At 51.0% G+C, this 70,696-nt stretch overlaps 1 protein-coding gene and 2 long non-coding RNA genes across 3 annotated transcripts; 1 reads left to right on the top strand and 2 right to left on the bottom strand.

The window, feature by feature from the left end:
* Positions 1-8,460: 8,460 nt before the first annotated feature.
* LOC141277955 (uncharacterized) lies at positions 8,461-15,893 on the top strand. The gene is made up of 4 exons (XR_012329928.1): positions 8,461-12,210; positions 13,766-13,799; positions 14,424-14,608; positions 15,693-15,893. It is a non-coding gene; the product is annotated as an uncharacterized lncRNA (long non-coding RNA).
* A 14,062-nt stretch (positions 15,894-29,955) lies between these two features.
* ZFP36L1 (ZFP36 ring finger protein like 1) lies at positions 29,956-35,394 on the bottom strand. The gene is made up of 2 exons (XM_033851016.2): positions 35,198-35,394; positions 29,956-32,765 (listed from the first exon to the last, which is right to left on the bottom strand). The coding sequence occupies exons 1-2, from the start codon at positions 35,252-35,254 to the stop codon at positions 31,806-31,808; spliced, it is 1,017 nt and encodes a 338-aa protein (XP_033706907.1). The 5' UTR covers positions 35,255-35,394; the 3' UTR covers positions 29,956-31,805.
* A 6,410-nt stretch (positions 35,395-41,804) lies between these two features.
* LOC117311036 (uncharacterized) lies at positions 41,805-54,572 on the bottom strand. Its single transcript, XR_004525039.2, has 2 exons — positions 54,460-54,572; positions 41,805-49,092 (listed from the first exon to the last, which is right to left on the bottom strand). It is a non-coding gene; the product is annotated as an uncharacterized lncRNA (long non-coding RNA).
* Between the last annotated feature and the right edge of the window lie 16,124 nt (positions 54,573-70,696).

Here is a 70,696-nt window from a genome sequence, read left to right as displayed (position 1 = left end):
GCAGGGCTGCCATAAATCCCTCCTGTTACAGGGTACTGTATACATCTCTGTTCCCAGGAGAGCTTCTCCACATGGGGATTCAGTTCCCAAGTCAGAAAAGAAGCCAATGAATCAGAAAAGGAATAAGGGCCAGGTAGTACTTTCATTTTTATAAAAAACGGTTAATGAAGAAAGTTCTAAATTATTCAAGTCGCCAAATCACTAGCTCCTGGAGAACTCCTACTCATCCTTCAGTTGTGGGTACCTTGTGGCACTACAAGGCCTGGCTTTACACCCCAGCTCAGTAGCTGTGTGAACTTGGTCAAATTTCTCAGTCGCTTTGAGCCTCAGTTTTCTCACCTGTCAAATGGGAATATTACCTCCCTTTCTGCCTCTGTGTGAGATTGAAATTAGAAAATGGATAAAAACGAATGCTGTGATTTGTAAAGTGTTCTACAAACATAGGCAATTATTCGCGATTAACATAATATTCTCCTGATATTTGAGACAGGCTCTTGGTGGGGAGAGGGGAGGGGGATTTAGGTAACTCAGCCAGGTTGCTCCCACCATCCTGATTTAATGAGCCCCTCTTAGTTATTGAAGCTCTTCTCTCATTGTGCTTGGCTGGTTCCATCAGCTCTTCCTGAACTCTGCAATCTCCGCTCACCTGCCCACACATCCCACAGTCCCTCTCCCCAGCAGGCGTCAGCCTACCCTGACCACAGAGGATGGAGCCCCCAAGGGCTCACCCTCGCCCTCTCCCACTCCCAGCTCCCCTTCAATTGGTGAGCTGACCAAGTGATCTGGGGAAGCTGGTGAGGCCCCTCCCCTCCCTGCAGAGACATCACAGTGTGAACCAGAGGCTGGCTAACCCCCAGTCCTTAAGGCAGAGCCTCTCAGGTCAGTCAGGGGCTTCCTGTGGGGGGTCAGAAGTGGGCTTGGGCCAGGCTGGTGGCAGCATCTGGTACCTCCCTTTTTTTTTTTTTTTTTTAGCGGCACGCGGGCCCCCCACTGCTGTGGCCTCTCCCATTGCGGAGCACAGGCTCTGGACGCGCAGGCTCAGCAGCCATGGCTCACGGGCCCAGCCGCCCCGCGGCACGTGGGATCCTCCCGGACCGGGGCATGAACCCACGTGCCCTGCATCGGCAGGCGGACTCTCAACCACTGCGCCACCAGGGAAGCCCACCTCCTATTTTCTGAATCCCACACTAAATCAGAGGGAGGGGCAGGGAACTAGCATTTACTAATCCTCTATTATGTACCCACACTAGGGCTACTTCCCATAACCCATGGGAGGGTATTATTACCTCCGTTTAACAGATGAGGAGAAACAGGTTCCAAGATGCTAAGAAATGTATCCACAGTCACACAAGATAGAAGGGATGGAACAGGAATATAAATCCAGGGTTCTCACCTCTCGGCTTGGGTAGGGGGGACGGCATACACCATGGTCATTTCTGACTCTGTGTATAGCAGGGTTACGGGAGCAGATGAAAAGAAAGCATAAGATTCCATGGACTTCTGGGTTTTTTTTTTTTATGATTTCACAATAAATACTGAAAGTGAGTATCAAAGGTAAAAATAGTTGCTGTCAGGGTAGATATCTTTAATATTGTTGTATTACCTTCTCAGTAAAAAAATACCAGAAGGATTCCTTCCCAACAATTTCCGGTTCCCAGCTAAGGTATATAAACAGTAGCAACTAATATTCATTGACCACTTAATTGCACAAAGTCTTATAAAAGAACACCCACATTTAACCCACCAATGGCTATGCAGTAGGTACTACAGCGTTGTTACCAGTTTTACAGATGAGGAAACTGAGGTGCAAAAGTGATTTCCCCCAGGTCACTGAGGTAGTTAGAACATTTGAACCCCAACAGTCTGATATTGGAGCCTGTACCCTGACCCTTTAAACTTAATATTATCCTGGGACTTCCTGGACCAAGGATGGAGCTTGAGCCAATGAAGATATCTACTGTGAGCTGGTGCCAGAGTCAGTAAGCACTCAGTAACCATTGAGTGGAATGGAAGGAAGGAAGGGATAAGTAGAGAGCAAATGGATGACTTCCTGGGGGGTCTCAGGGGTAATACACACACATGGAAATGTTGAGTTGGCCATCAGCAACTGGATCCTTCTAACTGCCACCCTACAAGGACAAGATGGGGATGGCAACCAGATGCAGACAGCTTCAAGGGAATCAGGCCCTACCAGCATGAGGTGCAGCTCAACCCTCAGTCTGGATCCCACCTGTCCTACTTCAGAGATGCTGACCACCAGGGCAACATCGCCAGTCTGGCATCATCTCAAACCATCCAAGGCTGGGCTGAGGGACCAGACAGATGCCTACCACAGATGAGGTGGAGGTCAGGAGGAACACCCATGGGAGGGAGCCCCAAACCCACAAGCATTTGCTGAGCACTGACACTGGAAGGCAACCAGGTAAGGCCGATGAGGCTTCTGTTCTGGGAGTTAACCACCTAAGACTATCTCAGAGTTGACTGTGGTTCCCACTTCTCCGTAGAGGAAAGTGTCCTGGAGTCCTCCCACCTCCCATTCCAACCAATCCACCGTTGCTCCTTTATTTTCCCCTCCCTCCAGGTGCCCCTTCTTATTTCTCTCTGCCCCCCACCCCCCACCCCATGATCCAGCCCCTGCCTGCCTCTGCAGTCCCATCACTCACCACTGCTTTCTTCTCCCTCTGGGTCTCACAAAACACCACTACTCTCTTTTTCTCCCAAATACCCCAGTCTCTTTCACTTCCTCGGTGCTTTCACCTGCAGTATGTCCTCTGTCCGGGATGCTCTTCCTCTGTACCTCTCTCGATTATCTAGACAATCCTGCTCACCCTTCAGAAAGTCTTCCCCAACCATCAGGAAGGTTGGGTCCCTGCCGTATGCTTCCACAGCACATCCTGCCTTGGCCCATCATTCATATAGACACTTAATTGCTTTTGATCTCCATGGGGGCATGGACCATGTCTATTTTGCTCATTGCTCTATCCCTATTCCCTAGCACAGCACCTAGCACAGAGCAATTACTCTTCTATTGTTTTTAGCTTCCCAGCTATAGTACAGTTCTGACTTTCTTTCAGGGAGGCTAAGGAACACAGCACTGAAAAAGGAAGGCGGGGAGTCCTTGAATTAGCTTAAGCATAAGCCTTAAGCATAAGACTCTACTGTGGCTTGAAATCCTTTCCCAGAGACCCAGGAGGCCAGGGGAGAGGCAGAGTTGCCATACCCACTGCTTTTGGGGTGCAAAGCCCCACTCCTATGTGAAAGCCTTGTATTTCAGCTCAAGCCCTTGCCTAGCCAGCTTTCTGCAGGAAGTCCGGGCTGGGAGTGGGAGGTAAGGGAGAGATCCATAAGCCACTCAGGACTTGGCCAGCGGAAAGCAAGCCTCAGTCCAGGAACCCCACACTGCCTTCCGCCCACATATCCTCCACACCCACCCTCAGGGACCAGCGGCAAGAACCCAAGCTTGTGTAAACAAGGCCACAGGAAAGCAAGCACCCTTATCTGTTATCAGTTCTCTTTCTCCAGCTCAGCTACTTGGCTGGAACAGCAGCCAGGAGGTGGGAGCTGGCCAGACTCCTCCCCTTTTCTCCTTTATCTTTTCTCCCTGGCCAGCACCACCTCCTCCCCTGTGGCTTGAGCTCCCTGGGGTCACTGCTCCCGCCAGCTGGAGAAGGGAGGCGGTCCTATCTTAACAACCCAAGTCAAGGCCAAGTCTCTGATTGTCTGCACTGGGGAGGCTCCCTTCTCCCTCCTTCCTTCCCTCCCTGCTCCCTCAGGATGGGGTCGCAGATGTGTTTATCTTGTAGGAGGAGATGGGGAGGGGCAGTGGGCAGCTGTCTGGAAGTTAGCTGAAGAGTGTGGAGTGTCCATGGGGTCTTAAGCTCTGGCTTTGCCACCTAGGACAAGAGGGTTGCGTTTTGGTCCTCATGCCGTTCAAATACGCAGTTGGAACCAGATGGACGAGAGTTCATTAGCTGCAAGGTCTCTTCATGCTCTAAACTTGTGTGATGACCAGATAGAAGGCTGTGGGGGAAGGTTGTTGGCTGGGGTGGGTCTGCCTGTCTGCCTGTCTCCTCTTTGGACTTCTAATTACATAAGTCTGGTACTGACCCAGAAAGAGGGGGTGGCCGGCTAATACTCTCCAGACTGTCATATTACACCAGAGGCCTTCCAACCTGAAAAAAATCTGTGAGTCCGAGGCATCAGGTTCCATGACATGAAAATATCTGAGCCACATCCCTAAGAAAATAGATTTCTATACTTCTGAGACCAACTGAACCATGAGGGGAGAGATGATCTCCTCCCGCCTCACCCATGCCCTTCTCTTTCCCAATAGTCCAGGGGTCCCTTGAAGAAGTCAAACAGGGAGTGTGGACTCATGCCCCAAAGCAAGACAGATGAGGGCACCGATGGAGGGGAGCACCTGAGACTTACAGCAGCACAGTGAGACCCCAAACCTAGCCAGGCCAGGGATGTTAGGGGATAGACACGCCCTGGAGCAAAATAAACCAAGGCAGAAAACAAACACTGGAAGCAGATGTCAGGAGGTCCCAAAACTACAATATTGTGGCATTTCATTTTCTGGAGCTGAGAATGATAAGTAGGAGACCCTAAAATGGTCCCTGAAAAAGATACTGGGGGAAGCAAGGGGGAAAGCAAGAGCTTCAGAAGGCAGCCTTGTGGCTAGACTACGGGTAGGCAAACTACAACCCACCAGCCCATTCTGGCCCACAGCCTGTCTTTGCAAATAAAGTTTTATTGGAACATAGTCACACTCATTGATCACTTACATATTGTCTCTGGCTGCTTTTGCACTACTACAGTTGAATAGTTGTGACGGAGACCATATGATACGGCCTCCAGAGCCTTAAATGTTTACTATCTGCCCTCTACAGAAAAAGCTTGCTGACTCCTGGGCTAAACCAAAACGGGCTGAAAACAGCATCCCAAGGCAGGACGTGGAGTCCCGGCTCCTCTGGTTCCATCAGAGAGCTGCAGGTTCTCTGAGAGTATCCGTCTCCACACCCAAAGATAGCAGAGTATGGGACACAGATACTCCCTGGCTGAGGCAGGAAAGTTCAAATTGCATCTTAAACCCATTTATAATTCATTCAGCAACAAGTACACGTTGAAGGTCCTGTTCTTGGCCCTTGGGATACAGCAGTGAACAAATTAGACCAAGACTCATCCCTTGTGGAGCTTATGTTCCTGTGACTGGTTTATACCTCCATCCCAAGACAGTTGTCCACAACCAGATTCTGAGGAGTCTACACATCATGAGAATTGGTGAGGCTGGACCCCAAATGGCCTAAAGCAGACCAGGCTATAAAGACGTTGTGGGGTAGACTTTATTATTGTGGGGTAGAATTTATTATTATTATTAGAGGAGGAATACACTTCCCTCTCCCAGGGGAGTTTAGGTTTGGCCATGTGACTTGCTTTGGTCAATGGAATGTGAGCAGATGTGACAGGTGTCACTGGAATTTTAAGGACCAGGGAGTGGTTCATCATGTCAGTCTCTTTTCCTTCTGCTATGAAACCATCAGAGTCCCAGATCAAGGAGTCCCACTGTCCCTCCATCAGCCCAGGAGTAAAAACCACTCAGCAGACCTACAGCCAAGAAACAACAGACTTGTGGGACAAATGAAAAATGACCTTTGTTATCGTGAGTCACCAAGATTTTGTGGTAGTTACCACAGCATAACCATATACACCCTGACTTCATTTTTGTACACTAGATGTGTCCCAGTGGCGGTGACTGTATGTTTTTTTTCTATTTCCCCATTGACTCTCATTGGGAAAATGCTCAGCTGATTCCAGTAGATAACATGAAATTCTCCACAGTCTGCGTGGACCCTTCACCACTCTTCCTGTACAGCACAGGCCTCCCCGTAAGACTTTTTACTATGATTGATTGGTACACTCACAGCTCCCCATACCTTCTTTCTGTGACCCCCCAAAGGACAATGTCTGGTCGATCTAATCTCACATTTTTAAAATAGGTGGAACCATCTTACTCACACTTACAGATCCTAGCCTGAAGATTCTAGGGGAGTCCACTGGTATAAAATACATCCATGTCCGACAGAGGAATGGATAAAGAAGATGTGGTACATATGTACAGTGTAATATTACTCAGCCATAAAAAAAAAAATGAAGTAATGCCATTTGCAGCAATAGGGATGGACCTAGAGATTACCATACTAAGTGAAGTCAGACAGAGAAAGACAAATATCATATGATATCACTTACATGTGGAATCTAAAAAATGATACAAATGAACTTATTTACAAAACAGAAACAGCCTCACAGACATAGAAAACAAACTTATGGTTACCCAAAGGAAAAGGCAGTGGGGAAAGGATAAATTAGGAGTTTGGGATTAGCAGATACAGCTACTATATATAAAATAAATAAACAACAAGGTCCTCCTATATAGCACAGGGAACTATATTCAATATCCTGGATAAACCATAAAGGAAAAGAATATGAAAAAGAATATATATGTATAACTAAATCACTTTGCTGTACAGCATAAGTCAACACAACATTGTAAGTCAACTGTACTTCAATATAATATACATACAAAATATATATATATATCTCCACATCCTCACGTGTCTGTCTTTTCAGTTCAAAGTGATACACATCAAATTCATTTGTGTATTATCTGCTCATCTGTGCCCCAGCAACTTTTCCTTATCCTATCCTCTAAGTTGAGAGTGTTTCGTGTTGGCCCACTCTGACCCATCTCTACATGAGAAGCCATTTTCCTCCGTGGCCAACCGTTCTTGTTCTTTAGTGCATGTCCCAGTTTCCTTGTCGAAAACATTTGTCTTCTGGGATCCTACACACCTTCTTCTGACTCTGTTACTTCCCTGGCCAGTCTGCGGCAGCCTGCAGGTGTTGGCTGGAGTTTCTGAAACTAGACTCCTCAAGTTGGAAAGATTGGTGTGCTTATGGAGAAATATTGGCACATTTACCCAGGCCAGGATTGGGGTTGCCACCTGGGCCATTTGGCAGGAAGGAGGCTGAGACCTGAGTCAGTGTGGCAGACAGTATTGACCTTTGCCTCACATGGCTGATGGACCTGCAGAGCTATTGGCAGAACAAGATGGAGAGCCATGGGAAGACCCAGTAGGTGAGACAGGTGAGGAAATAGACAGGGGTTACCTTGTTGATGTCAACAAGGTACCAGGAGCTCTGGTCCCCCTCCTAGCCTAAAGCTCCTGTCTTCTGGAAGACACAGGAAGAGGCGAGCCCAGGTAAGCCAGGTGTGGGGACATGTGCCTGGGGAGGAGAGGGGAGCAGGATTAAGGGAGAGGAGGAGGGGTTGCTAGGAGGAGCACCCTTCCAGAGCCATATCCCCTCCTCTCACCCTGCACAAAACTGCGCAAGGCAGCACATCCTGTACAAGTTCTCGGTCCCAGAAACAGGGAGGAGAGGGATGGGAGGATCAGGGTTAAGGCCCTTCTGGGAGTACATGGGGTGGAGGCAACTGAATTCCTCTCCCAGTTCATGAGCTAATAGATATGAAAGCCCTTTGTACACTATGAAACAACATGCAAATGTAAAGTATTGCCATGGTGGTGGTTGTTGTTATTTGTTCTCTCTTTTGCCCCATGAGGTCAGCCCAGGTTCTGTCAACCTCAGGGCTCAATTTCTACTTAAGGACACAGAGCCTGGTCACATCCCCAGGCTCGCAGGAAGCCCTGTGGTCCGTGGCATTTTGAGTGCCTTGTCTCCCCATGCCCCTTCTGGCCAGGGGGCTCATTGTTTTGGTTCCACCCACCCGCGTCCCCATCTCTCCTGAAGCCACATCTCATTCATGCTTCCCCTGTACCCCATCCCATCCAGCTGGAGGTCAGCAGAGGCCTACCTGGTCTGAACCCCACATTGACACAAAGAGAAGGACCATGTAGGGGATTCCAGGGATGGTTCTCAACGAAGCTCGAAGTTGATTGTCTTCCTTGTCCCAATGCCTCTTCTTTGCACCCCAGCCCTTTCTCCCCCAGGCTACTACATACTCTGGCTGTTCCAGCTCGGAGCCCCATTGCCTTGCCCCTACTGTGGAGCCCACCTTTCTTAGGCAGCACCCGAAGCTAAGCCATTAAAGCCTACCAGTCCTGTGACCCATCCTCCGAAGCTCTGCTCTCCTGTTAGCGGCAGCCGCCTACGTACTCTAAGCTCTCAGTAGATCCTTCGTAAGCATGCAGCACTGTGGTAAGTGATGTGTGGGTATCGATGGGACATGGACGTCACCTTCGAGGGAGCTGTTAAAGAAATAAACACGTACCTAGAGACAGATATTCATTCAAGACAGTCAAGGCCATGAGTCGTATCCTATGTTCTGTGTAGCTCATGGAGTTCTCTAGAGTTCTATGGAGCTCAGAAGTGGGGCCCATCCTTCATGGAAGACGAATTTCATCTGGGCGGGGAGGACAGGGTAGACCTTGCTGCCCTAACACATTCTAGAGAGATGAAACTCTATCCTGTTTGTGGAAGACCTCCGGGGCTGGAGGTTTCACTGCAGCCCAGCAATCTGGTGGGCTGTTTTCCCTTTGGCCTCTCTCAGACGTGGCTGTCCACTACAGCTGAAGTTTCCTGCTTGTCCCCAGGAGATAGAGAACAGCTGGTCACCAGCCTCAGTGCGAGCACCTCAGTGGACGAGAAGATGGGCTGTACAGGAGCTCGGATACAGCTGAGAGCAGAGAAAACCAGCCTAGATGGGCCTTGAGGAAGATGACTGAGCGAGCAGCCCTTACCAGTCATCCGGTATCTGGTTTCCATGATTGACAGACACTTAATTAACCACCATTCCAAGATTGACAGACACTTAATTAACCACCATTCCAACAAGGGGGTGGGAGGCATTTGGGGATCTGTGGGAGACAAGAGATTCCCAGGTGTTCCCGGGTAGTGAGGCTGGTTAGGAAGGAAGGCGTGGCCAGGTCGGGAGAGGACCTGACTCCACAGTCTCAGAGCCGGGGAGTTTATGCTTCCAAACTGACGAGGCTGTGAAATGAGCGCTCTGTTGTGGCTTTCCTCTTCCTTCCCAATCCCCCTCACAAGAGCCCACCATGGCCACCATAACGGCCAACGTTTATTAAGCACGTATCATGGGCTCTTCATTGTGCTGAGATCCCGCTGACCTGAGATCCCACTGACCTGTCCCCAACTCACAGCAACTCTTTAAAATGGGTTGGGCGAGTAACCCCTACCGCAGACATGAGCAAAACTCAGGAGTCTGGTGATTTTCCCAGAGTCACACAGCTGTAAGTGGCCCAGAAGCCCCCAAACGAATTCCTGCTCTGGGTTCCCCTCTTTACCACGTGACCACGCGTAATCCACGTAACCCCTCCGTGAGGTCATGCACTGTTATTATCCACATTTCACAGATGAGGATATTGAGGCTCAAAGAGGTCAAGTGCCTTCCCCAAAGGTGTGCAAGGAGCAAGGGGGCAAAGTCAGGATTAAATCCCAGGCTTTCCGACTTCAGAGCTCACACTTGTAATCACCGGTCTCCACTTCCCACCTTCCCATCCCCCACATAGGAGCAGGCGGAGTTCAGCTCGCTTCTTCCAAAAAGAGTCACCTTCTCTGAGAGTAATGTGATCTGTAACATGAAAATGCATGTAGAGAAACACACCCCCGTATGAGGACAGGCTCCGCAGGGCCACGAAATGATGCTGCGGGAGACACAGGTGTGAAGGTGGCAGGGCCCGGGGGCAGGTGCCGGACACCATCTCACCCCACACTGTGCAGTGGACTTGGCATTTCATCTGCTCTTCCTAGACCCTCTAATTTTAAAAACAGGTCCCTTTTTAATGTCATGAGGACATAGAAAATTGTTGAGTGGAATATCATCATGCCGTCTTTTTTATTGCTTATTATGGGTTCATTGTTACTGGGTGGGGAGAAAAGGTGCCTCTTGGTAGAACATAAGGGCACACCTCCCAAGAGACTGTGTCCCCAAACACCAGCACTGTCACAGCAGACAGCATGCTGCAGGAGAAACTCACTTCACACAAAGGGAAGGGGAGGGTAGCCGCAGAAATGCACTCCACATCTCTAAGAAAGCAAAAAGGCCCCTCCTGCTGGGAACTTATGGGGCCAGGACTGGGGAGTTTGGGGGGACCTCATTTTCTGATCTGCCAGCCTCACACTACCTCCAAACTCTTCCTGAAACTGTTTCCTCAACCAGAGAGTTCAACCTGACTCACCTGAGAAGGAGACATAAGAGGAGCCCGTGGAGAATGGGATAGTTAAGTGACAAAGGACCAACTCCTGTCCAGACCTCCTACCCAGCAAAGGATTTAAGTGCCTGTTTTGTTCCCTGAGCTCCTATACTCCCTGCCCTACATATTCCCAGCAGGCCAGGAGGGCACGAATGGGGAGACCCAGCTTGGCTTCGTGGTCCCACCAAGACAGTTCTGGTGGTGCTGCAGCTCTGGGCCCAAGCAGTGAAGGCAGAGACGCAGCCCGGCTGCAGCGGGGACCAGGGGAACAGCTGGGGCACACGGAGCATCTTTATGGCAGCAGAAGGCACACTTAACCCAGGCCCCTCCTCCATCCTCCACCTGGTGGAGTTGAAGAGCTCAGGTCTTCCCAGAAGCCTCCCACCTGCAAGTCTGAACAAGGGGTCCTCACTGCCATCCATTCCTCTCAAGTGGACAAGGGCCACGTTCCTCGCTCTATGGTTTCTTGTACCTTGGTCTCTAAGGCTTTTATTGCTTGTATTGTCATTTACCTTTTCATGCCTATTAGTCTTGTTTCTGAGCGGGACTGTGTTGTTTCTGGACCGTATGCATAGCTGCATCCCCCATAATGCCCACAGGCACATAGTAGGGCTCAGCAGTTACTTGTTCAACAAGTGCCTGTGCAGGGAAAGTTAGGACCCGTCCCACATTCCCTGCTATTTCCCCACACAGCTACCACAGCACACGTCCTCCGTCACCTTCTCTCTTGGTTCATTTCTCTGTTTCCGCACTGAGTCCTGGAAATAGGACTCTTATCCACCCCTGTTGGAATCCTCCTTGCCCAGCACAGTGCCTGGCACACATCTGTTATTGGCACTCATTCACTTAACTTTTATTCCATTCCTTCTTCCACTGCTGTCTCATATGCTTCATACACATTCTCTTTGATATTTAAACCGCAATTCCATAAGAGTCCATAAAGTGGGTATTCTCCCATTTTACAGATGGAAAAACTGAGGCTCAGAGAACTTAACTGGGAACATCCAACTTATAAGAGGCAGAGGTAAGATTCAAACCCAGGCTCGCCTGGTGCCCAAACCCAAACGCCCTCTTGCAGGCCCGCAGCCACCTCAAGCCTCAAAGCAAGAGCCTCTCTTGTCAAACCCTTCCAGGCCTGTGGGATACAGAGGCTGCATCATCACCCTAGTAGGAAGCCTGCTTCTCCTGGGACCCAGGGAGAAGTCTCGGAGCTCGAACCTGGAGGTTTCCATCACCACGCTGGGAGCACGGGAAGCGGGTGTTTTTATTCCTCGTGGCCTCATGGCTGTTTCCTATAATGTATCCGCCCTGGAGAATGCCCGGAAGAGGTGGTTTCCGGCTGGCACAGGGAGGAGAGGGCCTCTTCCCACCCTGCAGAGAAGGGGTTTTCGCTCCAAAGCAGCAGCTCTCTCTGCCTTACCTTTGGACAGGGAGTATGGGCGGGTTTGAGTGCAGGGTCTGGATTCTGCCCCTTGTCTCTTCAGATCAATGAACAGTTATTAAGCATCCTCTAGGTATGAGAGACCGTCTGAGATGGACTCCTGGCATGGCCACCAACCAGCTGTGTGACCTTGAGAAAGGTATTCAATTGTGCTGAGGCTATTTCCCCATCTGAAAATGGGAGAACGATACTTATCTCATTGGGTTATTGGAACATTAATACAAAAATATAAGCAAGGAGCTTAGAACAATGCTTGGCACATAGCGAGTATTCAGCAAACGTTCAAAAGCATGTGAGAGATAAACAGACACGACCCTCCGTGTCAGTGTTCTCATCTGTAAATTGCTCCCAATTTGCCAGTGAGAAAGCTGACACCGATAGTAGTTGCTCCTAATTTACAGATGGGAAAATTGACATAGACAATAAGAGTGAAACCGGGACTTGAATCAAGAGGCCCTGGCTCCAAATCCTCTACCCTTCACAAGCCTCTGCCCTCCATTGTAGCTCTCACCGAAGAGCGAAGTGACACAGCTGGTGAGTGACAAAGCCAGGAGCCATCCCAATCCTGTAGAATCAGAATTAGGGAGTGACGAGGTGGGGTATTTATTATATTCACTCTTAATATAATGTATTTAATTAACTATAAGTTTGTATAATTTACCATTTAATAATGGCTGTGTTTAACAACTGACTCTCAAAATACCTGGAAACTTAGCAATCAGCTCTCATGAACCAATACTCTACAATGACCGATTACTTCTCAGGGCTCTTGTAAAACTGAAGGAGATAAGGTCAATGTCAACCATCGGTGGGCTGGAACCATCTGTGGGGCTTTGGGCAAGTTTCTTAACCTCCGTGTGCTTCAGATTTTCCCCATCTGTGAAATGAGGCTGTCATGAAGATTGCATGAGAAAATGTATGGAAAGAATCTAACCAGGGCAGATCCAGGGTGAGGCAAAATGCAACCTGTGATGAGAACCTACGGTACAAAATTCAACAAGGCGCTCCCTTCTCAGGGTTGCCCTAGTGCAGGGTCAGCAGTGGGGCGTGCCTTAAATTTTGTATGCTAAATGCCTCACTTGCCTCACCCTAGTCCCAACCCTATTCCTGGCACGTAGTAGGTAGTTGCTGTTATTACCACAAGAGCTTCCAGGAGGGTGTAACCTATCAGGGTAAATAAGACTTACAGACCGGAAAAGTTACCTAACAATATGTTGTTTGTGAGAAAAACAACCGCACGGTACACTGTCTTAGGCATATGGTAGATACCCCACGAGCCTTTCAGATAATGGGGGTTAAATTTCCACAATAATCTTCACAGCCTGAGGATACTGAACCATCTCTAAGAGACCCAGGGTTGTCTCTGGAAACGGCCACTGAAAGCAAGAATTTCTTTGCATTAATTTGAAAGATAAAAACACTAGTCCTCAAATGAACTTTCTACTACATAGTAGGTAAATAATATGTCTTATTTTTCTCCCCCAAAATCTTTTCCAGTAAAATTGACACCCGGGGGAGATGGGCCTGCTGACCTGTGGTTTCCCAAGCTCCCTGACACCCCACTGTGCTCCAACCACTCCTGGGGGTGATGGGGGTGGAGGACGCTGCTCAGACGCTGGCTGTGTTCTGTCCGGAGAAGGAGAGAGCTGTGCAGGCTGAAGGCAGTGAGATGTCTCTGGTTGAGGGATAGGGAAGGGGTACTGGGGGGTGGATTAGAGAAACAGGACCAGTAGGCCATATAGAGGAAGAGAGACGTAGAAAGAGATTTGCGGTGAGGGGTTGGCTCAGGTGATTACGGAGGCTGAGAAGTCCCACCATCTGCCATCTGCAAGCATGAGGCCCAGGAAAGCTGGAGGTGTAGTTCCAGTCCAAACCTGAAGGCCTGAGAACCGCAGGGGCTGACGGTGTCAATCCCAGTCCAAGACCAGGTCCAAAAGCCTAAGAACTGGGGGGCACATGGTGTAAATTCCAGCCTGCGTCCGAAGGCCTCAGAGCCAGGAGGACCAACATCAGAGGACAGGAGAAGATGGACATCCCAGTTCAAGCAAAGAGCAAATGTGTCCTCCATCCACTTTTTTGTTTTTTTCAGGCCCTCAGTGTTTGGATGATGCCTCCCTGCACCGGTGAGGATGACCTTTACTCAGTCTACAGGAAACACCCTCACAGACACATCCAGAAAAATGTCTGACTGGCCATCTGGGCATCCTTTAGCCCAGTCCGGTTGACACATAAAATTAACCGTCACAGGGTTGATGCCTTCAAGATTCCTGAAGTGTGTAACATTTTGAAGGAAGTCAATTCTTAAATCTCTAAATCACTTCTCTTCAATGCAATATTTGAGCAAATTCTGGACTAACAGTGAGGTATTTTGATAGCACTGGATTTAGAATGAAAAGACTTGGTTTTGTGGCAAGTAGATGGGCTATTGCTTAGGGCTGGGAGGGTTTGTGGGGGAATGAGGGTGGATGGCTAAGGGATGTGGGACTTCTTTTGGGGGTAATGATGAAAATGTTCTAAAATGGCCTCTAGTGATGGTTGCACAACTCTGTGAATATACTAAAAACCATTGAATTGTACATACTAAATGGGTGAACTAGATGGTATGTGAATTATATCTCAAAAAACTATTTTTAAAATTTTTTAATTCAAACTTTTATGTGGTATAGTCATGAAAAATAAAAAATACTTTTAAAAAAAATAAATCCCTTACTACCTCCATAACCTTGGGTTATTCATTTGATTTCTAGAAGCCTCAATTTCTCCATCTGTAAAATGGGGACCATAGTGAGGAGCCAACGAAACGAGAGCCCTTCAAGGTGAAGAGTTTCTCCACCAACAGTCACACGGCTATGAGCTGGTTGACCATGTGAAGAGCCTCAGTCGATGACACCAAAAGCCAAGAAGAAATTCCCTTCGGCTTCCAAGAGTCATGGTGAGCACTGCAGTGCGGGTCACTCACACAGATCAGTCCTAACCCAAGCATGTTTGAGCTCTGCATGCTTCGTTCACATCCAGCTGGTCCCATGTAGAGATACTGCAAGAATATTTCTGCTTCCTGGGTTGGAAGGAGGGGCTTCCATTATGATCACTGCACACTTGATGTCTTAATATTGGTGTTTGCACCTTTCAGAAAGACCACGCCACCAGGGCACAAGGATGCGGCCAGAGCCTCCCAGCCCTTCTTCACATAGAAGTGTAGCCCCTGAGTCTGGGAGGATCTCCTAGCCCTTAAGGCGTGTTGGCCTTGGGGTCTCTCTCCTCCCTGCCCAGTCTGGCTCTGCAGACTTTGGGGAACACACCTAGATTTGCTCTCTTCTGAGCCCAACGGTGATGTAAGAGAACAGTGGGTTTCTACAGGGCAGCTCGGGTCACTTAGGAAGAGCAGGGTGGAGAAGGAGAAAAGGCCAGGGACCTGCAGGAGGCATTTGAACATGAGCTGTGATGGTGGGGAGGTGGGTAACCCAAAGGTGGAGGTGTGACCCCAGGCAGCCCAAGGAACACCTATGGCTGGGCACGTGCTCCCCCATTCATGTCTTGACAAGAACTGTCACTCCACACAAGGTAAAGGGCAGAGCCATACTATAGAGTGGGTCAAAGCTCTTTGGCTAGCTTTCTGTATGTGTATTTCTTCTGCCTTTTACGCAGAGAGGTGAATTAATACCTCTTGGTGACGCCACCTACGTTTGAAGTAGCTGCTAAATTTCCTAAGCTCAAAAGTAAACTTTCTTTAATGGGTGATTAAACCAAGGGAAGCAGTAACATCATATGTGATTCACTTATCTACGTTTTTTTCTATAAAAATATCTTAAGGAAAAAAAACATTTTGCTTATAAAGCTAAGCAAGTACGGGGCTTTAAAACAGTAAACCACTAAATACAAATTATGTGTCCTTAACTCAATTCACTGTTACAAACATCCCCGTCCAACCCTGGTTGCTCTTCACAGAAAAATAATGAATTTTGTCCTTGGTCCTTTTACTCTGGGATCCATGACGTGCTTCACGTCTCTCTCTACAGCCCCCTCTCCCTCCCACGGGGGCATCCCAGAAGCTGGTGTCTGCTCCAGGGCTCCAAACTGGAAGCACACAACATCCCTGTGCCTCCTGATCAGCCTCTCTCTCAGTTATCCCTCGGTTCTCCAGTCGGCTTCTTAAAGGGGTAAACCCTTTACCTTCTGAAATTCTATTTTAAAAAAATAAATAAACGAATAAACTATCACATGCTTTCAAAAACATTTACCCAGTTTTCTTTACAGTTCCCAGTGGAGCCAGCATTGGGCAAAATAATGAAGTAGAACCAGTGTCTTCTTTGGGCCAATCTCTTCCCTCTTTCCTTATGCTTCCCTCTCCACCCACACGTTACAAGTTAGGGTTCTTAGCTGCAAGTGGCAGAAATAAAGTCTGGCTGATTCAAGCCAGATAGAAATTCACTAAGAGGATACTGTGTACTTCACATAATCTCTGGGAGAGCTAGAGAACCAAGTCTGGGATGCTGCAGCCAGAAGCAATTCCCCCAAAATACACCACAGAACTCGTCTAGCGAGAACACCACCACCATGGGCACTGGGCACCATGGCTTGTGCCAACAGCACACGACCCCTGGACACCGGACTCAGCCTCTAGCTCCACAGCCACCACTGCCCCAGGAATCCAGACCACCTCCAGAGAGAGTTTACTGATCCCACCTTTCCGCGTCACTAGCTCCTATCCTGAGTCCAGAGGCAGGCATGTCTGATCAGCAAAGTCCAGGTCGTACACCCACATCCTGGCTACAAAGGGAGGCCAGGAAAGAGAAGACATGGTCTTTTCACCTTCGAAAGTGGCCGGCTCTGCTGCCACCCATCAGAACTAGGAAAGAAGGAATTCCCTAAACATGGGGCAAAGGGTCCAGACACTGGCCAAAAAGAAAAGTACATGCACACTACATCTCCTTTCTCCAAAGCCACTCAGCTCTTTTCTGCTCTTCCGACCCATGCAGAATGACTGCCTTGGTAAGCAGAGATGCAGTGTGCTATCCCTCAGAAACAACTTCTTTCTTACAGATGACCAAAGGAAAGGATAGTGTTTAACAGAAAGCATCCATGGAGAGGAGGTATTGTAGGACAGAGGTGTTCCCACACTTGACCCAGACAGCTTCTGACTCCTACTATGTCTAAAAGAGCACAGCACACGCTGGTTTTCACTGTCTACCAGAACACAAGATGCCTCGAGGCACGGGCCATGTGGTAGATTGTTTGCAAAAGTACTGCAGATGTTCCTCTTCCTGTATGTATTCTCCTAAGTATGACTTTCCAGCTCTTCCCACCTAGAAGTAGAGTCTACTTCCCCACCCCTTGAATCTGGGCAGGCCTAATGGCTTGCTTTGGCCAACAGACTGTAGAGGAAGTGATGTTGTACCAGTTCCAAGCCCAGGCCTTCAGAGCACTTGCCTGTCTCGGCTCATTCTCTGCCATGAGAATAAGCCCCAGCTAGCCTGCTGGAGAGAGGCCATGTGGAACAGATAAGCTGTCCCAACGAGGCCATCTAAGACCAGCCAGCTGGTCGCCAAGTGAGCCCAGCTGAGACCAGAACTACCCAGCTAAGCCCAACCCAAGTTGCCCACCCACTGATTTGAGAGCTAAATAAACTGGTTGCTGTTTTAAGCCACTAAATTTTGGGGAGGTCTGTTATGTAGCAAAAACTAACAGATATAGGACGGGCGTAATACCACTGCAAAGCACCCTGGCCTCCAGACATGATGCTCAGCCTGTATGGATAGAAGGGAGGCTGCAGATGCAGTTGGTACTGCTCCCCACCAACGCCCCCTCACCCTCACCATTTCAGTGCATGCCTGTCCAAATGCCAGTTGCCAGCACCTCTATCTCGGCTACCAGAGCCCACCTGCCCACCCTCACATCAGGCCATGAGTGCCAAGTGGCCCTCAACCCATCACTGAGGGGCTGGTGTTTGAACACCCCAGCTCCCTTGCCCCTTGGGTATGCTGGGTCTGAGGCATGTGTCGTTTACTGGCTCCCAGATCATCCCAGGAGGATCAAGGTCCACCTACCCCTGGGGATAACTAACTTGGTAACAAACCCATTATCGGCTGCCTTCCCTTCTCTGACTCACTTCTCCAACTCTCCGTTTGGTGTTTCCTGGGATCACCTCTCAGATAAACTACTTACACTCAAATCCTTATCTCAGAGTTTGCTTCTAAGCAACTCTGGCACTGAGATGGGGCATCCACACAGAAACACTTCTGTCATCGGCCCCTCAGCTCTGTGTTCCACTATTACCGCCCAACTCCTGTCTGGGAGTCAGCTGCATAGACACTGCCCACTACCCCACCCCGCTGCCCCTGAGCACAAACACTGCAGCACAGCCCCTCACAAGGCTTCAGTGGCTTGAAGGACCACTTCCTCCACCATCTGGCTTTGTCAACAGTTATAGCTTTTTCCTTCACTCTCCAGTGAAGAAAATATGCCAACTGTCTCATCTCATGGTCTGGAGGGTGAAGGTGGTGGAGAAGGAAAGACTTAGAGGAGACCCAGACTTGGAACAAAAAAGTGTGGAGCAGGCTAGGCTGTCCCCGCCTGTTCCTCTGATCAGATCTGAGCCCCCAACAGGACACTGTAGTCAGAGGAGCAAGTTCAGTAAACACAGCCCCAGACCCCAGGGCTCAGGGGCCATCTGCACAGCATATACATTCAAAGATACTTACCAGATGCCTGTTAGGCACCGAGTAGTGCTCTGGGTGCTAGGATAAAGTGCACGCACGCGCACACACACACACACACACACACACAACATATATCTATCCCCCAGGCCAGGGGCATCTGTCTTAGAGCTTCACAGGACAGAAGAAACAGAAGTGGGAATGGATTCTGGAGTCAGGCAGACTTGTATTCAAATCCTGTCTCCAGCCTCAAGGAGCTGTGTGACCTTGGACATGTTGGTTAACCTCTCTGTGTCTGTTTCCTCCTCTGTGAGGCAGAGATAAATAGCAGTACCTATCTTACAGGGTTGTTGGGAAGGTAGACATATATATGAACCCTTAATAAACCTCAGCTGTTAGGACTAGTTTTCTTAAGGCAGTGCATCTCTGTTATATAACCTGACGTGTTTCCCACAAACTCCCACAAACTCCACTAACACAGGGCCCAGCAGGAATCTACATGAGAGAGGCCAGTGGTCTAAATTCCTTCAACATAGCCACCCTTCGTTTGCATGTTCTTCACTTCTATGAAGAATAGGCTTCTTCTCATTGCCTTTGTTTAGAAAAAAAGCCTTATTGGGCTTTTATTTTTCTTATTCTTGATAGAAATATGAGTACAGAGAAATATTTCTCTACCATTAGGGGGAAAAGGTTCAGGCAGTCCTGGGGACTTACAGGGAGTGGTGGAGTCTGGGGCAGGCTGGAGAGCATGAGCCTCATCTTAAAAGAAACTGGTGGGGCTTCCCTGGTGGCGCAGTGGTTGAGAGCCCGCCTGCCGATGCAGGGGACACGGGTTCGTGCCCCGGTCTGGGAAGATCCCACGTGCCGCAGAGTGGCTGGGCCCGTGAGCCATGGCCGCTGAGCCTGCGCGTCCGGAGCCTGTGCTCCACAACGGGAGAGGCCCCAACAGTGAGAGGCCCGCGTACCGCAAAAAAAAAAAAGAAACTGGTGCTACTTAGATCCACGTGACTGATGCCACAATTGATGCCAAAGGGGACTTTGAGTCTTACGTGGCCAGATCTCCCAATATTTCCAGAGATGCCAGACAACTGGATTATTATTTTTTAAATCTCTTCACTTTTTAAGTGTTGGCTCAAAATATTTAGAAATGTTCTGTAGAGCAGCAGTCCCCAACATTTTTGGCACCAGGGACCAGTTTCGTGGAAGACAATTTTTCCACGGATGGGGGTGGGGGGGGATGGTGCAGGCGGTAATGCGGGCGATGGGGAGCGGCAGGTGAAGCTTTGCTCGCTCATCCGCCACTCACCTCCTGCTGTGCGGCCCAGTTCCTAACAGGCCATGGGACCAGTACCAGTCAGCGGCCCAGGGACTGGGGACCCCTGGTACACAGTGCAGTACATTTAATGGGTCCATGGGCTGACTCAGACCCATAGGCGGTGACACTGAGGCCTCCCATCCTTTGCTCATCTCAAGGTCTCTGCAGTCTGAGCTTCATGATGCAGGGCTGCTACCCTACCCAGCCTCAGTGGGCACCATTCACATTCGATTCCTTGAGACGTGTGGCTCAGAGCAGTAGCAGGGGCCCTCCCGTACCCACAGAGCCAGTGTGCGAGCAAGCCTTTCTCCAGACAGTTGCTGGCCCTCGCCAATCTCCCTCCTCCGACCCACTGGCACTAAATGTCCTATCCAATCAGCAGGGTCTCACAAGCTACTGACCTCTAATTATCTCAAGCTTGTCTTTTATTGGATCAGTATACAATGCTATCTGTATAGCATTAATTGATGGTTTCATTAGTTTATATCTTATCTCCCCAACTAAAATGTAAACTTTATGCACAAGGATCACATTTTATGTCTTTTTGAACCATATAACACCTTTATACTGTATTAGCACCCAATACCTACCTATACGTTGACTGCTTCATCACAGAGGTAATTCTGAATTTGTTGTTATTGTGGGTGGCATGTGGATAATACTTCAGGCTACAGAAAAAATCTTTTCCAGGTACATGAAGAAAGAGGAATATATAGGGGCCGGTCCTAAATTTATCTAAAAAACAATTCACCATCTGTATGCCTTCCATGTCAGCCCATGCCAGCCATAGAGCGCAATCCTGCAGCAGGGGGTGTTTTAATGTTGTCGTTGAGAGTAGCTTATTGTTAACTTTCTTACCGGTAAAATGGAATCATCCAGGCTTACTAGCCATCTTCCAGAGAGGCCAGAGAGAAGAAAGAATCCATCTCCACCATCTCCATTTATAAAGTATATTTAAAATCAGAATATTAGGTATGTTGCGGCTGAGTGCACTGTTAGGTGGCTAAAGTACATGAGAAAAAGAATCTCAGTTGTTAATTTATGCCTGGGTTGAACTATTTATATTTAACCAGGCGATTATTTAATTAAACAGTCCATTCCCTTTGGGGTCTCCCTGTAGTCTCTCTAATTTGTTAGGCAGAATAAAACAACCCATTTGCCCTTGTATTTACTCTTCCCTTCTCAAGGCTACTTAATTTTTTTTTCTATTTTAATAGGCCTAGAACCCCTAATAAAAGAGAGTTGAACAAACAGTCTGAGAACAGAGGAGTGAATGCAAACACAAAGTACTTGCATCACAAGGCAGGCCAGCTGGAAGGAGTTTTGAAGATAACTGAATCCAACTCTCTCCTTCTACAGATGAGGCAACCAAGACCCAGAAAGGTTGGGTGACTCACCCAAGGGACCCACAGCCAGTGAGGGAGACTACCCTCATCCGATGCCCAATGCTTGCTCCACTCTCATTAACCCGGGACACCAGGGCTCCTTCGAACCTCCCCAGCCAGGCTCTAGAAGGGCCTAGTCCCATAGAACAGTGGGCTTGTAGACTTGGAAGCGAAAAAGCCTAAACCAACAGCAAACTCTTATCCATTCAGTATTTGTTGAGTGACTGCTAAATGCCAGGAGATGAAACACTGGAGGCAGAACAGTGAACAGGGGTCCAGGTGTTGCTTTGCCAGATTTACCTCCAAGTTTAGTGGGGTGATAGAGGACAAATAAAAGAATACATGAACGTGACACTTACAGAAAGTGTCAAGTATTAAAAATACCCAACCAGGATGGTATGACAGAGTGGGGAGGAGGGGGCAGCTTTGGACAGGGTGTCAGGGAATCACTCTGCAATGTCCATGATGGGGGCGTAGGGGCAGGGCTTCGGTTTGAACATTACCAGCAACAGGAAGTTGAGCATCTCCAAAGGCCAGCTCAGCTTGTTAAAAAGTTCTTTCCTAGACCGAGCTGAAATCTACCTCCCCGGGACTTCAGATTTCAGTAACTCATTCTCATGAACGTCACAGAGAGGAGTCAGCTAATAGATGTTAAACAGCATGTTCAAATGCTAAACACAATCCTCAAATAAGACAGTTGCTTCGATGTCTTAATTTAAAATGGCGTGTTTGGGAAAATACAACATACCAACGAGATGACTTACATGTTCTCAACCTCCAGTTCATAAAAGGGTTTCAAACCACCACTTCAAAGGAGGTTCAGACAGCCAGCTTCTAGAGTCCTGGACCTGTCCATGTGAGTCACCCAACATCACCAACAAGACACACCAACTCCCTTCCGCCTAGAACCCTAGTTGGGGTTTTACAGCATCAAACACTGCTGCCCCATCGTTCGAGGTGGCAAAGGGTATTTGGCTGTGCGCGTTTTGCTTTCTAAGATATTCGTGGAATCATAGAACTAAGAACTCATCTGGCCCAACCCCCTTGTTTCATAGACAAGGAAATGGAAGCCCGGAAATAAGCAATGACCACTCAGGTCTATCAGCAAGTTGTGGCCAGGGTGGGACTTAGCTCCTCCAGCCCCAAAACCAGCTGGGCGTGGTCGGGCAGTTGCACTTAACGGATAACTCCCAGCTTTACCTGCGTGTTAGGACAGACTTCCAGTCCTCCAGTGATTTCTCATGCGTGTTTAAGAAGAGAAAGCCCAGCTCCCTAACGTGGACCCACAGCGCAGAGACCTTCCAGACATCTGAATGCACGCTGAAGGGGCCGGGGACAGGCGTCGCTTGGTTGTGAGTGGGGAAGGGGTCCTCCACTGCGCAGGAAGACCAGCTTCTGATCCAGAGCCAACCACAAGAGGCAGAATGTGGGAAGAGAAGCCAAGGTCAGGGACCACACCGAAGCCAAACCTATTCCAGCTTCTATCTGAGTTCAAATATCTGATGGAACCCACTGCCTGGCTGCAATGTCTATAAGCCGAGCAGTGAAGTGGTCAGTAACACGAGAAGAAAGAGGGCTGAGTCTTGAGCCAGTCAGTGAAGCGCCCAGGCCCTGCCCTCCTTCCCCCCACTTCAGGTAAGCAAGGGAGGAGTTGAGCAGTGGCGGAGCTGATTGGCAGGGCCTCCTTCTTCTGCCCTTGCTGGCATCTGCTGCTGGCTGGAGCTCTGAGAACGTAGCCGTTTTTTCCCTCTGACCCCCGGCATTAGCAGGAATAAATGACTTTCTTGGGTGGAAGGAGAACGCTGGAGTGCAATTCAGTAGTACGGGCAGCATCTCTCAGAAAAGGAAGCATCAAAAAAAGAAATACCAGGACCTCTCTGGTGCTGCACTGGTTAAGAACCCACCTGCCAATGCAGGGGACATGGGTTCGAGCCCTGGTCCGGGAAGCTCCCACATGCCACGGAGCAGCTAAGCCCGTGCACCACAACTACTGAGCCTGTGCTCTAGAGCCCGCGAGCCACGACTACTGAGCCCGCTTGCTACGACTACTGAGCCTGTGCACCTAGAGCCCGTGCTCCGCAACAAGAGAAGCCACCGCAGTGAGAAGCCCGCGCACCGCAATGAAGAGTAGGCCCCCCTCGCCACAACTAGAGAAAACCCACACGCAGCAACAAAGATCCAACGCAGCTAAAAGTAAATAAATAACAAATAAATAAATTTAAAAAAATAAAAAAGGAAACACCAACTCCAGCAGCCAGCCAGTGCCTTCCAGAGCAGACCCCAGTTTCAGGTAGACAAGAAGGCTGGTAGCTGATTAAACAGTAATCACCTTAGCCCTGGGGAGGGTCCCACATCCCCAGGGTCTCCCATCACTCATCAGGCAGGATGACACCCGTCTGAGCGGTACAATATTATTCTCTCCACCACTAGCCATGCAGCAGCACGGCCAAGGCAAGGACCTGGTTTTCAATCAGCTGCTGCACCGGAGGACGAGCCCAGCGCAGTTGCCGTCACCATATCGTACCTCAGATTCCCCCTTGGTAAGAGAGGCAGAAAACAAGCCTTCCCTCTGCTCATCCCCCCGCCCCCCTGGGCTGCAGAGAGGGTGACCAGATGGGATGGAAACATCCCACGGAGGGATGGGCTGGGAGGAGACAAATTCTCCTCCATAACTGTGGGTCCCCAGGGGAGAGCAAATATCAGAACCCAGACCTGCTGAGTGACCCCAATGCCATCTGACATCTGTCTCCCAAGTAGAGTATGGGGGCTGAGAGCTTGGGTGTTGGGGTCACACAGACCTGGGTCCTAGCTTGGTCATGTATGATAGGTGGTTGGGAATGGTGACTTCTCCCTGAACCTGACTTTCCGCATCTGTGAAATGGGTCTAATGATAGTACTTACTCACAGGTACTGTCAAATGAGACCGTGTGACGGAGGCTGGGCCCAGAGCCTAGCATGCTTGGTCAGTCTACACAAATGCTGAATTGTGTAGGTTTTTTTAAATGTAAATTTTAAAGAATCGCCTACAACATACACAGCACACATGAGTTTGAGGCAGCAAATCCAGAGGGTGGGCCAAGGCAGGAAAGCACGCCAAGTGACGACAGTGAAACATCTCTGCAGAAGGGCTCTGTCATCCTGAGGGCTGCTAACTGCTCCCACACTCTCAAAACCACCTTTGTCCAGGGTCTTTTCACTCCTGAAGCTCCTTCCTCTCCATGTCATCTGATCCTCACCACAACCCTAGAAGGTGGCCAGGGTGAGTATGCTTCCTGTGCCCCTTTTTTTAAGAGGAAAAGGAGTCTCAGAGAGGTTAAGTGACTTACCCAAGGTCACACAGCTGATAAGCGGCTGAGGAGAGTCACAGATGCAGGCTCCTGCCTGATAGGGCTGGAACGAGAGGGAGGCAAGTAAGGTGCCTGGGGTGTAAAACATAAAGAGGCAGTCGCTGGCACGTGGGAGTGAGTATCTCCTTCACCTCGGCCCTGCTGCCTGACCCCAAGCCATGGGCCCTTCCCGGACCACGAGGCTGCTGCTCCCACACGCTGCACTTGCAGGTCAGCCCTGGGAGAACCCGCCCCCAGAGCCTTGGGGTGGCCACATCTACTGGCTGAGCAGGGCATCTTCCTCCGTCAGAATTCAAGAACATTTTCCCGGAGCCCAGCTGCTGGAACCACTTCCCAAAAGAGTGGAATGGAACAGAGGGCGAAGGTGGCGCCCTAACGGCCACGTGAGGCTCCCACGCACCCTTGAGCCCGAGGGCCTGGGAAGAGAGGCTGGGCCAGGCCCGCGGAGGCCTCACAGTCCCCACCAGCCTTAGGGAGAGATGGGCTGCGACAGGCAGGGCACGTGGGTGACTCCCGGGACCGTGACCCCAGTATGCTGGTCTGCCCGGCCAAGCTCTCCTCTCTACAGCCCCTCAGAGCACAGCTAGGCCCCAGCTTGGCCTCCCTCGACCTCGCACAAAGTGTGAAAGGCACCAACCAGCTCCCAGAGATTTCTTTTGAATCTGCCAAGAGAAACCCTTTTCTAACGCGGATGGTCACATGAAGTAATTAGCAGCTTGCCCCAGTCTGCATTACTGTGTATTTAGCTTTTCTAAAGAAGCAACACCTGTGTACCAAGGGGCAGCGCCAGGTCATTGGCAGCTGTGTAGGCTTGAGAACTGATCTGCTGGGATTCAAGTCCCACTTCACCTGGGCAAGTTACTCACCTGCTCTGGGCCAATTCTCTCCTTCTATAAAAAGGTAACGAGATCAGCACCACCATTTTCAGGTTGTTGTTATACAAAAACCAGCCACGATGTATTAAGTACCTATAACGGGCCAGGTACTGAATTTCTTTTTTTTTTTCCTTATATGTATCTTTTTTTCTTATATGTATTTTTTAACACTCATAGCAGCTCTGTTTCTATTCTTGAGGTGTAGCTTACATGCGGTAAAGTGCATAAATCTTCAACATGCAGCTCAATGAACTTTTTATGTGTATATACTCTACCTTCTAATCAAGTCTCTATCGATACAGGTCACTTTTGCCTGCTTCTGAACTTCATATACATGAACTCATGTAAAATGTGCTCTTTTGTGGCAGGCTTCTTTCACTCAACTTTCTGTTTTTGCAGTTCGCCCATGTTGTTGTGTATATATGTCATGTATCCTTTTACACAGCTGCACAGTATTCCATCGTGTGACTGTGCTACAGCTTGTTTATCCACTGAACTAGGTGTTTGTCTTCACCTTCATCATCACCACCATCATCATCATTATCATCATCATAATCCCATTTTGCAACTGAGAAAACTGGGGCCCTGAGCTGCTCACTAGGTTTTTAGCCTGAGGTCTCGGAGTGCAATTGACTCTGAGCAGGAACTTGAATCCAGGTTCCTGACTCCAAAACCAACTCGTTACCTGGGCAACAGAGCCTCCCTTCCTCCTGCAGTGCTGGGGTGGGCAGGAAGGAACTCTGTTCCATGTGGTCATGAGCTCCTTCTCCCGGAGGCATCACTGGGAGTCAGGGGCAGCTACCTGACTGGCTTCTGGTTGTGAGAAAATTGCCTCAGGTTTGGCCATTGCCAATATTTATTTTTCACTGTCCCCCTGATAGCGCAGGTACCGTCGTCACTCACAGCCCTGTACCTTGAGACCCAGCCTTTGCCAATATGTCGAAACAACTGCAAACAGCCTCAGCGTGGTGGAGGCATCCTTGGCCCCCAAGCAGCAGCTGGCTCTCGTGGGCAGGAGGAGGGAACCTGGCCCAGCATGTGGGCAGCCCCTGCCCTAGCTCCGCAGAGACTAATTTCCCACAGTGGTAAGTCAGATGTAACCCTTTGGGGCTCCTGCAGAAAGCATCGTAAGCCCTTGGGCCAGAAGGTTTCTCTGTAGGCCAAGCTTTACCCACAAAGAGGTGGGTCACCACAGGGCCCCCCCAGTGCTGACCTGACCTCAAGAAAAAGCCAAGATTTCACCCTGCTTCCCAACTCTCTGAATCCCTGTTTGCTGCTAGAGACCGGCCTGAGGAGGGCCATCTGCAGGGCAGCAAGGGGGTGGTGCAGAGCCTGGCTGGTCTCCCCTGCCCCTGCCCCTGCCCCTGCCCACTGAACTCAGGTAGTGTTTAGGTCAGTCCAGCCAGATGTGGTTAAATGGTTGGCTACGTGCAGGGAGGGAGACCCTGGGGGAAGAAGGGCACAGGGCCAAATCCCAAGGTGGCCCTGGGGCACCCTTTGCCCTGTCAATCATTAACAGAAGCCACCCCATGACAGGCAAAGAAGGAGAAAGTCCAAGGGGGTGGCCTGCCCTCCTCCTGGGCACCATCCTCCAAACGCACCAATCCAGGGCCTTGTGGGACATGAGATCATGACACCCAGTGGAGGGGGTGTGTGCAGAGTCATCTAATCCAACTGGTCCTCTCTCAGGCCCCTGCAAAATCTCCACAAAGGCCAAGGGAGACAGGAACTAACACTGGTCGATTTGCAGTTACTATGTGCTAAGGACCACGCCAGATGCATTCAGCGTGCCAGCCTATGACAGGGTAGGGAAATGCAGTCATGGAGCAGGCCTGCCTGGGTTCAAATCCTGACACTTCTAACTGTGCGACGAATGAGTGAACTTCTCTACGCCCCAATTTCTCCATCTGCAAAGTGGTGGTAGTACAGAACTTCCTCTGAGGGGCCACTTTGAGCATTTAACTAGTTAACACACATAAAGTTCTCAGACTACCTGCACTGATGAAGAACCATCATTGCTGTGGTTCACTTGATCTTCACAGTCACCCCTCAAGATACAGATGGAAAATCCGAGATTGAGTCACTTGCCCAAGGCGCAAGCTGGCATTAGCAGAGCTGGGATTTGAACCCAAGTTGAAGGGCTCCGACCTCCATGCCATAGAAACTTCCTCAGGCCGTGACCCCGTCTGCCCAGCAACTGGTGCCTTGTGATCCAGTTGGCTGCAAAACCCATCTCGTGTCTGCCTCCACATTCTCCCAAATGTCCTCCTTTCGCCAGAGTGACACTGGGGCACAGCAGGCTCCCAACCTTCCTCCCGAAAACGAGGCTTCCAGACCTAAAAAGATAAATCATTGCTCAGTGGCCAAAAGAGTTCATGTCTTTGAGCTGCTCCAAGGGAAGAAATTTAACCAAAAGCCAGACCATGAGCTGCAGGACCAACAGCCATGGAGGCCCTGCCCAGCCAGGACAGACCTTGTAAAGGGCCCCCAAAGAGAGATGCCCCAAGGTCCAGAGCAAGAGGTGGGGAAGTAGGCCTCACGCCCCAGGAAGCTGGCTGACAAAGGCAGGCCTGGTCTTTCCTGCTCCACTTCCCTCTGTGGAGGCCTCACTTCCAGCTCTCTCTGCATGGCTCCTATCTCCCGCGGCTCTAGAGGCACTCATGGAGGTCCCTCGCCAGCTCTGGGCTCACATCTCCCCGGATTCCCTGCCAGCCTAGAGCACAGGACTAGGGCTGCTGCCGCTGAGGCCTTTCATCACCTAATATCCTGGAAAAAGCATGGGCCCAAAAAGATTCTGCTACTTCATTTCCCAAGTAGCTTTGGACCCTGGTATCTCTTCTACCTTTAAGATCTATACGGTAAAAAATCAGGTTCTTGTGGTGACCATGCATGGGCTTGGGTGGCCTAAATCTCAGCCCGTGTCAGTTTCCCATGGAGACACTTAGGTGGGCTGAAGGGTCAAGTCCTGGGGACAGAAAGCTTCCCCAGGCCATAGGGAACCTCACCTCGCCTCTTCAGCCAGTGTCTGCACTCCAGGGTCTCTGGGAATCAATGCTTCCATCTTTGTTATCACTCAGGGGACTGACTCCAATGGAGGGAATTCTGGGCTGGTCAGTGGATATGCTCAGCCCTCTCTGAACCCAACCGGTGTCTCCATGAGCTGGGGAATTAGAAAGATATCTGCCATATGCCCAACCACTCCTACGGAAAACAAGCTCAAGGTGCGCTATTCTATGTCTTTTTGCTTTTAGTCAGAGAGGAAGCTCACATGTCCCCACCACCACCATCACCACCCACCGCAAATACACACACTCATTCCCTCCTCAAGAGACAGGAGGCCTAGGTTTCCTCCAGACCCAGGAAGCGCTGCTTTTCCCCCTCCTTCCACCACCAGCCCCTGCCCTGAAAGAGGTAATAGTCCCTTTTTTCTACCTCACCGCCCTGCCCCCCAGCAGGCACCTGCTGGCCAGGGAAGGAAGAGTCGACAGGGTGCCTAAGGTAGGTCTTCTCCAACCTCAAGGATAGCCCTGGCCCAGCTGATGTCTGCTGCAGACCTGCCTGCCTCGGGAGAGGCCGGGTGGAATTCGAGTGGAAATTCAGCTTACTGCCCAAAACTTACTGAGCGCAAGGAACCGAAGGCAGCTAGGCCTCAGATAACGATATCCATCTCTGCCTCCTCGGAAAGAAATCTTCCCAAGAACCAGACTCAGGATTTTCAGAAGGATCCAACCTCTCTCTGGCAGTCATCCCCTCTAAGTGGGCATCTGACATCGATCGGCTGGGGTTCCTCTAGCCAAGTAGACCTCACCCTTCCCAAGATGACAGCCTACCCATCCTGCATGGCATCAGGGGTACAACGAAGACTAAGGCGGCAAGAACAGATGACTTCCTGTTACGCTGGCCATTTTCATACCCCTTCCTTTTAACAGCTCTCCAAATACAGAAGCGCATGTTGGGTCCAAGTGAAACCACCTCTGCTCCCGGTCCCCTGTGACTGAGCCCCCCACCACCCTGGAAGCTCCTCTCTGAGCCTGCAATGGTTCATCATACCCACCCCAGATAGGTGTTACGAGGCTAGGGCTTCAGGTCAATTTCCTGTGGGAAAAAAAAAAAAAAAACAAGCCTGGCGGGACTTCCCCGGCAGTCCAGTGGTTAAGACTCCACACTTCCAGTGCAGGGGGAGCGAGTTTGATCCCTGGTCAGGGAAGTAAGATCCCACATGCCAGGTGGCGCGGCCAAAAAAAAAAAAAAAGCCTGGAAGCACCCAAATAAAAGAACACACTCAAATCCAAGTTTGCTGGAGTGCCACGTGCCACATCCCCCTCTTCACCATTTCAGCACCCCAAACGTTACCCAAAGGAATTAAGACCACAGGCTAGGCAGAGAAGACAGTAAGCCCCCGTGCCTCACTCTGAAGAACCTCCGAGGCTGCAAGGGCAGGTAAGGCTGGACCCTTGTCAACAACCAACAACAGGGCAGATAATACAAATACAGGCTGCTTTGCAATAAACCTCTACCCACCCCTCCCCCAAAGCTCAGCCGACTTCCAGCCTCAGCCAAAGGAACCAGCCATTGGTTTAGCTGTTAAGGATGAGAAATCAACCAATGCCCTCCCTCCTCCTCCCAGCACCTACATCATCTACAAAGGACAAGCCTACAGGCAGACTAAAACCACAAACCAAGCAAAACCAGTTTCACCATCAATTTCTTGAAAAAATGGGTTTATTGATTTTTAAACTGCAAATAGTCGTTACAAAAAGTTTTTTTTTCTTTTAAATAAATTCACACAAAGAAAGAGAAATAGAAAGCGACGGTAGTGACCAGCAAGAGGAATAATAATTACATTCATCTTAATGTGTGTGTGCCAGTTCTGTTTGCATTAACATTGGAAAACTCCAAAACCTGGAATCCAGAACGTCAAATCTGCAATCGGAATGTCTAGAGATGGGCACGTGAAGTCAAAGGGTTTCTTTTTTTTTTTTTCCCTTTTAGAAGCTATACATTAGAAGTTGTTTTCCTTCTGTACTGTCACAGAACTTTTACATACATTCTCAGTCCTAGTTGTGAAAGGCCAAAAGAGAAAGAAACTCAATTTGCAGTCCAACACAAAGGGGGGAAATTTCTAAAATAAATAATCCAACAGTTTTTTGCATTTTTTTAAATTAATTTTTCATTTTTTTAAAATAAAATAACCAAAAAAAGTGTAAAGTTACAAAAAATGTCGTTGAAGAATAATATATTAAAACTGTGGAAAAAAAGGAAAAAGACACGTCACAAAATTTTAAGATTAATATGAAGATCATAATTTAACATAAAAGAATATATTCTATGGATTTGTCATCCCGATAAATATGAACAAAATTAACAAAAAAAAGCATAGTTTGGCAATAAATACGTTTTGATAAGTTAAATAAGCTTTTTTATATTGATGTGCAGTGACAAGCAAAATTTTTGCTCTCCAATTTCTGAAGTTATATGAAGTTTAAAACCCAGGGAAAAAAGCATGGCGTGAGTGCTCTAAGGATAGACCTACGGTATTCTAGAGCAAAAACCATTAAAGCTACTTCTACAGGAAATCGTTTTACACAGATATTGTATGTGGAATGAATACCATTAACTGCTCACCCCTTACATGTTTTTAAGCTTTTCTCTCATTTTTTTGTTGTTTTTTTTTTAAGATGTCACATACGAACTGGGGAACTTTAGCACCAAAATCAAGTCTCTCATAGTCCATCTAGCTTCCCCTTCCTCCCCACTTAAAACAAAAGAAAAAAAATTAAATCACAAAGTCCCACTTATGTCACAATCTTCATCCGCTTTTGCAGTCTTCCTTCCTGCAGACCTACACGAACCCAGGCAAGATTAGTCAACAGAGGTTCAGGTCGGGAAGAAAAAGGTTTTGAATGTCAAGCTAGGTTTCCCCAAAAACCCAAGTCTGGCAACTCTCCCAAGGCGGGGGCAGGGGGCGGGGGTTACTGGGGAGAGGGGAGAAGGAAGTGTGTGGGAGACTGGAATCAGGAAAGGTGCAGTCGTATTGCCAGTGGAGGGAGCTGCTGGTTCTTCTAAGTCCCCCCTCCCCCTCCCCCTGGGCAGAGGCTCAGGGAGGCCCACGGGTGCCCTCTGGCGCTGAAGAGGTAATGTAGTCACAGTGACAAAGTTAGATCACAAGGCACTAAGTTGCTTCTGTAAACCGTTACTGCTTTTTCTTTTGTGATTTGGCACTTAAGGCTTAAGCTGGAAAAAAAACGCATCTACTGACAAATATGGGACTTGTCTGTTATGCATGGTAAGTGGGCTATAAAATTGAGGTGGGGGGGGTTCTAGCCAGAAGAAGCTATTGACAAATTGACTTGTCCTTATGTTGGGGGGGAGGGGCATTTAAAGAAGGGGGAGGGAGGGGGCATTCCAAGGTCCTGGGGGAAAGGGGTTGAGCTTAACCTTGTTAATGTAGGGGTTTGTCGGGAATCGATGGGTAGGGAGGGAAGGGTAGGGGATGTGGGTGCGGGGTCGGGGCGGGGGGTGGATAGGTGGGGGGCGGCCCTCTCTACCCTGGTTTAGTCATCTGAGATGGAAAGTCTGCTGAAAATGGGCAGGCGTCTTGAGTTGTCCAAAGTGGGGGAGTCTGAGCCACTGTGGCTGCTGCTGGAGCTGCTCAGGTAGCCCTCCTGGTCCGAGAGAGAATCCTGAGGGCTGGGGGGAGAGTCAAACATGTGAGGGGACTCAGACATGGGCCGAAAGAGGAAGGTGGTTGGGGAGCCACCCCCGGGCAGCCCCATGCTAGGGGCAAAGAGGCTCGCCAGCTCCTGACTGGAGAAGGCGAAGGGGTTATTGGTGCCATCGGGCAGGGTGGGCGAGCCCAGGAGGTCATCGGCGCTCAGGATGGGGGGTGGGGTGATGGACGTGGGGCTGTCCAGCAGCCCCGTGGCAGCGGCGGTGGCAGCGGCACTGGGAAACCCAGCAAAGCTAAAGCTATGCTGGAGGCGGGGACGGTCAGCAGAGAGGTCCCGGGCCCCGGCCAGGGCACGGCGCTCCTCAGCGTTGTGGATGAAGTGGCAGCGGGGCCCATATGGGCAGAAGCCGATGGTGTGGAAGGTACGGCACAGCTCCGTCTTGTACTTGGGGTGGCGGGTCAGGCTTCGGAGCTCGTGGATGCCGTGCGCGAACTGGCACTTGTCGCCGTACTTACAGGCTCCATTCTCCTCGAAGGGACGGCACAGCTCCGTCTTGTAGCGGCTGGAGTTGACCTGGCCGCTCCCCGGCTGCTTCTGGGTGGGCAGCAGCCGCTCGCCCCCTTCTGAGAAGGAACGGTCTCGGAAGCGGCTGTCCCGAGAGCTCAGAGCTGGAGCTGGCTCGCCCTTGAGGCTGCTGAGGAGCTGGTTCTGGTGGAACTTGGAGCTGGGCAGGGTGACCGAGTGCCTTCGGGGGAAGCCCCCACCGGCAGGGGTGCCCACCGCCTTCCTGTCCAGCAGGCAGCCCCCGGCACCGGGAGGACTGTAGTTGAGCATCTTGTTACCCTGGAGGAGAGAGAGACAAGAGAGACGGTGGTTAGTTGACAAAAGCCATCCGCCAGGCCCAGAAGGGTACCCACTAAGGGCAGCCCCCTCCACGATCAGAAATGCTCTGTCTCGAAGGAACCCACCATCCCCACCTCTGCCCTGGCAAACCCCTCACCCTCTTTCTCCCATTCAACCAGCCGAGAGGGTTTACTCTGGCCCCAGGCATAAGAAGCCACAAAATTCCTGGCCTGTGTGAAAAATTGTTTTACACATGCACCTACTCCACGCCGATCCCTGGAATGCACCCTCATATCCTGTCCCCAAAGCTACCACTTTCATCCATGAAATCCAACTTCTTCACCTCCCAAATAGATCCCTGTGTTGAAAATATCTCACACAACTCACAAACTCTCCTTTCCCACACTCAGGAGACTAGGAGCTAGGTCTCCTTTTAATCAGTCCCTGCCTAATTAGCTGCCGCCCTCCCCCCAAACCTGGCCTGAGACTCTCAACTTCCTCCTTCAGAAGCATTCCATTCCTTTGGCAACAGATTTCCAGACTGCCTTTGCTTTACCTTGCTGATGGGAGGGGAGAGGGAGGGGCAGGAAGAGAAATCCCGGATTGGTGGGGGCGGGGGGGGGGGGGGGTTGGCAGGGAGAGGGGATGTGATTCCCGAATACAAAACTCATTGCCCCGTGCTCCCAGAAGAGGTGCCTTCTACAATGATCTCTCCCACCAGTCACCGCCCACCCCACCCCCTCCACTGGGAAGATGCCTTTGCAGTTAGTCTCCGGGCTGCAAGAGCACGCTTGGATAAGAGCGCCAGTGTTTAATCTTTAACGCAAAGCTGCAGGTGGGAAGGAAAAGGAAAGCACCAAATCCCCCCAGCCTCCTCCCAGTCAATAATGGATTTGGGGGAGGGGGGCAGAGGCACCAAAGGCAGGTCTCTGTTCCAACGGGACCCTATTCACCTGCCCAAACTGTACCCAAGATTTGGAAAGGGTGTGAGCAGGGGACCTGGGAGTTGGCTCCCAGCCCATGTGGGTGTCATTGTGTGATTTCTAAAGTTGGTCCCTTAGGATCAGCTGCGGGGGATCTGGAATCTGTAACAGCAACCACCCCACAGAGCGGATTACAGGAACCAAGTAGAGAGCCTGTTCCCAACAATGAGGTTCATTTAAAAAGTCCTGCGGGGGGAGGGAGCCAGAGAAAGAGAAATAGATCAAAGAGCGGGAGAGCCAGGAAGAGAAGGAAGACGTGCCGGGAGAGTTCAGGCAGCCGCCAGGGCAACTGAAGTTTGGGAATGCGCAGGTAGGGAAGGAAGCCGAAATTCAAACTTTTTTGATGTTGCTCTTCAGCTCCAGGGTATCCCTGCACCCCAACCCTGCAGCCCTGGGGCCCTGGCAGCTGCACGGACTGGAGAAGCAAGCTGGGAAAAGAGAGCAACATGACCCGACGTGTTTAAAAGAAAGCAAAACACTTCAGCAATTAAAAGTAGCCTAGCAGCTTCTCTCTTTCAAATTGGGGAGAGGGGGCGAAAAACTTTGAACATCCACAGGCTTCTGTTATGTACGCGTAAACGGCACTCCTGGAATATTCCGGATTTAAAACTTGCTTTTTTCCACACCAGCTGGCAAACTACACGGCTTGAGGGCCTCATTAAATCCTTCCTCGCCGAGACCCTTGAGCTCAGACCGGCATTTTGTAGTCGTGTCCCCCCATCCCCTCCATATCGGAGTCGCGGTCCCTCGGAAAACAGGTAAGCGGGTGAACCCGAGTCCCACTCTCACCCCAAAGTTTGCAGCACGGTCGGCTATAACAGAGGAAGCCTGGCTGAGCTGGGACGAACTGAAGTCCCATTGCAAACTCGCTTGGCAACATCCTTTGAACCACAACTCTTGGCCTTTTCTCGCAGATTCCCAGCCTCTCCAGAACAGAAGAGGAAATCTACCAGCAAAACGTCATCCCGAGACTCACTTCCCCAAGGGACCCCCACCTCTCGACCCACAGTCCGGCAATGGGGCTGGAGAGACTCGAACCCCTCCCGGCAGCGGCGACACCCAGAGCGCACACAGGGAAACCGAGCAGACTCGCGACACCCGGCTCAAGAGCAGCACATTATGGACGAAAGAATCACCGAAAAATTGCCCCAATCCTGCCTGGTCAATGCCCCGCGCCCCCCAGGCAGCCCCACGCAAACTTCGCCCCCCAAAACTCTGGTCTCCAGATTCCCATGTAATCCCCGCCAGGAACTGTTGAAACTCAAAGGGTGGGGAGCAGAGAGTCAAATTCCTTCAAACTGAGGGGGGAAAATGGGGCGGAATAAACAACCATCTCGCCTCTCCTCCTCTCCCCCTTGCGTTCCCAGACCTAAACTTTCGGGGATTCTTTTTGAAGACAAAAGAAAAAAGAAAAAGACTTTCAAAAGCAAACGCTCCGCCCCACTTTACCTTGCATAAAACTTCGCTCAAGTCGAAGATGGTGGCAGACACGAGGGTGGTGGTCATCCTGGGCGCTCGCACGGGGCAGGGACAAGGATCTGGTGTGCCGTGAAGGTCCCGGTGCGGGGAAGGCGCAGCCTCCGGCTCTCCGGTCTGGAGTCCCACACGCCTGCTCCCGGCGCCCCTCGCCTTTCTGACTCTCCCGGGCTGCGGCGCGCGAAGCCCAATTTATATAAGTTTCAGATTTGGTGGGCCGGAGGGGGAGGAGGAGCTTTAAACTTATTTAAATGAGGAAGAGGAGGAAAAAAAGTTGATTGACACTGAAGTTGAATCAGCCCTGCGGTCAAACTCTGGGAAAAAAAAAAAAAAAAAGAAACTTTCGAAAGGAAGAAGGGGGAGGGGAGACGAGGAAAGAAGGCGAATTAAAAAAAAAAACCCACTGAGAGCCGCGCACAACTTTTTTTTTCTTAAAGAGGAAAAGTTTCGAGTCCGCTCGCTTGGCTACCCCTCGCTGCAGGCGCCCTTCTCTGGGGCCGCGCGCCCCGCAGGGGGGGAGGGGCGCCCCCCTTTTGTCAGCCTGCGAGCGCGCCTCTGTGACATCACTCATTCCACCCTCTTCGGGGTTCTGGTTGTTGTGTTGTTGTTTTTTTGTCGGGCAGAAAGGCGGGCTCGACTTTCTCTTTTTACAAGCGGGAGCAGAAGCCCGTCCTTAGCGCCGGGGCTGCAGTTCCCATCTTGAGCTGATCTCCCTGGAAACTTCTCCAAGTTGCCGCACAACTTAACTCTTTTCCCGAGTTCTTTTCCGCACTCGGCTCCCCTCGGCAAACCCCAAGGGGAGAGGAGATTGGAAATAAGAGGCGCACAAAGCGTTCAAGCCAAGGGTTTTGTTTTTTTCAGGGGCGGAGGTGGGGGCTGGGGGAGGAGGATTAGGGAGACTTCCCCCCCACCCCAAGGAGGACCCGGACTGGCGCAGGCGAGCACCAAGCGGTTTAGCGCGCCGCACGCGTCTCCACTCGCGCTCGCTTTGCAGCGGACACTCTCCGAGTGTGGGCAGGAGCAGGGGTGGGAGAGCGTCGCGAAGAAGACCACCGTCCGGGCGGATTGTTCGGGTGTTTGTTTAATTTTTACTGGAGTATAGTTGCCGGGTTGTTTTAACAGGCCTCGTTGTGGTATTTATTTCACGCATCAATCTTTAAATATTTTTATAAAGAAAACCTAAATCCTCATGAACGCCCCTAATCCCCACCCCCCCCCGAAAAAAACACCCAGCAACGCACGACTTTCCCCGCGCGCTCCGAACCATGGGCCGCGCCGAAACTTCCCCCACCAACACACACACACGCACACCCCCTAGATGCCAGAACAATGAAAAAAAGTTACTTTGCTAAGAATGTAGGTAAAGAGATGGGGGGGAGGCAACACTTCAACTTACTGTTGCTTCTCCCCCGCCCGCACGGGAACGGAACATATGGCTTGTCACACTGCGCTGTTTTGGCGGGATGGGGGGAGGGGGGTGTGGGATCCTCGAAACCGAAAGGCCCTGAATTATCACTCTTTTGAAAACTGGAAAGAATATATTTATTTACTGTTAGGTTCGGATGCCCTTCCACCCACCCAAATAAAAAACTGTTAACGTGTCCCCCACCGCCCCCTCGGTCTCCGCCGGAGTGCTGGAGTCAAGACCGAGGTGGAAACCGCGGCGCTGCGTTTCTTTCCCGTTTCCCCGCGTGCCCGGCCGCCTCCTCGGCCCTCGCACGTTTCTTCCCAGCACTCGAGGCCGCCGGGTCTGTTATGAAACCCTGTGCACTGAGTGGCTAAGAGCGGGTTCCATTGCGATGTAATTAGGTCACCCCATTATGAGCACGTTTCTTTGAAGAGGTAGGGGCGGGCCCAGCAGAGCGCTGGAGTCGCACTCTCACCACCCCCACCCCCCCCCCACACACATATTTTTACTGCATTTCTTATTTATTTGTCATTAAATTTGGCCGGGCAAACCCGGAAACCTTCCAAATCACAACCGTTTTTAGGAACCTGTTGTTTTTCACCTTCGCGAAACACACAGCTTTGGCTGCAGCCACAAACCTATGTGATCCCCAGTCCGTCTGCTTTAATTTGTCCCCTCTGGCTTAAATTGATGGCCCCCATTTTTAACCCGGCTGCTGCCCCTTGCTTTTCTTCTTTTGCTGTCCAGCTGCCTGTTGCTTCCCTCTCCCTGTTCCCATTTTTCAGCTTTTCTTGAAATCTGGCAAGCGCCAGAAGAAGAAATAACTTCCATCCACCTTAATTTAAATCATTCAAATGTAGGTTTCTTTCTTAAAGGGCAGTTTGCTCACTCCCTTCCCCGCTTCGAGAAGGAGGGGTTGGGGGAGCGGTTTTGTGCAGTTTCTTAGTGATGAGGTAATGAGTTCCAGATTTCAGGACAGAGTAGGGTGCGCGTTAAAACCACAAGGTTTGTCTGCGTCCCGATGTGAAGCTATTTCGGTTTTTTGATTCCCCCACTCCCCCAGCAAAAAAGAAAAAAAAAAAAAAGGCCCGTTGGTCTTTAACTCTGGAGGGTTCGCGAAGCTCTGCTGGAGGGGACGAGAGAGGGGCGGAGAAGCGGGGGTGGAAAGCGAGGGGGAAAGGGTCCGGAGCGGGCGGGGCCTAGGGCGCGTCCCGACCCGCACCCGATGTCCCCCTCTCCGGGCGACGCAGCTTTCCCCCAACGGTCGCGGGACCGGCCAGGAGCACCTTGACGCGGCCCGGGCGCCACAGGCTGGCTAAAGAGTCTTCCCCCCGCCTCCCTCCGCAAAGAGAACGCCGATTCCTCGAATTTCCTCCGTTTCCCAACTCCCGGAGGCCGCTCCCCTCCCCCGCTCCCAGGGGCCCGGGCTCCGCGGCGTCCAGCCTGGCCCGCTCGCTCCGGAGTTGTTTACCGGCCCCACCGACCGACCGGGTTAGTTCCAGCTCCCAGAACCTGTCTCTATAATTAAACTCTGCTTTTAATTGTCGGGTTGCAACGTCATTTCAGGGACTTTCCAAGGGTGAGGGAGACGGCCTCCTTAACCCTTCGCTGACCCGGCATCCGCGCCGCGGCGGACCGGGGAGCAGCATCCCGCCGGGCCGAGGAGGGCCAGAGCCGGCCTGCCCCCGCCCGGACGTGCTCGGCAGGTGCCCGGTAGTGGCGGGAAAGGTTACGAGCCACGACCCCGGCCGGAAGCCCAACGGGAGGCGTGCACGGCCCTCCCCCACCTCCTGCGCTCAGCCCTAGGGTTCCTCGCCCGCGCCGGGCCCGGAAAGGCCGCCCCTTCACCTGCACGGCCTCTTCCGAGCGGGAGGCGATGAGCCAGCCAGGTTCGCAGTCCCAGGCCCGACTTCCGGGCTCTCCCCGCTCGCACGGAGACGGTCCCCTTGAGAGGAGGGTCTAAGCAGGTATTTTTGGCTTGGGGGTGTTAGGTTTTGTGAAGGGGGAAAGTGAAAGCGCTCGGAATTAGGGAAGCGCAATGGATGTATTCACCGGCCAGTTTGGGCGCACCTCGCGGCAGGTGAGGGTGTGGGGCGCTGGGCCACTGGCCCCTGGAGGGCCAGGCCTCGTCACCAACGCCCTCCAGGCACTCCTTTCCCAGAGACCCCTCCTGACCCTGCCATTGCGGAGCCCTGCGATGTTGTGCCTCCTCCCCGCTTTCAGGTCATTTGCAAAAGAACCCAAATTCTTCGGATCGGACCCCACCCTTCCCCCCACCCTCTGCTACACGAGACCCTGGGACACCGGCAGGGTTCCTGGATTAGAAATTGGGAGGAAGGGCCAAGTGCTGCTGGAGAGTTACCTGGTTCAGATTCAGGTGTAGTGCTTGTGGAATGCAGATTCCTCAGCCCGGACCCAGGCCCAGTGAATCAGATGCTCTGGGGTGGGGCCGGGAATCGGCATTCCTTGTAAATTTCCTGCTCGTGACTCAGTCACCAAGGTCTGAGAATCAGTGGTCCAGGACTTTGAAGTTGGGCCGTTTTGGATCCAAATCTTAGCTGCGCCATTTTCTAGCTGTGTGGCTTTTCAAGACACTGACCAAAGTCTCTAAAATAGGGATAATAATTCTGCCTAAAATTGGCCAGTAAAGTGCCTAGTCTCACGTCTAGCTGAACCCTTGTATATGCCCAGCCTTGTATGTAAACTAAACCATTCTTGGGGCCTGATGAAACTATGAAACAAATTCTGGGAATATTCACTTTGCAAAAGGATTCTTCAGCATAGAGGTCCATGAAATGGTCACCTCACAGCTTTGATCCGATCACTCTGTGACCCCCAGACCCAGCTCTGGACGAGGCAGGCCCCGAGGCATGGAAAGGGGGAGAGGGCACTGGCCCAGAGCCTGGGGAAGAGCAAGGTGAGTCAGGATGAGGTGATGGGGATCTGCTGCCCAACTGAAAAACACCTGATTGTTGTCACAGATATGTCTGAAAACTAGATCACTGGGGCCTGTTGATATCCAGTAAAAGCCAGACCCTTCTTTCTCTCAGTATCCTCAAGCCCCTATCATAGTGCTTAGTGGGCGTGGCTCAGCTGCCAGTATCCTCCAAACCAGGCACAGGCTTCCAGAGAGGGCAGCTGAGGTCTGCTGTAAATGTGGCTCTGCACAGTGTCAGGAGCTTCTGGGGTACAGCTCCGGGAGCCCACCGCCTCCTGCCAGGACTGAGAGTCCAGCCCCAGGGCTAGCACGGCCCCGGGGGCTCCCATTGCCTGGCAGTGAGATGCCTAAACCCTCCTTCTTACGTCCATTGTTTTAACACTTTCCTCACAGAGATGTCCCACTATTCCATTAAGTTCCCAGACTAGCCCACAGCTTCACCCCACCCCACCCTGCCTTCCTTGCCTGGGCCTGCCTAGAGACACAGGATAGCGCATGAGCTTTGAGCCACCTAGACTTTGATGGGAAGCCCAACTCTGCCGGCTGGTTACCAGTTGCACAACCTCGAGCAAGTCACTTCACCTCTGGGACGGTCAGGAAGGTGAAGCCCTTTCCAGACAGTGCTTACCTCAGAGAGCCATTTGTCCCCAGCCACTCCAAGCTGCTAGCAGTTGCTGCACACCCCTCCCTGGGGCTTCCTTTTGCTGGGGCTTCAGGCAGCTTCCCAGCAGGCAAAGTGCCTCTCTCCCAGTGGTGCCTTGCAGCCTGCAGCATTTTATGGAAAATACCTGTTTACTCCCCACTGGACTTTGAACTCCTCAGGGCCAGGGCTTCTATATTACCTGGAACTCATGAGTAGAACTGCGTAGGTGGTCAGTAAATTTTTTCGATTTGCACTGAACCCTTGCTGTTGAGCCCATTTGGACACTTTGGTCACCATGAATCTAGCAACAGGAGTAGAAGAAGGAACTGGCAGAAGTTCCAGGGGTGGCAGGAAGGGAGGGCTTGGGTTCTGCAGGAAGGGGGGATGGCAGCCTTAACACTGGGATGTTCAGAGGGCCAGAGCCGGTAACTCAAGGAGGCTGGGCTTTCACCGTTTGCCCAGGGCATGTTCTGTGCACATGCTAAGAGGCCCTGGAATGAGCACTGGTCTAGGAGTTAGGAATAGGATTCTGGAGCTACTCTGCCTCCAGTTCAGTGGGTCATTTCTGTAGTCTGGGCTTCAGTGTTCTGAGATATACATGGAAAGGGTGGACTAGGCTGGTGGTGCTCAAACGTCACTCTGAGCAGAATTATCTGGGGAGCTTTCAAAATTATGCAGATGCCAGGTGCCAGGCCCCACCCCACCTCCAAACATTCTGCTTCAGTTGGTCTGAGGTGAGGCCCAGCATTTGTATTTTCTAAGCTCCCTAGATGACTCTACTATGAAGCCAGAAGCACTGGATTTGGTTGTTTTAGAGCAGTGGTCCTCCCCCGGGGGTGATTTGCACCCCAGTGAACATTTGGCAACGTCTAGAGACATTTTTGGCTGTCACAACTGGAGGAGAAAAGGTCAGTGCTATTGGCATCTAGAAGGTAGAGACCCGGGATGCTGCTAAACGTCGTGCAATGCAGAGGCCAAGCCCCCACACCCCCTCACCACTACAGAAAATTATCTGGCCCAAAATGTCAATAGTACCAAGACTGAGAAACCCTATTTTAGATGTTCTTTCCAAGATTCCTGTGTGCCCCCAAAACCCCCTCTTTTCGGCAGCCCAAGTAATTTTTTTTCAAAACCTGGATCTTGTATTACAAATTGTATTACAATTGCCTAAAACCCTTTGCTACCCATCCCTTTTAGAATAAAAACCAAACCCTTAGTCTAGCATAATCAGACTCTTTTACTGCTCCACTCTTGACTTTCATACCCCTTCCCCTCCCCACCACCATCTCTCCCACCCCTCCAAGGTACTCCTTGTGCTCTAGTCAGTTTCAGATGAAAATGAACCATCCTTCCTCCTGCCCCAGGGCCTTGACACATGCCTGTTTCTTCTATCTGATTGACCTTCCTTTGGCCCAAGTAAATTCTAAATCATTCTTTAGTACCCAGCTCAAGCATCACTTCCTCAACCATTCTTGGCGCCCCTCCCCCCATCAAGGCAAGGTATCTGTCTTCTGTCTTCTGTCTTCATGGAATCTTCATTTCCTTCAAAGTAGTTATTTCAATTTGTGAGTTTTTTTTAAACTAATTAACAAACAGTAAAATTGACCTTTATTTGGTGTACAGTTCTATGAATTTAAACATGTGAATAGATTTATGTAACCACCACTTCAATCAGGAAACAGAACACTTCTATCACCACCCCCCGCCAAAAAAAAAAAACTCCCTTACACTCTCCCTTTGTGGTCAGACCCTCCCATCCCTTACTCTGGCAAACCACTGATCTGTTCCCTATACTGTCATTTTGTCTTTTCCAGAATGCTGTATAACTGATCTCATACAGTCTACATGATTTCACAGAGCATAATGCCTTTGAGATTTATCCATGCAGTTGCATGTATCAATAGTTCATTCCTTTTAATTGAGGAACAGTATTTCACTGTATGGGTATACCACCATTTGTTTATTCACCTGTTAAGGGTCACTGGATTAGTTCCTGTTTTTGGCCATTGTGAATAGAGCTGCAGTAAACACTTGTGTATAGATTTTTGTGTGAACGTAAGTTCTTATTAAATAAGTAGGAATGGGATTGCTCGGTCATATGCTAAGTGCATGTTAAGGTTTATTTTTTTTAAAACTGCCAAACCTTATTTGAGAGTGGATATACCATTTTGCATCTCCCACAACTATATATGAGAGTCTCCAGTTGCTCTGAATCCTTAGCAGCACTTCTAATTGTCAGTAATTTTTCTTTTATCCACTCTAACAGGTGTGTAGTGGTATCTCATTGTGGTTTTCATTTGCATTTGTCTAACAGGTAATGATATTGAACAACTCTTTTCATGTGCTTATTTGCCACCTGTATGTCCTCTTTGGTTAAATGTCTGTTCAAGTCTTTTGCCCACTTTTTAATTGGGTTGTTTGTTTTCTTAGTGTTGAGTTTTGAGAGTTCTTTATATATTCTGGATACAGGCTCTTGTTGAATAAGTGGTTTGCAAATATTTTCTCCAGTCTTATCTTCTCGTTCTCTGAACAAAGTATCTTTCACAGAGCAAAAGTTTTTAAATTTTGATGAGGTCTAACTTATCAGTTTTATCTTTTATGCATCATGCTTCTGGTGACACATCTAAGGACTCCTTGCCTAACCTTAGGTCATTAAGATTTTCTATAGTTTTATGTTAGATTCATTTGGAGTTAGTTTTTATATAACATGGTTTAGGTTGAAGTTAAATTTTTTTTGCCTATGGAAGTCTAATCCCAACACTGTTTATTGAAAAGAGTACCATTTTTCTATTGAATTGCTTTTGTACCTATCCAAAATTCAGTTGGCCATATTTGTATGAGTCTCTTTATTCTCTTCTGTTGATCTGTGTGTCCATTCCTTCGCCAATACCACACTGTCTTGATTATTATAATTTTACAGTAAGTCTTAAAATCAGGTGGTATAATTCCTCCAACTTTATTCTTAATGTTCAAAATTGTTTTAGCTATTCTAGTTCTTTTGCCTTTTCATATAAATTTCAGATTCAGCTTGTCTATAACCACAAAAAAATCCTACTGGGGTTTTTATTGGAATTGCATTAAGTCCATAGATCAATTCAGGAAGAAGTACGTATTTACTTCTTTACTATTGTGTCTTTTAATCCGTGAACCTGATATGTCTATTTATTTAGGTCTTCTCTGATTTCTTTAATCAGTGCTTTGTAGTTTTTAGCACACAGATCTTATATACATTTTGTTAGATTTATACCTAATATTTCCCTTTTTTTTTTGGAACTAGAGTTGGGCCTTGAACAATGCAGGGGCCAGGGGCACCAACCTTCCTCACAGTCAAAAATCCACGTATAACTTATAGTTGGCCCTCTGGAATATGAGCAGTTCCTCATATCCATGTTTCTGCATCTGCAGAGTCAACCAACCTCGGATCACGTGGTACTGTAGTATTTACTACTGCCAAAAAATAAGTGGACCTGTGCAGTTCAAACCAGTGTTGTTCACGGGCCAACTGTATTTTAATTTTTTATTTCAGTTTTCAGTTTCTCATTATTAGTTTATAAAAATACAGTTGATTTTTGTGTATTGACCTTGCATCCTGTGATCTTACAAAAGTCACTTTAGTTTTAAGAAGGTTTTTTGGTAGATTCCTTGAGCTTTGTTTTGTTTTTTTATTTTTTTACTATAGAAAATCATGTTGTCTGTGAATAGGAATGGTTTGACTTCTTCCTTTCCAACCATATGCATTATGTTTCTTTTCTTGCCATAGTGCCCTCTCTAGGACTTCCCCTATGATGTTAAATAGGTGTGGTGAGATTGGACACGCTCACCTTGACCCCAATCTTAAGGGAAAGCATTCGATCTTTCACTATTAAGTATGATATTAGTTGCCAGTTTTTTGTAGTCATTTTACTTTTCGACATCTCTCTTCCCCCCCAGCATGTCTGCTCCAGGAGCAGGCTCTTTCTGCTCTCAACTCGACCGGCACAGTGCCTAGCACACAGTAGGCCCTAAATAAGTAATTCTCTGCTTTGGCAACTTAGCCAGCAATAACCACCGTCCTGTGACAGACAACAGAGGGGACTAAGCTGAACACACACAGACATCGCAAAGAATAATGTTACAATAAATATCCAAACGGGTCCAACCGGGCAGTGGCCCCATAGAGTTGACTATTTTAAGCTGTACAGCATGTGTAGATCGGCTTTCTAGCAAGCCATACTGTGTCAAAGCATTTATCTATGAGGAATAGATGACTGCTGTAAAATAATTATTTTAGATCAAGAGCATTCCATTCTCAAAGGGAATTTAAACAAAAAGCTCTCAGCTCTGAAAAACAGGGGCTTTCAGGGTAAAGAGTCCCACTGTTCTGAAATCTTAGGCCCTCAGACGGGTGGGGTTGTTTCGCTAAATTTATTTCAGCCGCTTATAGAAACAGAAGGGGGAAGCGGGGGGCGGCTGCTTGCACACCAGCCCTGGCTCTGGAGTATTAATATCTGCCGGGTCAGACTTTTATTTGGGTTTTCTTTTACCTTTTGGGGGTGGGGAGGCAGGCAGCAACAGGAATATCTCCCAGCAGCACGTCTCTGAGCTGTGGTTTCCTACCTTCCTCTCTATACATTCCCTGGCAGGCCAGACCCAGCCTACCCCTCCCCTGCCTCACCTTGGGATGGCCCTCTACCCCCTGAGCACCAAGCACTGGGCCAGGCCTTTTACTTTTTTTTTTTTTTTTTCAGGCCTTTTACTTTTTGACAGCAGCCTTCCTCCCAGGCCCAGAAAGAGTCTGAGCTCAGAGAGAGAGACAGATTGAATCTACGCGTCTACTTTCTCGCACAAGTATGAGTGTAGGAAGAGACTGGGGCCACTGTCCCGGGCCCCCATCAGGACCCGCCCACCCATTTGCACCCCAAGTGGCTCCACTACCTGGTGAAATCCAGGCCTGTTTATCCCTGTCTTCCTTCCCCTCAGGCTTCCCAAGCACCAAACACACAAGCCTCATAGTACCTGATACCTGAACACTCTCTTCTGTCACAACACCCCCACACAGAAAAAGGAGTTAAATGACACCACCCTGTCCCTGCACTGCATTTAGAATTAGCTATGGAGCACAGGTTAATTACCTCCCACAGACATGGGAGAAACTGAGGCACGGGAGAGGAGGCAGCAGCAGGTGACCTGCACCCACTGCAGGTTAGGTGAGACTAGTGTCTACCAGCTGGCCCCTGAAGGTTCCACGGAACCCGAAAGCACCAGAGAAGACAGGGCCCTGTGTCTGGGAGCTCACTGCTACGCGGCCACAGCTGTCTTGAGGGCAGGAAGAGGAAACACACACAAGGAAGCTAAAAAATCTGCTGGGCTTAAGACTTGAATAATTACATGAGAATATGGGGAAGCACCTCACACAGTGCCAGGCCGGTGGGAACCCAACAAATGGCAGCTTGATTCTTTGGCAAACTCCCACTTCCCGGGTCGCCAAGGAAGGTGGGGAAAGAGGCATCTATCCTCTCCACTCCCCAGCCCCCGGGTAGGTTGGTGGGAGGGAGGATGGCCCGGGGCAGGAGCTGGGGAGAAGAAGCCCAATATGAAGATTCTCCAGCTCTAAACCGGGGGATCTGCTTCAGGGAGGATCGAGGGTATAGCACATACTTGTAAACTGTGAAGTGCCCGCGGGTACACTAAGTTCCTATTTTGTCCTAGCACCAGCCAGCTGGCTTTGAAAGTATCCTCCAGCCCTATGCAGCAAAACCCAGCCCAGAGAGGCGCAGACCCCACCCTGAGGAGCTGACCCTTTCAGAAGCAGGACCCACCGTCCCAGCCGGATCAGGGATCAGACAACTCTCGGAGGGTCGCCGCACAGGCAGCCAGCAGAGGAGAGCGTGGGTCTTTGCCATCACCCCGTGACCTCTTTAGAGTTGAGTTTCTCCCGCCAACTGCACCCTCCACCCCAGAGGGGGACCGCGGGCCCCCAAACCAGGGCCTGCCCTTGTCTGACCAAAGGCAACCAGATCTGCTGCAGCTGTTGAGTAAGAGAACAAGCTCTCCCAGAGACCAGGGAAGCAGCTGGAGAAAGATTCCTGCCAGCCCGGGGGTGTAAATATTTATACAGCCTGGTGCGTGCGAAGGGGGAAGGCAGAGAGAGGTGGCAGGAACGAGGCAGCACTGAGACCGCAGACTGAAGGAGCGCGTGCTTTGGGCTCCGCTGGGAAGGGCAAGAGGCTGCTGGATCCTAATCCTACATCAGAGAGGCCGGGTCCTCGCCCCCAGCTCTCCTCTAGAATTGAAGGGAGCACTTAGAAGAAAATCCATCATCTGTCCCCTAATCATCCCTCCTGTCTAGGTTGGCCCTCTATGTGGGGAAGGAGGGAGGCGCTGCCTGGAACCAGAGATAAACCAATTCTACGGGGCCCAGGAATCAGGGCCTGGGGGCTCCTGGGGCTCTGGTTCTAGGGTCTTGAGGGGTGCTAGACCCAAGAGTTGGACTCTAGGACTAGAGGCTTAGAAAACACAAGGAAATATAAGCAAAATATAAAATAAGCAAAGCTTTGATATAATCAACAGTCCTTTGTAAAGTGGCCCCGAAGGCTGTGCGTGGATGAAGGAGGAGGAAGTGGACGGGACTCAGCAAGGTGGCAGGGTGTGGAGAAGGCGAGGGGAACTTGATGGTGCTTCCAGAGAAGCACGTGGCCACCATCACCACAGGGCCTGGGCAAAGGCAGCGCAGCCCAATGGGCGTCCACCTGGCGCTCTTGGGCCCCTCCACCCCAGGGTGCAACTCAGCTGCAGGTGTGCCCCTGGCGGAGCAGTGACACATCCGCCCCTCAGCTGGGCCCGCTAAGGACTCAGCCAGCACCCAATGGCATTGACGGCCCCGGGTGGGAAGCCAGCCTGGGCCGCGGAGGACAGCCAGATGGACTGCAGTTGATTTGCCTCAGACAGCTGGGCAGCAGGGCCAGGCTGCTCCCACCGCCTCCCACGCCACGCCAGACAAGGAGGGGTGTGGCTGCAACTTCTAGGATTTCTCCGCCACCGCACCCGTCAGGAAGTACCACCTGCTTCTATCGGCACCAGACCTGACCCTCAGGGCCTCCCGCAGATGGGGTCTGTGCCGCCCCCAGTGGCCAGGAGCCTTTGAGACACCTCGCAGCTACCAGCCTCTTCTTGCATTCTTCCTGGGCCCTCAAAACGCCCACTGGCCAGGGGTGGGGGCTGTTGGGAAGGAAGGACCTTCCACCGGAAAACTGCCTCAGTCTCCCCAGCAGACAGCTCCAGATGCCCAGGCTGGCTTCGGCCAGAGACCGAGGATCAAAAAGGATCCCCAGACTTCCCCCAGAGGCAGCCCCCATGCTGCAAGGCCTCCCACCTACAGCACAGAGCTTGGCAAGTGATACATTCCCCATGGGGCACCTCCCCTGAGCCTCAGCCTTTCTGGGTGGAACCTGATGAGTCCTCCACCTGTCCACCGAGAAGGGCTGATTCCATCGCCTCCCTGAGCAATGGGGCCCAGGCCCACACACCGTGGAGGAAACACCATCTGCCCCCAACCTTCAGCCCAGGCCTGGCAGACGACGTCAAGCCGCACAGAGGGAGAACAGCACTGTCCCAGCCCACTCTCCAGAAGGAAGCCCCTCTTCCAAGGACCCCGGGGCTGGGGGAGAATCTTCAGACGCCCGGGTCCTCTTCTGCCACCGTGGCTCTGCCTGCCGGCTGTGGCCTGCTTCTTGCCAGCACTGCTTAAACAGATGAACAAGAATTAAAAGCCTGTGTGGCCCAAGGAAAGCTTTAGTGGACAGAACTGAAGCCGAAGGAAAAGGAACAACAACAACAACAAACTATAAGAAATGGGAGAGGAGGGAAATTTCAGGAAACAGACAAAATAAACCATCCGGGAATCCAGATGTAGAACAAGGAAAGCCAAAAGAAAAGAAAAATTATGCTAAGAAGGCAGAGTGGGGTGGGAAGGAGAATTGAGAATGAAAAAGAAGAGTGGGGAAGATATGAATACTCTGAAAAAAAAGAAGAACGTGAAAGCAAACAACACCAGAAAAAAAAAAAAAAAAAAATAGAGACCCAGGAGAGAAAAGAGGCAGCATGAATTTAAAGCAACTGCTCTGACCCTCAACCAGCCACAGTCAGGACTGTTGTGAGCCTTACTGCTTTTTGTGGATTTCAGACTCTTCCAAACACTGAGCAAGGACAGTCCCAGAAAAGCAAGCTTTCCTTCTTGCCCTTGTTTTTCCTACAATTCTCCCAACTCACCCCCACCATTGGTCTTTTGCAGAGTGAGGGCTGATCTTCCTGGGGCAAGGCCCCAAACCAGTCTAGTTTGCTGCAGAACCTGGTGGCTTCCATCACGCTGCCTCTGGAGGGCTCCCTGGAGAATCTGAGCAGAAGCGTTAGGTGTGATGGAGCTGGGTCATCAGCTTTGCATCTTCCAGGCAGCTCTCTGAGGACCAGGGCTAACCCAATCCACAGACACACGGTTCCTGGAACAGCAGGGGTTCATGGAAGACTGGTATACCCAACTCTAGGCAAAACTAGAGGAGTCCCAGCAAATGCAACTTTTGGAAACAATGTTGACGATTTAAATTCACCTCCAGACATTCTGAAGGGGACCTAATGATAGCCACAGTCTTCTCATTGCCATGGTGGGCAAACAACTTCTGGAAGTTTGCCTTTACTGCTTAGTGTCCACAAACCCCCATGAACACTTACAGAAGACACTGGTTCCTCTCCTTTTGTCTGTTTGGCCTCTTGATTCTGCCTTCTGCTGCTTCTCTTTCTTCTTTGAGTCCGCCAATGACTCTCTCCTCTGTGTCTGCTTTGGTTTTTCCATTTCCCACCTCTACCTACTCTTCCATTTCTCTAGGGCAGCAGGAGTTGGGAGAAAGCTGAAACAAACCAAGGCAAAATCAAGACATAAAGGAAGGGGCTTCCCTGGTGGCGCAGTGGTTGAGAGTCCGCCTGCCGATGCAGGGGACATGGGTTCGTGCCCCGGTCCGGGAGGATCCCACGTGCCGCGGAGCGGCTGGGCCCGTGAGCCATGGCCGCTGAGCCTGCGCGTCCGGAGCCTGTGCTCCGCAACGGGAGGGGCCACAACGGTGAGAGGCCCGCGTACCGCAAAAAAATAATAAAAAATAAAATGCGAGTGAACTTATATAGTTTAGCCCCCAGGCTGTCCGCGGTGGGTGAGGGAGGCTCCTCGTGGACAGGGGTCGAGCCTCACCAGGCCACCTGAGACGGCTCCTCCAAAGTTCGGCCAAGGGAAGCCACACGGGCTGAACTCTGACTGACTGAGGTAAAGAAAACTGTGCCCACACCAGCCCTTCTCCCTCCGAGAATTCTCAGGTACATTTGCCCCGATTCTGTACGTTCCGAAAGTCACATTTTTCCAAGTATCAACAACTGAGAGATGTGACAAAATGTACAAAAGGGATAATATCTAGGTTGTGGCCTAAGATACGCAACCCAGTTTCTTCCCATCCCTCCTAACCTTCAAACCTGTCACCGTCATGTAACCTATGACTCAAGCTATTATTCAACCATAAAAAAAGACAAAGCAAGAAATTAGAGGCTGTGTGACCTAAAATGTATTCCATTCAACTGAGCTAATCTCCTAATAAGGGCGTGTATAATAATAAGTGATGCTCTATCTGTTCTGGAAGATGGGAATATTGCAGGGAAAAGTGCAGGGTGACTGCAGATCCTAACATGTCGAGATTTGTCCTCAAGAGGGTAAGTGCCTGGTCCTAGGCCAAGTTGCCTAGCATTTTGCTAAACGAATCTTAAAGTTTGACAACCAATGTGCTGCAGTGGAGAGCACCCGATGTTCAGAGTGACCCCCTTCAAATCCTAGCACTGCCCCTTCCTAGGCCAGCAAGGCACGTACCTGCCCTCCGCTAGTCTTGTGTGTTGTGAAATGGCAGTGACAGCAATACCCACCTCCTGGGGCTGCCGTGAGGACAGATGAGCAAAGCGCTTGGCACGAGTGAGCAGCCCATTCCCTGAACCACCCTGTCAACTGCTGCTGTACGTTAAGCAGCAAATTGGCAATACCAAGACGGCTGGAGGCCCCACAAAGTGGGGCTCCACGGAGTCACTGGAAAAGAGTCAAGTATCCCAAGCAAGAGAGAGAAGAGGGTCCCCTAGGAGGCCCAGGCAGCTGGCGGGTGGACCACTGCACGGAGAGCCAAGGACAGCCACTCAGACCGTGGGTGGGAGGACACAGGGGGCTGCTCTCCAGTCCTTCCGCATTAGCGCAACGTGCTGCATCCCCACCCTCCCTGTGTTCATCCTTACGTGAGACTCCGCTCACACTGACGTGGCCCCCACTATGTGCACGGCCCCGGCCAAGCGGAGGGCTGTAGCGGGGTGAGCTTAAAAACGATCGCTGGCCTCAGAGAATCGGTAACTGACCATTCTTGCCCAGATTCAGAAATCGGTCCCTTTAGGAGCTATTGTAAGGATACGACCAAATACTGAGAAATTCTTATTTCAGGGCCAATTATTTTTTCTTTAAGTAGAAAGGCAAAGAGTTCAAAAAATGTTCTGGAAATGTGAACAGCAAATGAATCTTAGTAATATTTAGGTGGTGTTATTAATTTTTAGGTGAAATAAGAACAATGTGGGTAAGTGTAATGAGTTTTTGGGTTTTTTTTTACTGAAATACTGATAGATGAAGTGATATGACCTGATACACTGGACTTACTTTAAAATTATATGGGACGTGGGGAGGCAGATGGTGATGTAAATGGACAAACTTGGCCAGAGTTGGTGACGGGTATGTCACCTTCTGTATATGTTTGAAATTTTGCATAATGTTTTAAGTTCATAAAAGCTGAAAAAACAATGTTAACTCAGGGATTCTCCTCTTATTGGTTTTTGCAACACGATATTTACTTCCCAAGGACATGTGCTCTTGGACAAGAGGTAAGGCTGTGGGGAGACCTGCCAGGAGCTGGGAAGGGCTGGAGAACAGACAGGGAGACCACCACTCCGGGATCGGGAAAGTGCCCCAAAGCCTCCTCCTTGAACACGCTGAGGACCAAGAATGCCATCCTGCCCCTCAGGGCCTCCCAGGCCGAGAAAAAACATTCAGAGGGACTGCTGTCCATTTGCACTGCTTGTGAACTCAGTGAAAATTATTTAATTGGTTTCAATGTATTTTAAACCACAATGAACTTTTTTTTTTTTCTAGCAGACAGCCACTATAACAGAGTGGGCAGGTATTCTAACCTCACTTTCTTCATCTGGTAAAGTGGGGAGAATCACATGTACCCCATTTCCCAGAGCGTGGGGTAAATGAGATTAATGGTCCTAAAGTGCCCTAGCACTGTAAGCACTGATAAAGGCTGCGTCTGACTTGAGGCGTGTTTGGCAAATGTCTGACCGCGGTGGAGCCACCCCAGCTTGGGCGCTGTTTGATATGCAGATGCTTCACCTAAACATCTAAATTCAATAGGAGTCAAAGCACGCGTTCTCTGAGACCTCTCTGGGCCAGGCAACCTGCTGAGTGTCGGCCCCTTTGGGTATCACAAAGAAGCCACTGCTGTGCCCTTCCCTCCGCAGAGGCGCCACCCCTGCTCTGAGAAGAACAGGAGTGAAGCCCCCAGAGTTTTCTCTCTAGATGAAGAATGAGTCTGAAAAGGAGGAATAGGCTCTGCCCAGTCTGGGCTATGGCTCTGAATGGAGAAATGCATCCTAAGAAAGCAGATCTTCCGCAGATCAGCTCACTCCCAAAGATGGGGGCCAGGGGTCTGGGGCGCACAGACAGACAGACAGCAGGCCTGCTCAGCAGCACCCCGACAGGGAGCTTCTGGAGCTCTAAGCAGCTGAGCGGGCAGGACAGCCTCCAGACACCAGGGGGCAGCACAACACACCCTCCAGGGATCCGAGGGACCCACCAAAGACGACCTGGCAACAGATGGCTTCCAAGACAAACCTCAGTAGCCAGGGCATGCAGAGGGAGGCATCCCAGAGAGGCAGATGGCCCACGCCGCCAGTTCAGAAGTCTTTGCCACTTGCCCCAGGCAACTGGTGAGTGGCTTCCTGCAAGACCAGCTTCAGCCAGAAGAGGGTGTGTGTGACCAGGTGAGGAATCCACAGGCTACAGGGCTGGCAGGGCTGAGGGAGGCAGTAAAGGCAGAAAGTAGGCCGGTGGCTGAGAGAACGGCCACGCCAAGTCTTTGGATCCTTGCTCTAGAACCTCCTGCCAAGCGAATGAAAGGTCTGTCCCATCCTAAGTTGCTCCACATTCTCTCGTTCCACTGTCCACTGGACCCCACCATATGTTCTCTGTGCCTTCACCCCGGAAAGAAACAGAAAGGAGGAGAGCCCAAGACAAAGTTCGAAAGTTCTCGAAAGGTCCTTAGGCTTTGGGATCTTTGAAATGCATTCACAGGATTATTCTAAGCTCTCGGAAAGCCCCCTGGCTCCACAGAAGAGAGCAGTCTCTGTTGCAAGACCTTTGGAGCTACAATGCCTGGGTTCAAATCCCAGCTCTGCAATAATGGGCAAGGTACTTAACCCTCTGTACCTCAGTTTCCTGCTCTGTAAAAAGAGGGTAACAGGGCTTCCCTGGTGGCGCAGTGGTTAAGAATCTGCCTGCCAATGCAAGGGACACAAGTTCAAGCCCTGGTCCAGGAAGATCCCACATGCCACGGAGCAACTAAGCCCGCGAGCCACAACTACTGAGCCTGAGCGCCTAGAGCCCGTGCTCCGCAACAAGAGAAGCCACCCCAATGAGAAGCCCGTGCACTGCAGCGAAGAGTAGCCCCCGCTCGCCACAAGAGAAAGCATGCGCGCAGTTACTAAGACCCCACGCAGCCAGGAATAAATAAATTTTTTTAAAAAGAGGATAACAATGACTCTCTAGGATCACTGCTTACAACAATAACAATGGCTGGTTACAATATGGGAAGGCATTTGAAGAGAGCATGAAGTTCTCAGAAAGCAGCTCAGAGACATACATAGTACTGCTCTCAGCACAGGCCCAAAGCCCCAAAGGTCTGTGCTTCTTTCCCTCAGAACTCAGTTCAAGGACACCACCAGGCTGTGGAGGCTGCCTGGAGCACAGGCCCTGCGTCTGGAGTGTGAGTGGGTTTAGCTAGTGTTTCCCTGGAGCAGTGGAGAGGTAAGCAGGTACCCAGTGCAGCCCTCCTGTGTCCACTTTGGGTTTTGTGCAGGACAAGCAGAAGACAGCACTCAAATCTAAGCTGGGCTCCTTAAACTCACCAGCCAGAGGCCAAGAGGCAGGCTGGCCGCCCTGTGCGGAACGGGGAGAGCCAGCCTTGCAGAGGCGAGGCCTGCACCAGAGGGTATGAGGAGCCTGCCGGCCTCAGAGCAGGGCTGGGCTTCCCCGGATGGAGAGGGATGGGGAGGAAAGAGTTAAGTCGACTCTGGGCTCCGCAGCTATAAACAGTGAGCCAAGGGAGGGAGGGAGCTGACACAGGATGTGGCCAGGGCTGAGCTGTCTGATTATTAACTTCACTTTTATTTGGAGGGGGATTCGATTCTCTGTTTTACTTCCCATCAAGGAAGTGAAAGCCCAGGTCTCGGAGGGGCCTGGTTTCAAATTGTTTTGTCACAGCTCATTTATTTTTCCTCTTAAATAAATAAACAAAACCACCTCTTTGTTTTCCCCTTAATGAGCGTTCAGCAAATCATCTGTGGGTGAGGCATGAAAGGGGTTTTCTGCAGTCCTTCATGAGGCACTTTTGGCTTTTTCTTTTAAAAGGAAAAAGAAAGGATTCTTCCTTTAGCTTCCACCTTCTCCGAGACTCTCAAGGCGCTTTCTTTTCTGCTTCATCCTGAGATCTCAGCCTGAAATCATGACCTCAAGCCCAGCCAGAGACACAGACCTTCCTTTGCTGGTCCTTGGGGCCTGCCCTGCTGCCTGCCATCCCATGTCACAGGCTCCGACCCCCAGGCCACACAGAGGAAGCAATGAGAACACTTGGGGCTCAGTGGTTAGTCCTCTTGGTCAAGCTAGGACCCATGTTTTTTGTTCCCATGGCACCCTGACGTTTCCAGCAAAAATAACAAAGCAATTAAACACACAAAAGGACTCCATTACAGGGCTTAAGAAAACACCATTACATGTTCCTTTGCTCAAGGTTCAAAGTGTTTGGGAAATCTGTTTACAACACCAAAACCCATTCAATAATTTCATGACGCTCCTGCGGCAACCCTTTCCTGAATGACCTACATGTGCGAGGCACCAAGGGGGACGCCATAGACCACCGTCACACAGTCCCTACCTTCACGGTGCCCACGATTCAGTGGCGGGGGATGCAGAGAGGAAAACAGGACATCCTACAGCAGAGACCAAGGGAGCTTCCGGTGGGCAGGGAGGGAAATGACGGGCTCTGCTGGAAACGAAGGGTGTGGAACTGGAGGAAGGCTTCCCGGTGAAGCTGATATTCAAGCTGCACCTCGAAGGGCTGATGATATTAAGAAGAAAGTGTATTCTAGAAGCTGAAAAGTACCCAAATGACAGAGAGGCAGTATCAATGTGTGAGCCACATCAGATATGAGACCACAGGAATGTTGGGGCCTGGAGGGCTTATGGTTCCTCAGATGGCATTCAGAACGGCAGCTAAAGTCCTCACGGTGGAGAGGGGCTGAAAGGAGGCGGCCACTTGGAGTCAGCTCCAGGCTGCCAGTCCTCGGCCTGGCTGTGAAGAAGCTGCCCTCTATGCTGTAAGCAACAAGATACAACACTTGGATCCACGCTCGTCTGGGCTCCAGACGCTCTGCTAGCCCCAAACACCTGATGGCCACCAGGAGCGCCGTTTGCTGCCTGTTTGCGGCCTCTGGCTTTCTCTTTTGGAATACGGGGCAAGAAGAAAACAGGGAGTGACTGGAACAAGTCCAATTCACTTACAAAGGCGCTCGGGCTCCTAATGCTAACGGGATGGGGTTTCCAAACGCCCCCGAGGGAGTTGCCAGGATCCAGGATTTTCTTCAAGTTCTTGGAAATTCTTCGCCGTCCCCGTGGCATCGCAGCTTCCAACCGCAAGCCTGCCCAGGCCTGGCTGGGCCGCGGCCCCGGCCACGAGAGGGTTAAGGCGCCGCCAAGATGGCCGCCTTGTTTTGCACTTCGGAGGGGGTCACGCGGGAGGCTGCCCTTTGCCTCTGGGGAGGCGGTCAAAGCCCTGCCCCTGGCGCTCTGCCCTCGGCGGCTTGACGGCATCTCCTCCCTTGCGCGTCCTGCACTCCGGGACCTCCGAACCTTCCAGGCCCCAGGCGAGCCAAACTCCCAGCCTTCCAGGCAGCAGACCGGGCCTTGGAGGAGCGAGGCAGGGAGGCCCCCTCGGACATACCGGGCCGCGGATGCGCGCCGGCGGGGTCCCTTCGGCCTCTAAGAACGTCTGGGGCCCGTGAGCCGAGGCCGCAGCCTGGGCCGCGATCCCTTTCTATTTTCTTGTCTCCTGGCTGAAGCCGCCCCAGCTGTCTCCCGGGTAGGCCTCCGCCTGCAGCCGGGCAGGGACGCGATGGACGTGGTCGCACTGCCCTCCAGTGGCCAGTCCGCCGAACAGCACGGTGGGCCGGGGTCGGGGTCCCGGTGATGGCGCAATGTCCGCACCCTTGGCCGTCCCTCCTCAGAGAAGGGCTGCCTTCCCCTTGCTGCTTTTGAAGATGTGGCCTTGCTCACCCCCAGCGCCTTTTATAGGCGGCTCAGGTGGCCCTTTGCCACAGTGGACACTGACCCAACAGCAGGGGATTTGCCTCTGCCAGTGGTTCTCAAACTTTTGTGTGCACCTGAATCCTGGTGCCCAGTTGGTTCAGACCCAGATTGCCGGGTCCCACACCCAAAGTCAGAGAATTTGCATTTCCTCTCTAACAAGTTCCCAGGTGCTGCTGCTGGGACTATGTTTACAGAACCACCGGCTCAGTGGCTCATCCTGTCCTGGGGATTCTGTCATCCACCCATTGGGCACTAAGGACCAGAAGTGACCGCCACCAAGTTCCCACCCTCATGGGGCCCACTCTAACAGAGAAGAGATATTTGTTTAAACAGATAATCTCATAAATAAATATAAGATTCCATTTCAAAAAGTTTTCAAATTCCCATGAAGGAAAAGAATAAGGTGCTCAAAGAACATATATATATACATACGTGGAAAACTATTTCAGATTTGGGATGAAGTGGCTCGTGTTCCCTCTCTGAGGAAACCCTTCAGTTGAGGTGGGAAGGAGGAGGGAAGAGGGGAGGCTGGGAGAGGGACTGAGGCTGCAGGTAGAGCAGGTGAGAGCTGTAGACGGTGGATGGAGATGCAGAGACTGGAGGGACAGAGCTGGATTGGGGGAGTGGGTAGGCAGAGGGTCAGAGTCCCCAGGTCTATGTATCTGGTACCCAAAGACCTGCCTCTTCAGAAGGGGTAACATTCAGAGGAACCTGGATACTGAGCCCTTAGCCACCCTCCACAGTGCCCGAGAATGGGGTCCCCGCTGCGGGAACATTAGCCAAGTGCCCATGACCCATGAACTTGTTGCTCCTGAACCAGATCTGCCCAGGCTCCTTCCCCAGGCCTGAGGGAGTGCCACATTTGGTGGATCCAGGTGAGCAATGGTGAGAAGACCTGGCGTACCGTCTGCCCACCCGTGCACTGGATGTTTCATCTCCCTACTGCAGGTCCAGGATACAGCCGTTTCTCCAGCGAGCATTTTTAAGTACCTACTGTGCGTCTGCTCTGGAGTCACTACGGTGACGTGTGAGGTGTGCTACAAAGGGTGAGGCCTGCCCCCAGACTGTCCTGCAGGGCAGGTAGGTGCAGGACACCATCCCTGGCCCCAGTCTCAGTTCCCAGCCAGCTGCCTGAACCTGCATCCCACACAAATATCCCTGGGGCAGCTCCTGGCAGGGAAGGGGGGAGGGAGCAAGATGACGAATGGAAGCCAGGAACTCTGTTGTGAGGATGCTTGTTACTTGGTATCAATGCCAGTTTGATGGCAGTGGGGGCGAGGTGACGACCAGCCACTCCACTACCTCTGTGCCTCATGCTTCGGTGAGGAGGCATCTGCCCATTAGGGCTGTCGCCTTGCACAGTCACTTCCCTCCCCAGTTTTCTCATCTGAAAAATGGGGGTGGGGATGAGTTGTATTAGATGATCTCCAAGGTGTTTAGGTCCAAGCCTAGCCCACCAGCGCACTGCTGGAGGGACGGGTGAAAAGGCTTCTGCTCAGTGACCCCACACACAACTACACAAAGTCAGGCCTGGAGGCTAATCACCTCCAGGTTGGGGGGAGGGAGAGAAGAGCATCTGGAAAACTATTGCAGCTTCAGAGTCAAACCAGTCCAGTTCCAGTTACTGGCTCTGCTCCTGACTCACTGTGTGTTCTGCAGCAAGTGGCTTAACCTTTCTGAGCCTCAGCTTCCTCGTCTGAGAAGATGAGGATAACATTGTACCTTACCTCATAAGGTTGATCTGAAGGCGAACAGTGAGAGCTACCACTTATCAAGCACTTGTTCCACGTGACGCCCCACGCCAAGGGCTTCTCAGGAATTACGTGAGGTCATGCGTGAAGCACTGGCCCGCTGCCGCCAAGGAGTGAGGTTGGATAATGGGAGCCTTGGTGTTGTCATTTCACAATCGCCCCCAGTACTTGGCACAGGTGGGTATATTCAGTAGACAGGAGGGGACTAGCCAGCCCTCGGCATATAGTAAGCACTCAATAAAAGATAGCTTTTATTATTAAGACAGAAGGGACCCTTGTGAAGAGTTCTTGCAGCAAAGGGAAATGTAGGGGACGTGCCATGAGGCTGGTACACCCACTGCTCCCCAGAGGGCCAGCCCCGTGCCTAGTTAGCCAGTGCCTGGGCTGGGACGTCAGCTCTTACTCTTCCCAGAGCACAGCTAATTAGCCTCCCCTCAGCCAGGAGCTCCCCAGAGGAAAGGTGTCTAATACAAATGCAAGGCGTGACCCTCATCTTTGTAACCAAGGTTCCCTTGGGTGAGGAAGGCCTGGGGTGGAGAGACAGGCCAGATCAGGGCCTCGCCTTCTTTATGACAGAGGTTCTCAGGAAAGGGAGCTGCGCTGGGGTGCTTGTGAGCCTGAGAAAAAGGCTTCATGGCAGTGGGCGTGGGACCCCCAGCGGGGGGGTCCCTAGGCCCTGGGGGTGGGAGGAGCTGGGTGGCTGAGGGGGCAGAATGCTCCAGGCCCTAGGCTGCATCTCAGACCAGGAGCTCCGGAGCCAGGAGGCAGCCTAGGGCAGGGCGGGTCCGAGCCACGGCGCTGATGCCAGGCTGCCTGATGGAGATCCCAGCTCCACAGTGGCCCTTCCATGTCCCAGAGCCTCAGTTTCCTCATCTGCAAAGTGGGGATGGTGATAGCGCTGACCTCACAGCACTTAGTACTGTAGGACCTCATGCATTTGTTCCTTCAACAGACATTTATTAAGCACCTACTCTGTGCCAGGCCCTGGGTGCTGGAAATACCATCATGGACAAACGAGATCAAGCATCTCTCCCCTGTGAACTTGCATTCTGAGTGGAAGATAGACAATAAACACAAGCACCAAGATATTCCTAACACTCTGCCTGGCCGTGGTCTGCACTGTGAAGAAGACAGGGGTCGAGGTACAGGGCTATGGCAGGGGTGACATCTCAGACACAGTGGACACATGCACATTCCAAGGCAGGTAAGAGGCAGGTCTGGGCAGATTAAGAAACAGACCGAGGTTGAAGGCCCAGCCCAAAGCCGCCCAGCAAATCCAAGGCTAGAAGCTGGGTCTGCAGCACAGGACCCTTGACCCACAGCTGTTGGAGCAAGCACAGAAGTGCCCCTTACCTCTGGCTAAAGGAGGCGCCAGCCTAAGCCGCCTGCCCTCATCTCCGCCTTGGCCTGTGCACTGGACCACAGTCTGCACGGGAGGGAGGAAGGGTCGCGGCTGCCAGGGTAACGCAGCTTCCATTCCTGACATCCGCCAGGGCCTCACATCCACCTCACATCTCTCTCACCCCTCCCAACCGCCTAGCAAGGTCAGTAGCAGCCCCATAATTTTCACTGAGGTGAGAGTCACATAACAGAAAACGAACCGTTTTAAAGTGAACAATTCAGTGGCATTTAGCACATGCACCGTGTGCACTCCCACCCGTACATAGTTGCAAATCATTTTCACCAGCCCAGAAAGAAACTCAGATCCATGAAGCAGTTGCTCCCCCTCCCCCCTCCCCCCAGCCCCTGGAAACCACCAGTCTACTTTCCATCTCTATAGATTTGCATATTCTGGACGCTCCATGTATCCAGACCTTTGTGCTTGGCTTCTGTCACATAGCCTGTATTCAAGGTTCACCCACGTTATAGCACAGATCAGTATTCTGTTTCTTTTTATGGCTGAATACTGTTCCATTGTATGTGAGCACCTCCATCGTACAGACGAGGAGACAGACAGACTCAGGGCAAACAAGCAACACCCAAAGGTCACAGCCTGTCCGTGGCAGATCCAGGACTGGATCCCAGCCTGAGTCCACACCGTGGAAACCTGGCCACGCGGGCCCGCTCCCCAGAGGGCCCCAGCCCAGCCCTGCGTCCCAGGGTTGGGGAGGGCTGCCCCTGCGGGCGGATGCCGGCTCCCCCCGGTGTGGCCCAGCCTCTTCTCAGCACAGGTTCACAGGTGTGGGCAAGGTGGCCTCCCACTCACCCTGCTCCAGTCTGGGCCGGAGCGTGGCTGAAGAGGCCACCTCCTCAAGTGGAATTCCAGGTCCCGGCCAACCGCAGGTCAGGGCACTCCTGGGCCCCAAACCTTCCTACTCAACTGAGTCATGAGGCTGTGAGGCGCCTCAGCCCTGGGGCAACCTGGTGGGCCGGCCAGGTCAGGAGCGCTGTCCCCAGCCAGATGATGGTCGTGGGCAGAGCTGCTGGCCCACCCAGCAAGTGGATACCTCAATGCACAAACGTTTGTTAAGCCCCCATTCTACACCAGGGACCCCACCTTTAAGGTGCTCCCTCTCTGAGGAAGTCACCAACCCCAGAACAGAAAGCGGGTGCTGGGACCAAGGAATGGGACACAGGGAGTCCCTGACCTCGGTCAAGAAGGCCGCACGTGCCAGGCCTGCCAGCCTCCCTCCCGCCTCAGGGCAGGTGGGGGGCACAGGGCAGCTCGTGCACGGGCCACTGGGATGCCCACCTGGGCTCTTCAGTGCCCAAGCAGGAAGCAGTATTCACTGTCCACGTACCCTATCCTGACCGCGTGCCCACCTAGCGTCCATTCATTCATCTCATTCAGTCGGTCACACCCATCACCCTACTCGGCAACAAGGATGCAAAGATTAAAAAAAACACAAATAGGGGCTTCCCTGGTGGTGCAGTGGTTGAGAGTCCACCTGCCGATGCAGGGGACACGGGTTCGTGCCCCGGTCCGGGAGGATCCCACATGCCGCGGAGCGGCTGGGCCCGTGAGCCATGGCCGCTGAGCCTGCGCGTCCGGAGCCTGTGTGTACGGGAGAGGCCACAACGGTGAGAGGCCGCGTACCGCAAAAAACAAACAAACAAAAAACCACAAATAGTCCCTGTCCTTCAGGAGCTTAAAACTGAGTGGGATTATGCAAAATGTGGCCCGGGGCAAGGAGACCAGAGCCAGGGCCCCAACCCAGCAGGCAGCTGCAGCTGGAGTGTGGGTCCCACACGTCCCACAGCTGGGCCCATCTCTAGACTATAACCCCTCCCCTGACCCACACACCCACTCAGTAAATCAGGCTGAAACTGGGCCTGAGGGCTTTGTGCTCCTTAGCCGCTACCCCTACCTGCACCCCCATCCAGGGTGCAGAAGGATTTTCCCCAGCACGAAATGTCCCCACAAAGGTCCCCTGAGGACTGGCAGAGGGAAGGAAAGGACACCCAGAGCCCCAAAAGGGCTCCATCGCATCGCTCCTAGAGGCTGCCGTGGGGGTGCTGGCCTGACCTGAATGGCCAGGCTGGGCCCCCGCCCACAGCAGCACCCCAGCCGCAGGGCACTTCCTCGGTGCCGGGCACACGCTCAGCACATCACATGCATTTCTTAAACCAGTAAGATTTTGACCAGTGACTTGCCCAAGGTGCCAGGGCGAGTGGAGAATTTGCCTTCTGGTCTGACCCACTCCGAAGTCCACAGCCACAGTTCTACACATTTCCCCCGGACAAGGCTGGCACCCAACGCTCCCCCAGGTACCGTGCAGCCTCCTGGCTAAACTGTCTGGGGGAGAGGGAAGAGATCCCCCGCTTAACCCAGAGTCCCACCCAACCATGTTCCTGCCCTCTCCCCTCGCCCGCCCCAGCTGACCCTCTAGCTCGACTAGCCTTTCTGAGGTCAGGAAGCACCTTCCGCCCCCAGGGAGCCCCCAGAGCAGCTGGAGGGAACAGTCCCACTGGGCCTGTGGAAGGAATGGAATGGGGTGGGGACTGACAGGTCCTGGCCATGTATAGGCCTCAGGTGGGAGGGGAAATGATCCTTCCAGGGGTCAGATGCTCTAGGCCTGTCCCCACCCTCCACAGCTGTCATGGAGACCTTGGCTGCAAAAGGGGAGGGAGCAGGCTGGTTCTCCCAGGTGTCTTGGCTAACTGATGCAACCCCAGAGTGCCCTGCGGGCCAGAAGCCAGAGGACCGGGTGTGTGGGAAGGCGGTGATTATCGCCCTCCGTTTCAGGGCTGGGTGTGGGGGCCGCCTGCCCAGGGAGCACGGCCTGGCCAAGAGGTAGGGGTGAGCCCCTACCTGTCCCAGGTGTATCCTGAGGCAGATGGGGCCGCCATGGGGAACAGGCGAAGTGGTGTCCCCACAGCCAGGACATGGCCACTGAGAGGCCCAGTGACTGCAACTCCCTTCCCTGGGCTCTGGTTAAACCACTTTAATTAATCCTGAAGCCAATCTTTACACCCAGGCTGGGAGGAGGAAAGTGCACAGGGTCCCCATTTTACAGATCAGGAGACTGAGGCTCAGAGATTTGAGAAACGTGCCCATTTCCATGTGGCCTGGAAACAGTACAGTCAGGATTCACGTCCAGTCCCTCTGACCCCAAAGGCTTTGCCCTGGATCACTTAGAGCTTCCCTGCTGGCTGTGCCCAGCACCAGGGCTGGCAACTGAGCTATTCAGACACTCGCTGGATGAGGGGGTGAGCAGACAAGGGAGTGGACAAGTGGACAGAGGTAGGGATGAGTGAGGGGAGAAGTGCATCTACTTCCATGGCTACCGAGCAGTTGAGCAAGTGGACAGGTGGGCAAGGGGACTAGGACACAAACAGTAGGATGGCTAAGGGGCTCAGGAGGCAAAAGTAATTGTGGCTCCATCACATGGTCTCTGGAAGACAGGAAGGAACCTGGCTTATGAGAAGCTTGGTGGCCCATCTGGGTGCTGGTTGACCACGAAGAATACCCCCCGGGTCTCCCTCCCTAGACAGCAAGTCTCCAGAACAAGGGGCCCCAGGGCCCCTGCCCACCACATGCACGCACACTCCATGACCAAGTAACTGGCTGGGCTGGTCAGGCATCAACAGGCCATCGAGAGCGTGATTGCTTTAGAGGACCCTGGCCGGGTCTGTGAGCCCACCCCCGACACCTTCCATGAGGTCCCAAGGGAAAGCAACCGGACCAAGTCAAGGGCAATTCTGTGACCCGGAGGGCTCTCAGAGGAGCTCTCCCCCGCCCTCCCGCCAGCCAGCTCTCTGCGGGGGGGGGGGGCTGGCAGGTGGAGGCCCAAGTGTCTCTGGAGAGCAAGCGCAGGTACTGCTCACCTTGGGGACAGAGGAGGCCAGGAGACCCAGGGGCATGCCTGGCCAGGCCCAGCCCTCAGCCGTGAGTTGCTATGCCTCCCCCGGCCAGGGGCAGGCGGGATGAGGGGGAAGACTTGAAGTCCAGGGAGGTAATGGGCGTGTGAAGGGGCGGGGCCCGGGTGCACAGAAAACTGCTCCACAACTTGGCTCCCTCCCCAGCGCCCGCAGCCCTGAGTGAGCCCCTTCCCCAAGGAAGTCTTTAAGGGGACAGAGACCACCACTGCCCTCCCTGGCCTTTCCACGTCGGGTCCTCCGGCTTGTTAGCCCCCTCTCCCCGCATGGGGACCTTCTGGAAACTACACTGCATTGGAAAATGCCGAAGAGGTCAGTGTGGACGCTGGAGCAGAGTCGGGGGCAGGGAACCGCCCGGCCTCAGCACCGGCCCTGAAGAGGAGGCGAGCGCCCCCTGGTGGCCTCTTGTGGCGCAGGCACGTAGAGCCACACTCCCCCGACAGGGCTCCTAGGAGGGCAGTCTGTAGCGCAGCCTCCTGGAGGCTCCAAGAGCGTCTTATAACTCACCCACAATTTCCTAAGGAAAAAAAAAAGGGATGTGCCTTACATCAAAAGGTCATTGTGAGGACTGCACAACATGTGCAGCCCTCTCAGCATGACATTCTGCAAATAATAATGATGACACAGTGACCCTGGGGAGGTAGGTGTTTATTATTTCCAGTTTTCATGAAATGGAGGCTTGCCCAAAAGCACTCAAATAGAGCCCGGATTTGAACCGAGGTGTGATGCCAGGCTTGCACTGTGGTTTAGGCACTCTAATCACTCAGATCTTAACAAGGGAGACTGTTTCCAGCCCAGGGGTAGTTTTTTCTCTCCTGTCTCCTGCTCTCGAGAGACTGCACTACTGGGGAGAAGACAGAGAAATGGATCTTCCTCTTCGCATGGTCAAAGGGTCAGTGTTAAATCTTCGCTTATCTTGTACTTTGCAAAGGACTTTCCCCTGTGTTATCTCATTTGTGCTTCACACCAGGCCTGTGAGGGACATGCAGCATGCAACTCCAAAGTCAGTGGTCCACATAACTTCCAGCCTTGCACCCACATAAGCCCCACCTGGTAGCAAATCCAATACCCAAGATTTCTGTAAAAATCCACTCGCAGAAAATACTTGCAAAACATATCTGACAAGGGACCAGTATCCAGGATATAGAAAGAACGCATATAGCTCAGCAGTAAAAAGAAAAATAACCCCATTTAAAGATAGACAAAAGATTTGAACAAACACGTCTCAAAAGAAGACATACGAATGGCCAATAAGCACAGCAAAGAAGATAAAACAACATCATTAGTCATCATCATTAGTCATCATTAGGAAGTGTAAAATAACACCTTATACACCCACCAGAACGGCGGAAATTGAAAAGCCTGACAAAACCAAATGCTAACTAGAATGTTAACGGGAACACTCATACATTGTTGGTAAATGTATAAAATGGTACAACCACTCCGGAAAAAAGACCTAGTGGTTTCTTATAAAACCAAACATACACCTCTTCCATGACCTAGTGATTCCACTTCTTAGGTACTTACCCAAGAGAAATGGTGATATACATTCACAAAAAGACTTGTACGGGAATGTTTCTAGCAGCCTTATTCATAATAAGCAAAAATCCAGAAACAGGCTAGCGCGTATACAGACCGTGGCATACCTATACAACAGAATACCGCTCAGCAATAAACAGGGACAAATTACTGACACACACAACACAGGGGTGTATCGAAATCATTATACTGAGTGAAAAAAGTATTACACAAGATAACCTATCGTCTGATTCTATTTATTTGGAGTTCTAAAACTGGCAAAATAATCTGTGAAGGGAAAATAATCAGAACGGCAGTTGCCTCTAGGGGCTGGGGCAGGGATTGATTGGAAAGAGGCATGGGGGAAATTTCTAGGTGCTGGTAATGCTTTATACATTGATTGGAGTCTGGTTTCATTATTAGATGCATTTGTCGAAAATTCAAAGGGACGGTTATTATGAACATTTCATGTTATTTAAGTTTTACCTCAAAGGAAAAAAAACTATAAACAAATACTGAATCCTAGTTAACAACTTGCACGTGGAAACATTTAGGGGGAAGTAGGTCCCAACCCGTCTCTCCAGTCCTCTATCAACTTGCCCCACCAAACTGGTTACTCCCATGAGTTGTGGCTGAGAGCTGGGCTTCTCCAAAGCCAACAAGCAAACAAATTATCAGGAGGCCTTGATAAGATGCTCCTTCTACCAAAAAAAAAAAAAAAAAAAAAAAGATGCTCCTTCTGGGTGAGGAGGCCTGGGCTGGGGCCCAAGTCTGCATCTCTAACAAGCTCCAGGTGATGTTGAAGCTGGTCCTCGGACCACACTTTGAGTAGCAAGGACTTTGAATGTTACCTTCTGACAAAGATAATTCACCTATCAGGATGCACAAAATGGAGGTCGCCCCAGCGGCCTGGCCCACGTCACAAATCTAAACCTACATCAGGCCCCACTTACTGAAACACCTCACTGTCAAGGAAACCTAACACACACCAATGGCAATCCTCCAACTGAGCTGGAGCTAGCTTACCTGGCCCTAGAAAAGAGGACCCGCTGGCCTTACAAGGAAACCCCTGACCCCTTAGCCAATCCTGCCCTGTTTCCTCCTCGCCGCTTCTAATGCTCTGTGAAACTCTTGCCTCAAATCCCTCAGGAAGGGTGCTCCACCCTTTGTGAGGCCCTGTGCTCCTCCAACCCATGGGTTGTTTTCCCTTGAATAAAGGACATTAAACTCACTACTAAACTGTGTTATTTTTGTCATCCAACACTTCCTGCCTCTTCTCCTTTGCTCCCACTCTTCCCCGCTCCAACTTGCATTGCCTTGCCCACCCCATGACTGGTCTTCTCAGTGCCCATCCATATCCTACCCTTCCCCACCCCTCCTCTTCCAGCAGATGACAAATAATAATACTGATGATGATAAATGACAGCAACACCAATCATTTGTGATACTTACTAGGTGCTGGGACTGTGCTACACGCTTTACAAGCATTGTTTTGCGTTTAGTCCTTTTAACAGCCCTACAAAGTTGATACTAATATTGTTCCCATTTTACAGATGAGGAAACTGAGGTATAGAGAGATTATGTATTTGCCCAAGGTCACATAGTCTTGGCCATCTGGATGCTTCCTCTGGTTCCAATTACTGACAGCCTTATGGTAACAGCTGTTGTGTCTGCATGTGCACGCACTCACACACTTGTCTTCTCTTTCCACTGACATCACCCTGTCTCTGAGAGCAGGGACAGGGTACTTCCCCGTCTCTCTGCTCCCTCCCCAACCCCTCACCCCCCATCAGAGCCTTTGCCAAATCAGGGCTTCTTGTTCAAAGCAGGACATGACACAGTGCCCAAGCATGGCCCAGCCTCATCTGTAGTGGGGCCCATAATGCCCCACCCTTCCTCCTACAGAAGTCTGGTGTGGGTGACCCCCAGCTCAGAGCTCCTGGCTCCCCCACTGACCCCTGGTAGCCAGCTCTCTCCCCTGCTGAGTGGACCTCCCAGCCCATCCCCTCTGGTTCGGCTCATCTCTGCTCCCAGATCCTTCCAATCTTCTCTCCCATCCCAGGGTGTCCAGAGGCTAAACCGGTCAGCCTGGGCTCTCCTCCCCCTCACATCTAGAGGAGACCCCACCAAAGGCTCCTCTGCTACCATCCCAAACACTATCCCCTGCACCGCAGGCTCTGTGAGAGCAGGGACCAGGCCCATCTAGTCACAGCTGTGTCCCAGTGGCATTTAGTCACAGTAGGTGGATGGGGGAGGGGTCTCCCGAGCTAGGCCTGAAGTCTGAGCAGAGCTCAGGTGGGAGGTCACTACCTCCCCCACCCCCCAAGTAATCTTGCACTGCTCGGTGTCTCCACCACCCTCCAGCCTGTACGGGAGGCATTTCCCACGCGGAGCCCTAACCGCTGTCCGCAGTTTCCAGCCCTCGCCAGCACCACCTCCCTCCTCCCGCATGGCCTTTGCTGGGTTTTCTCTTTCCCTCGAAGACCACTTCAGGAGGAGATTTTACTTTCCCAGACAAGCTTGGCGATGCAATTTCTCCTCCTAAGAGGTTAGACCAATCGCTCTTCCCAGAAGAAAATCCTCCGAGGTTTTCCTTGCGGTGGGGTAGGGGGTTTAAGAATTGTATGTTCAGGGCAACAGCGGGTTACTCTGTTCAGTTCAGTTCACAGCCGGGTGGCCAGTGGGGAGCACAAGCGCCACCTGCTGGCCCAAAGCAGAGTTCACGGCAAGGTCCTGGGGAGAGGCCCGCACAGCTACTCCACCGAGGGGCAACCCAGACCCGGCTCGGCCCTCCCTGATTGTTCTCATTTTAAAAGCCCCATCACAATAGTGATGTCTAAGTTATTGTCCCCCACATATATTAATTGTGTGATTTCCAGGGATGGAGAGATTTTAAAAATACCAGACACAAACACATCAAGTTGTATACATTAAATATCTACAGGTTTTTTTAATCAACCAGACCTCAATGAAGCAGTTTTTTTTTTAAAGTACCAGACACGCTATATACATTAGGCAATAAAAATTATGTACTTCTATACACACACGTACAAACACACTGAGACATCTAACTGGTGATGATCTCTGCCACTTCTTGTACCAAATTAGACTAGGCAGCTTTTATCTTATTAGTTTGTCTCAAACTCATCTTCAAACAAATAGGCTCTCTCGAAAACATTAAGGTGGGAACATAAATTAGAAATAATTTTCAGTCTATCAAATGATCAGAGTACATACCTCTCAATGCATCAGAGCAGCGATCCTATTACTGGTAATGAACCCTACAGACACATCCATGATCACGGGTGCAAAGAAGAATGCACGGGGATTTCTTCTGCAGCCTCCTTAACACTGGGAACCACCAGGAGGGCACTGGTTAAATAATAAATGATAGCACAGCCATGCGATGGAAAGCCGTAGAGCCATCGAAAAGAATGAGGGAGACCATACCTGCTGATACAGAACCATCTCCCAGGTCGTAATATTGAATGACAAAGCCCCAGGCTGAATATCCGGACTGTGGTGATGGTTGCATGACAACATGCATAGAAAAATTCTGGAAGAATATGTAAGAAACTTAATAGTGGTTGCTTCTTGGGCAGGGGAAATTTTTATTATATACCCTTTGTACAATATATGTATTTTTACTATGAGCATGTATGCTCTTTCAGTAAATTATTTGTTAGTTGCATTCATCATTCCATAGTTACCACAGCAGCATCTGACCCAAGAATTTAAATAGAATAAGAAATGATTTCAATTTTTTAATAACTTAAAGAGGGACTTCCCTGGTGGTCCAGTGGTTAAGACTCCGTGCTTCCAAGGCAGGGGGCTCGGATTCGATCCCTGGTCAGGGAACTAAGATCCCACATGCCGTGTGGTGCGGCGGCCAAAAGATTTTAAAAAAAGAAAAAAGATGAATAACTTAAAGAGAGAGATTTTTTTCCACCAAAGGCAGGTTTTATACACAGGCACTTACTTTCTCATAAATAGAATTTGAAGAAAACTCTTTTTTTCCAGTGTGATAAGACCCAGATTAAGCACATATACATACACAAACTCACATAGTTGGGGGCTGGGGGGGGGTTCTGAATATTCTGAATTTTCAGAATAATATCTGCCTATTATAGAAATTTTTGAATAAAGAAAAATATAAAAAGAAGGAAATTACAATTACCTATAATCCTACCCTAATATGTTGGTGTATTTTCAGCCTATTCTTAAGTATACATATTTTCTGTTTTACAATGTCATAAACATACTACAGATAATTTTGTGTCCCATTTTTTCCATCAATTCCCTTATCGTGAAAAATTTCCCATGTCCTTAAAACATTCTTCAAGAACATGCTTTTTATTTTTATTTTTTATAAGTTTTGCACTTCTTTTTTGGTTCTTTCTTTTTTTGTACATTTGTTTTGTTTTAATTTTGGGCTGCCTTGGGTCTTCGTTGCTGCACATGGGCTTTCTCTAGCTGCGGCAAGCGGGGCTACTCTTCATTGCGGTGCGTGGGCTTTTCATTGTGGTGGCTTCTCTTGTTGTGGAGCACAGGCTCTAGGCACGCAGGCTTCAGTAGTTGTGGCATGCGGGCTCAGTAGTTGTGGCTCGCAGGCTCTAGAGTTCAGGCTCAGTAGTTGTGGCGCACGGTCTTAGTTGCTCCGCGGCATGTGGGATCTTCCTGGACCAGGGCTCGAACCCATGTCCCCTGCATTGGCAGGCAGATTCTTAACCACTGCACCACCAGGGAAGCCCAGAACATGCTTTTTAGTGAGTGTATGATGTTACATCCTATAGGGATTTTCTAATTTGTTTAACCAATCTCACTTGTTGCACACTTTGACTGCTTCCAGAGTTTGCTTTATAACTAGTACTGCAGTGACCCTCAGGCTGACATATCTTTGCGCCCCTCCTGACAGCTTCCCTAGGATTGAATCTTAGAGGTGGAATGTCTAGAATATCAGAGGACACGTTCATCTCAGCACTCTGGAAACAGGTGGCCAAAGTCCCCTCCGCAAAGGTCATACCACGTGGGTGAGTGGGGTGGGAGAGGCTTGGCCCCTGGCTGCTTCTCCAGGGGAAGAGCAGTGGTAGCAGCACGGATTGGATGGCGGCTATGCACAGAGCACCGCACCAGACACTTGATACAGATGACTTCACTCCATTTCACAACAAAAGAGGTGTTGTTATTGTCTCTGTCTGACCCACTAGGAAACTGAGACTAAGATTCAGACACTAACCCAAGGTCAGTCTCCCCGTTTGCACCAAAACCAGGCCCAAACATCAGGTCCATCGAAGTCCAAAACCCACACTCCTCAATTAAAAAAAAAATGTTGGTAAATTTTCAAAGAAAACCATTTTTCTAGGTATCCATGTACCTGGGGCCACAGTTAGGGTTTCAGAGCAAATTGAGTAGGTCCATGAATTGGTCAGGTTTTGAAATGCAGATATAAATTCCACGCAGACAAAAAACAAACCAAACAAAACCACCGACCCTTTAGCCAAGATACTTGAAACGACAACAACGAAAACTTTTGGGAAACAAATTCTTGATTCATAACTGTCAGCCCTACCTTAAGGGTGTGGCAGGGCTTCCCTGGTGGCGCAGTGGTTGACAGTCCGCCTGCCGATGCAGGGGACACGGGTTCGTGCCCCGGTCCGGGAAGATCCCACATGCCGCGGAGTGGCTGGGCCCGTGAGCCACGGCCGCTGAGCCTGCGCGTTCGGAGCCTGTGCTCTGCAACGAGAGAGGTCAAAACAGTGAGAGGCCCGCGTACCGCAAAAAGCAAACAAGAGTGTGGCAAAGGGAAGTCAAGTCGTGAGTTGTGGATTGAAAAACCTTGGACAGAACAGAATGACGGTAGAGCCGAATCATGGCCTGTGTCTGGGTGAGCAACAGAGCCTCCCAAGTGCCTCAGTCAGGCCCTGGGGCGCAAGTGGTCAGGGCTGCAGCTCAAGCAGGGCTGAGCGAGCCTGTGGCCTGTTTCACTGGGTCCTAAACCCCTGCATGAAGTAGCCAGGAGAAATCAGACGGGCCTGTCAGCCTCCGAAAGATGGGAGAGCCACGTGGGCCAACATCCACGGCCCAGAGGCAGCAGCAGAGCCGGGACACAATATAAACCACTGTAGACCCTGATTTCCTGGGCCCCTTGGCACAGGGGCCTCTGGGCCGGACACCTGACCCCGAAGGGATATTAGAACCCAGTCAGCAGGCCATCGCTCC

Source organism: Tursiops truncatus, chromosome 2 (genome assembly GCF_011762595.2).
Source record: "Tursiops truncatus isolate mTurTru1 chromosome 2, mTurTru1.mat.Y, whole genome shotgun sequence".
Classification (NCBI taxonomy): Eukaryota; Metazoa; Chordata; class Mammalia; order Artiodactyla; family Delphinidae; genus Tursiops; species Tursiops truncatus.
This window is presented reverse-complemented; position numbering and strand designations above follow the sequence as displayed.

Coding starts and splice junctions, on each gene's coding strand:
- ZFP36L1 (XM_033851016.2), bottom strand. CDS start 35,254: ATGACCACCACCCTCGTGTCTGCCACCATCTTCGACTTGAGCGAAGTT. Junction 32,766..35,197: donor TGAGCGAAGTTTTATGCAAG/GTAAAGTGGGGC, acceptor TCTCTCCTCCAG/GGTAACAAGATGCTCAACTA.